Source organism: Sus scrofa, chromosome 3 (genome assembly GCF_000003025.6).
Source record: "Sus scrofa isolate TJ Tabasco breed Duroc chromosome 3, Sscrofa11.1, whole genome shotgun sequence".
NCBI lineage: Eukaryota > Metazoa > Chordata > Mammalia > Artiodactyla > Suidae > Sus > Sus scrofa.
In genome coordinates, this window is record NC_010445.4 from 47,034,327 (window position 1) to 47,096,844 (window position 62,518).

At 49.0% G+C, this 62,518-nt stretch overlaps 2 protein-coding genes across 2 annotated transcripts; both read left to right on the forward strand.

Moving 5' to 3' along the window:
• On the forward strand, window positions 18,117-20,490 carry DUSP2 (dual specificity phosphatase 2). Its single transcript, XM_021087101.1, has 4 exons — window positions 18,117-18,615; window positions 18,713-18,825; window positions 19,249-19,468; window positions 19,587-20,490. Exons 1-4 carry the CDS (start codon window positions 18,228-18,230, stop codon window positions 19,799-19,801), a joined length of 936 nt encoding a protein of 311 aa, XP_020942760.1. The 5' UTR covers window positions 18,117-18,227; the 3' UTR covers window positions 19,802-20,490.
• Window positions 23,778-37,355, forward strand: ASTL (astacin like metalloendopeptidase). The gene is made up of 9 exons (XM_003481133.4): window positions 23,778-24,080; window positions 24,733-24,858; window positions 26,785-26,846; window positions 28,648-28,738; window positions 29,558-29,675; window positions 30,871-31,052; window positions 33,857-33,938; window positions 34,027-34,181; window positions 35,995-37,355. The coding sequence occupies exons 1-9, from the start codon at window positions 24,029-24,031 to the stop codon at window positions 36,336-36,338; spliced, it is 1,212 nt and encodes a 403-aa protein (XP_003481181.2). The 5' UTR covers window positions 23,778-24,028; the 3' UTR covers window positions 36,339-37,355.

Sequence of the window (62,518 nt, forward strand, 5' to 3'; positions counted from 1 at the left end):
CCACCCACAGAGGGGCTGGTGGGACCAACAGGTCAGGGATAGGGAGGGGAGGGCGAAGGCCCCGCCATGTTGTCTCGGGCTCCCGCCATGCCTTATTTTCAGTAATGGATTTCCTTTCCTGCCTCTTCTCACTAAGAGCCTGGCAAATGGCTCCCACAGAGGGAGAAAGAGACCTTAAGAAAGAACCTAAGTGGGTTATAAGCAATGCTTTACTGTGTTCTCCCTTCTTTTCTGCTTGTTCCACGTTTTCTACAGTGTGGATAGATGTTGGGGACAACTAGGAAAATAACAAACGTTGTGTGACAAGTATGTGCAGGGTGGGTATGGTGGTTGAGGCTCCTGTCCTGGGGAGAGAGGACTTGGGGATTTACTGTGGGTGCCTTTGTCGCTGGCTTTTACCGATGAGGCCACCCCCTTGGATTCCCACCAGGCAGCTGAGCAACGTGGGGCTTGGTCATTTAAGGACCTGGTCCAATGTCACATAGAATATTGGTGGGAGACCAGGCTTAGAGCCAGGCTTCCTGGCCCTGACCTGACCCTTCCCCTTGCCCCTCCCCCTTGGCATTGGCCTCAGCCCAGCCCACTTTGCGAGACCCCATTTGACACATTAAGTCTTTTTTTTTTTTTTTTTTTTTTTTAGGGGAGTTTCCCGGTGGTCTAGTGGTTAGGATTTGACACACTCAGCACTGTGGCCCAGGTTTGATCCCTGGTCTGGAAAATGAGATCCCACATCAAGCTGCTGGACACTGTGGCTGAAAAAAACAAAAAACAAAACCACGCACAAAAAACAAGACTGTCCCTTTAGGAGAGTAGAATCAAGCGTAAAATCCTTCAAGCCCACAGGAGTTGAAAACAAGTCTGGTGCCCCTCGTGTGACCCAGGAAAGGCGATGTGAAAACCCAGGAGGCGGGGGTGGGGACCCAGGGCCTGGGGCCCGGGGTGTCAGTGAGGTGGAAACAGGATGTGAGGAGAGAGGGGGCCGTGAGAAGCAAGGTGGCTCCTGGCAAAGACAGCCACCTGGTACAGCGCGTTCTGAACCACGGAAAAAGAGCCAGGGGTGCGTGGGAGTCGTCACATCCTGCTCTGGGCCAGGCCTCCCCTGACCGCCTGGCTCCCAGCCAGGTAGACTCTGCCTGCTCGGCTGGGGGTGCCTGTGAGAGAAGGACAGGATTAGGGCCTTTTGGAGGGATGGGGATCAAAATCTTAACAAGGGCTCCCAGTCCCCGCCCCCTGGAGGCCTGGTATCCAAGGGTGAAACCAAAAGTGAAGGGAAACAGCCAAGAGCTCACTCAGGGTCCATCCAGCCCACACTGCTGCAGCATCTGCTGGGCTGGGCCTGAGCCAGCAGCAGGGAAGGTGAAACTTTCAAGGCCCATTGCTGACCTCAGGGAGGGCAGAGGTGAGCTTGGGCTCTGGGAGGCCCTGGGAGAAGGCGCCACCTTCAGCCTGAGGATCCGGGAAGGCTTCCTGGAGGAAGTGAGACCCAAGGGGATTTTTGAAGGCTGGGCAAAGGCATCCCAGGAGGGGTCAGCCAGCACAGGGTGCTGAGGGAGCATCTGGCCTCAGGTGTGTGGGTCAGTGTCTCCTGGGGCCTCTTTGGCCCACCTGGCCAGAGCCCACCCACTTGGCCTGCTCAGGGCCTGTGCTCTCCACTCTGGCCTGGCCTCTCACCAGCATTAACAAAGTATTCTCTTTCCTCATCAGATCCACCCTGCCCCGCACATCCCCCCAGCAAACCTCAGGCCCCTTCCCAGCGCTCACTCCCCAGCCCGGCTGTTTGTGTCACCCCGTGGTTCTCTCCAAGTCCCCATCAATCTCCTGGTGGTTCAGCGTGTTTCTTTGGTTTATAACCTCTTTTTCTCCGAGAGTGTTTTATACATATTTATTTATTATTATTTTTGGTCTTTTGTATCTTTAGGGCAGCACCCGCGGCATATGGAGGTTCCCAGGCTAGGGACAAATCGGAGCTGTAGCTGCCGGCCTACACCACAGCCACAGCAACTTGGGATCCGAGCCACATCTGCAACCTACACCACAGCTCATGGCAACATCAGATCCTTAATCCACTGTGCGAGTCCAGGGATCGAACCTGCGCCCTCATGAACACTAGTCGGGTTTGTTAACCACTGAGCCATGACAGGAACTCCCATATTTATGATGTAGAATATAGGGCTTTCTCTTTTTTTGTGGAAATGGCATCATACTGCATACCCTTCAGTGCAACTCACTTTTTTCACATTGTCTTGGAGCTTGTTCTATATCAATGTGGTAGATTTAGCTCACTGGTCTTTTACAGATGCTTAGGAGGACCATACAGTGTACCCCATTTCCCCCAGGACAGACAAGGCTGCACTGGAAATCTTTGTACAACTCTCTTTTTCCAGACTGATATCCAGGCAAGAGGTTGTGGAGTCAAAGGGCATGTGCTCCCCACATGTGGGTAAGTCCTGCCCTATTGCCCTCTAAGGAGTGATACCAACTTACACTCCCACCAAAAGGGCACAAGGTTACCCATCTACCCATCCCCCAGCACTAAGTATTTGCCAACCTGATGGGCGAATAATGTCCTGGCATCTCTTCAGTGGGGAGATCATGAGTTCCGCATAGTTCCTGGATATTTGCATTTCTTGGCCTGTGAATTCTATGTTGCTGTTCTTTGTCCTTTTTCTATTATATTCTTTGACCTTTTCTTATTCATTTGTGGAGGGCCTCACATTTTGCTTGCCTTTTCCACACTCCCTTTCCTCCTTTCCTGTTTTATTTTTTCTGTGACCACTATCCAACATACTATAAGTCTATTTCTTTTTTTTTTTTTTTTGTCTTTTTAGGGCTGCACTTGCGGCATATGGAGGTTCCCAGGCTAGGGGTCAAATTGGAGCAGCAGCTGCCGGTCTACACCACAGGCACAGAAATGTGGGATCCGAGCCACACCACAGCCCATGGCAACTCTGGATCCTTAACCCACTGAACAAGGCCAGGGATTGAACCCGCATCCTCATGGATACTAGTTGGGTTCGTTAACCACTGAGCCACGATGGAAACTCTTGTAGTTTATTTTTATATCAAGTGAGACAGGTCTCCCTTTTTGTTCTTAGTTTTCAAACATTTCTTTGCTATTTGTGTACATTTTCTCTTTCAGATGAAAATGAAAACTGGCTTGTCAGGCCCCATTAAAACATCTTGTGATTTTTAATGAGTTGATCTATCAATGATAGATCAAGTCATATGGGATCCAATATCTTTAGGGCAAATATTTCTCTTATGGAGCATGATATAATTATCTGTATAATTATCTCTATCATGTCCTTCAGCCAAATTTTATAGCTGTCTTCATGTAGGTCTCACACAGCCCTCTTAGGCTTAGTTTTTGGTTAATATTTATTTCGTTAATATTTTTTTGTCAATTTATTTTATTTTTTTTTTTGGCTGTGCCAACTGCATACAGAAGTTCCCTGGCCAGGAACTGAACCTGTGCCATAGTAGTGACAATTCCATGTCCTTCACCTGCTGTGCCGCCAGAGAACTCTAGTTTTTGTTACTATTTTGAAAGACAAAATTCTATGACAATTTCTCACTGGTTTTTCCAGTACGTAGAAAAGCAATGATTGTTGCATGATGATTGTGTATCTGGTTACATCAATGATTTCCCTTTTTAGTCCTAGGGTTTTTCAGATGATTCTCTCAGGTTTTTCTGACAAGCAGTTGGTATCTCATTGAAATGCTGGGACCCCCAGAATATGACACAGCAGCTGTCCTGGTGGGTTCACTTTTATTTTGCCTTTTCTTTTTTTTCCTTTTTAGGGCTGCACCTGTAGCATATGAAAGTTCCCAGGCTGGGTAGGGGTTGAATTGGAGCTACAGTTGCCAGCCTATGCCACAGCCACAGTAACATGGGATCTGAGCCCCATCTTCGACCTACACCACAGCTTGTGGCAACGCCAGATCCCTGACCCACTGAGCGAGGCTGGGGATGGAACCCACATCCTCATGGATACTATTTGGATTTGTTTCTGCTACACCAAGACAGGAACTCCCAGGTTGGCTTTTCTTGCTCCCCCTTCCTGAGTGTGATCCCCTGTGATTCAGTATGATGATTCCGTATAATGCTTGCTGGAGCAAAGATGATTTTACTAGTTTTCTATTTATAGATTCTAAAAATTCTACTATCATGTGTGAGTATTAAATAGTATCAGGGGTTTTCTTTTTCTTTTCTTTTCTTTTTTTCTTTTTTTTGCTTGCCCCACAGCATATGGAATTCCTGGGCCATATCAGATCTGAGCTGCAGTTGTGACCTGTGCTGAAGCTGGGGTAACAATGGATCCCTTAACCCACTGTGCCGGCCTGCCAGGGATCAAACCTGTGTCCCAGCGCTCCAGAGATGTGGTCAATCCCATTGCGCCGAAACGGGAAGCCCTGGTACTAGTTTTTGTTTTGTTTTGTTTTTTAGGGCCACACCCACGGCATATGGAGATTCCCAGGCTAGGGGTCCAACTGGGACTGTAGCCACTGGCCTACCCCATAGCCACAGCAATGCCAGACCTGAGCCATGTCTGCGATCCACACCTCAGCTCATGGCAATGCTGGATCCTTAACCCACTGAGCGAGGTCAGGGATGGAACCTGCGTCCTCATGGATGCTAGTCAGATTCATTTCCACTGAGCCACGATGGGAACTCCTGGTATTAGTTTTTTTGACAAGCCTGCTTGGTGTGGTGGAGACTGGGCTATTAATTGGGTCCGGGGCTGCCTAGGATAATCAAAGCCTTCCTTGCAGTTTTGCTGTGGCCAGGTGGCCACGATCTGGTCTTTGGGGTCTAGGCAGAGGTGACTTCGACTTCCTGGAAGTGAAGGGAGCAGGAGCAGAGGGGAGGGCGTCCTAGGAGTCCAGCCCACTTTCCCATTCTCATGAGCCTATTGTTCCTTAATTATTTACGTTATTACACGGGGATGGCCCTTCACAGTTTCCAAAATGCCTTCCCGGATAGTGGCTCATTCAGTTCCCACAGCAACCAGAAAAGGCCCCTTCCCCAGGAGGCGGCTGGGGCTGGGGTGACATGACTCAGGCACCAGCCCGCCCGCCCGCAGGGGGCTGCCCAGCAGTGCTCACTGGGAAGGGGAAGACGCCGCCCATTCACTGTTACTATGTGAGCAGTTTCTGTTTCGTTAGCTGAAGAGGGTTGGGGGCCTCTTCCCCACTGGAACCTCTCACTCTTGCTGGACCCTCTGCACCTGTGGGAGAGGCCCTGGCCCCCTGCCGGTGGGGGGTGCAGTGAGCCCCGTCTCGCCTCACCTCAGTGCCCCCCAGACTCATGTGGCTGTCCCACTGCTGTGGATGCTCCAGTGCCCTTTCCCTCCAGGGCTGCTCCTCCGGCTCCTGGTGCTCTGGATGGGGAGGTGGGACTTGACTGTGACCTGCCCCTTTCCCCACAGGAACCCAGGCTGTCAGCTCATTGCCCAGCTTGGCTCTGGCAGGGGCCACCCCAGTGGTTGGGTGTGGGGGCCCCTTGTGGGAGTCCCACAAGGCTCTGATGTTGGTCCTGGGGCAGGGGAACTCTGCAAAGTGGTGAACAACAGGGAGCAGATAGGATTTTGAGTAAAAAGATGGTGGGAGGCAGCCTGAAGAAGCCTGGAGGGGAGAGGGGCAGGGGAGGAGGAGAGGAGATTCCCCTGAGGGAAGAGCTGAGAAGGGTGAGGGGAGCCCAGGAGGGCACGTGGCTTTCCAGCTGCAGGCCTTTCCTCCCTGGGCCACCGCCCCCTGCTTCTCTGGGTCCTCCTATGAGGTCTGGGCACATCCTCCTCGGCCCTCCTGTGTGGCTGGCAACCCTCCTTTGCCCTCAGCTCCCAGACCAGCAGCAGGGAGGATCCAGTTTAAGGATATTTTTGGAGCTACCCCCAGGGCCCCCGGGCCTCATTCTGGCCTCCTGCCTCACTCGGATCCACCGCAGGTCTTGCAGCCCCAGCCAGCCAACGGCAGATGGCAGGAACACTGGGCATCTGGCTGTGCTTGGCCTCTGCAGGCTCCGGGAAGCTGCCCAGCCTGGCCTGACCTCCAGGGGCCTTTCTTGTCTCAGATGAACTCCCTGCCCCTGGAGAAACTGAGGCAGACACTCCTTGCCCAGGCCTGGCTGTGTGTGAGTCAGATTGGAGACAGGGCCAGTGGTCATACCCCAGAAAGGAGCAGGGCAACAGGGGGAACACTCTGTGGCTGGGATGCTCGAGGAGGGGCTGCCAAGGGTGTGGCCTGGTCCCTTGGGTGGCTCTGGCTGGGCCATCCTCTCCCTGGAGCAGGGGGTCCTGACTTGGCGCAGGGGTTGGGCTCCAAGGGATTGTGTCAGTGGGGATGATGGCAAATCTCAGCTCATAGTGAAGTGTCTCTGGGGTCCCGGCCCAGGGCGTGACTCCCGGGGTGGGAGGGGGGAGCTTACCATTGTATTTGCAAAAGCAAGGACTAACATGGGCCATCTTGTTTAATCTCACGATGACATCTTGTCTGAGGAAGAGCACTGATGATGGAGACCACCTTGCAAGGTGTGTGTATGTGTGTGTGTGTGCGCGCGCGCGCGGCTCCAGAGGGCTGAGGCCAGGCCTGGCTCCCTATCAGACTGAGAGCCAATTTTTTTCTCTGGCAGTGCAGACCGGATGGGGTGACTGTGCAGGGAATGGGAAGGTCACATCTGAGCTCTCTGAGTGAGAAATGCACTTGAGGACTTGTATCTGGACTGGACTGTGTTTCACGTTAAGTAGCTTAGGGCACCAGTGGGCAGAGGCAAGTCCTCGGGTGGGTGTCAGGTGTGCAGGTTTGCGAGTGCACAGAACAGTGGGTGTCTGTGACTGCGCAGTGGGCCCTCGAACCCTCAGGTCTGTGGACTGGCCCTGGGGCCACTGGGACAGGACAGCTCCTGGAGGGGTTTCTGGGGGCCTGTCCTGGGGCTGAGGAGGTCACATCTCTGTGGTGTGGGTAAGTGTCCACAAGTGACAGGAAAGGGCTTGCGTCTAATCACATATGATGGCGTGTGACATTGTGTATAAGGACGGGTGTGTGAGTGTGTGCACACACGTGCCCGTGTGGGTGTCTGGGCGGCTATCTGAGCAGTGGTGGCTTTGGCTTTTTCAGGAACTGTCATCTTCAAGGGGAGTGTAATCCGATTTGAGGCCCTAATCCTCCCTAATCCTCTTGGGGCACTTCCTCTCTGGCCTCTGCCCTCCCAGCCATCTGTGCTGCACCCCAGCCACGGCCTCCAGGTACCTCCTCAGCCCCCAGCTCCTCTCTGGCTGTGGCATGGGCAACCTAGCTTCTCTGCCTCTGCCCTCACAATGTCCCTCTTCCACTTGTCAAACTGAGTCCTGGGGGCACCCTCGGCAGTGGGCACCCCAGGCTGGCTTGTGGGATAAGTGCCTGGGCAGGGCCGAGGGGCAGGAAGGACAGGAGGAAGGCTTGGGCTCCTCATGCTCTTAGTCAGCCATCCACTCCCCTGCTCAGCCTGAGCCAAGATCCCTCCTCTTCTTCTCTGTCCACAGTGTCTGTCCCTTCTCTCCACACCTGATGCTGGATCCCGCCTCCACTTTCCCTGCCACCCCCAGTCCAGTTACCGTCTCCTGGTCTCCCCAAAGCCATGAGCCTTTCTCCACCCACAGCTGCAGGGCTATTCTGGTGCCAATTAGATAGCTTACTCCCCTTAATCAAGACCCTCTCAGGATGCCCATTGTCCTTTTAATCAAATCAGACCCACTCAGGCAGAGCAGACCCAACAGGAGCTCCTGCCAGCTTGTTACACCTCGGAGCTTTGTCACCCCCTGCCCCCCCGTTTACTGGCTTGGACAGCTCTTCCCTGCCCCCTCCCTGGAGAGCCCCTTCTTTTTTTTTTTTAATTTTTAGGGTTGCACCTGCGGCACACGGAAGTTCCCCCAGCTAGGGGTCAAATAGGAGCTGCTGGCCTATGCCACAGCCACAGCATTGTGGGATCCGAACTGCATCTGTGACCTACGCCACAGCTCATAGCAATGCTGGATCCTTAAATTTCTTTTCTTTTCTTTTCTTTTCTTTTCTTTTCTTTTTTTTTTTTTTGCAGCTTTGGTTCTCACTTAAGATCCAGTAAATTTATTTATTTATTTATTTATTTTGTTTGTTTGTTTGTTTTTTGTCTTTTTGCCATTTCTTGGGCCGCTCCCACGGCATATGGGAGGCTAGGGGTCAAATTGGAGCTGTAACCACCAGCCTATGCCAGAGCCACAGCAACTCGGGATCCAAGCCGTGTCTGTGAACTACACCACAGCTCACGGCAACGCCGGATCGTTAACCCACTGAGCAAGGGCAGGGATCGAACCCGCAACCTCATGGTTCCTAGTCAGGTTCATTAACCACTGCGCCACGACAGGAACTCCCTGGATCCTTAAATTTCTAATCCACAACAGGACCTCCTGGCCAGCCCCTTCTCATTCCTCAAGTTCAGGCTCCAAGACCACTGCTCCCAGAGGCTGCCCCTGTTCTATCTCATTCCGCTTTGTGCCATCAGCTCTTATATGACATTATTTCATTTTTTTCTTCCAGTTCTCTAGAGATACAGCTGACTTACTGCACTATGCAGGCCTAAGGTGCACAGCATCAGGATTTGACTTCCATACATCATGAGATGATGACCCCAGTAAGCTTCGTGGACATCCATCCTCTCGTATAGATACAAACTTAAAGAAATAGGAAAAATATTTTCCTTGTGATGAGAACTCAGGTTTTACTCTCTTAAGAGTTTTTAGGAGTTCCCTTGTGGCACATCAGGCTAAGGATCTGGTGTTGTCACTGCTGTGGTGTGGGTTGCTGCTGTGGCATGGGTTTGGCCCCTGGCCTAGGAACTTCTACATGCCATGGGGGAAAAAACCCCACAACTTTTATATATAACATGTAGCAATGTTAATTACATTTATCAGGTTTTACGTTACATTATATATACATACATAGCCGCACGGAAGGGGCATATGGAGGTTCCCAGGCTAGGAGTTGTAGCCGTTGACCCACGTCACAGCCACAGCAACTCGGGATCCAAGCCATGTCTGTGACCTACACCACAGCTCGTGGAAATGCTGGATCCCCGACTCACTGAGGGAGGCCAGGGATCGAACCTGCATCCTCATGGGTACTAGTCAGATTCGTTTCTGCTGCGCCACAATGGAAACACTTAATCATCTTTTTTTTTCCTTTCCTTTTCTTTTTTAGCTGCTCCATGGCATGTGGACTTCCCAGGCCAGGCGTCAGATCCGAGGCAACTCTGGATCCTTAACCCACTGTGCTGGGCCAGGGATGGAACCTGAGTCCCAGTGCCCCAGAGATGCCGCTGACCCCATTGCACCACAGTGGGAACTCCAGTACTTATTTATCATATAACTGGAAGTTTGTCATTTTTGACCATTCAATTCCGCAACCCCCCCCAACAACTTCCCACTTCTGGTAACCACAGATTTGATCTCTTTTTCTATGTTTGTGTGTTTGTTTTGGAGTATAACTGACCTGTAACACTATGTTTGTTCCTGTTACACAACATAGTGATTCCATATTTCTGTGCGTTTCTGAATGACCACCGTGATAAGACCAGTTGTGATTTGTCACCCTACCAAGGTGTTACATAATTATTGACCCTGTTTCCCACACCGTACAGTTCATCCCCGTGACTCATTTATTTTGCAACTGGACATTTGTACCTCTTAACCTCCCACACCTCTTTCTCTCCTCCCCCCACCCCCTCCCCACTGTCTCATTTTTAATTTACTTGTCTAGATTTTGTCTTCCCACTGGAAGGTCAGTCGCAGGAGGGCACAAACTTACCTGTCCTGTTTGTGGTACAGCCCCCGCCCCAGAACAGAGCCTGGTTCTGGGCTCTGTAAACACCAGGTGAGGTTATGAGCGCTGGGACCGGAGGGAAGCTGGCCACGTGCAGCAGCCCTGGAGCTGTGCTGGCGGAGCTTGCCCTTGAACCCTGGACATCTACCTCCCCACACAAGCTACAAGGGGGCTCTTCCACTCTCAGGCTGGCGTGTTTACTCTCTGGAACTGACCTCTCCTCTGGGGAGCTGAGGGCACCTCTTCTGTCCTGTGTGGGGCAAGGCGGGAGTGAGGGGCCCAGCAGGATCCTGACCTTGACCTCTGTCCAAAGTTGTGTATTTTCAACTTCCTCTGTAATCAGCTTCCTGTTTGAGGGCGAGCTGAGGGCACAGAAACGAGTCACCACATCTCCAGAGATGCATCATCAGGCTCCTGCTGTGAGCTGGGCTCTGTGTTTTCCCAAGGAAATGGCACTGCCAAGTCTGCCCCAAAGACTGAGAGGTCCCGTGAGAGTGGGGCCTGTGGGGCCAGAACCCAGTAGAGAGATAGAAGGGCTTTGGATGAGGGTGGGAGGCAGATGGGAAGAAGCTGGGCAGGGCATTGGGGCCTGGATTCCAGAGGCAGGAGGGACACAAAATTGTGACTTCAAACTCTGGCTCCACCATCTACCAACTGTGACAGTTTGGGCAAGTGAGCCTCTCGGGCCTTGGTTTCCCCATTTTTCTTTGGGATACCAAGCAGTCCCACCTCTGAGGGCTCTTCAAGGTTTATTCATTTATTTTGTCTTTTTAAGGGCCACACTTGTGGCATATGGAGGTTCCCAGGCTAGAGGTCAAATTGGAGCTACAGCTGCCAGCCTACACCACAGCCATAGCAAAGCTTGATCCTTAACCAGCTGAGGGAGGCCAGGATCAAAACTGCCTCCTCATCAACACTAGTCGGGTTCGTTACCGCTGACCCACGACAGGAACTCTTTGCAGCTTAACTGCAATGGTTCCTGGAAAAGTCTGAGAACAGGGCCAGGCCCAGGGCAAGCTGATCAGGGTTAGTTGTGTGGTTGTCATTATGAAGAGAGCTGGGACCTGGCAGGAGTTGAGAGCCGGCAGGGGTGGATGCAGACACAAGGGGAGCTAGAGGCAGGGCAGTCTAGTGGTTGAAGCCCAAATTCCAACCCTAGGGCTCCCACTGACAGGCTGTGTGGCCTTGGTTCAGCCACCTAACCCCCTTGCCCCTCGGTTTCCCTGCAAATGAGGGTAATGATACCACCCCCAAGCCCTGCAGCTTAGATGCAGTGATGCCTAGAAGGCACCTAGCACAGTGCTAGTAATTGCTATTGTTTAAAGAGGGCACAGAGAGGTTAAGTCATTTGCCCAAGGCCACAGAGCAAGGAAACAGCCCAAGTCAATGTGGCTCGGAGCCCCCATGGCTCCCTGATGCACATGCTGTGCCACTGCCCCCTTGTTCCTGGTTTTGCTGGTCTTCAGGGGAGTGGCCCAGCCTGGTCTTTGATGGAAGTAAAGGTGCTGTGGGGTGACTAGGTGGGAAGCAGTAGTTTCTGGCTCCTCCGGGCCTCAAAGTTCCCTTGTCACCCCTCACACTGAGCCCAGCTCTGGCTGTGGGGGAGCCCCGGAGTCCCCTTGTCACAGACCCTGTGACCGCAATGTGGTCATATTTCTGAGAACCATTCACCTCTTGCCCAACCATTACCACCAGTGACAGTGCTCTTCCTTAGCAACCTCCTCTCCCCTTCTCGGCTACTTGGGCCCAAGCTGAGGGCACCTCCAGCTAATAAGAGGGAATAGGACCCTTTTATTACTGCAGTGGCCACAGGTTGGGGGCCAAAGGTGTGCTGGGAGTGTATGTGTGTCTGGGGGAGAGACCAGGGGGTTGTCTCTGGCTCTGAGTCCAGGCCCATCCATGGGTGCAGTCCAACCTAGGTCCCCTTGATGAATCATGGATCTGGAAGGGACCCCAACCAGCGGAGCTGACTCTGGCCTTGGCAACAAATTTGGCTCTTCCAGACTCCCTTCTTCTGGGTTGTGGCTGCCTCTCCCCTCTGTGCCTCAAGCTCCTTTCTTTCTTTCTTTCTTTCTTTCTTTCTTTCTTTCTTTCTTTCTTTCTTTCTTTCTTTCTTTCTTCCTTCCTTCCTTCCTTCCTTCCTTCCTTCCTTCCTTCCTTCTTTCCTTCCTTCCTTCCTTCCTTTCTTTCTTTTTTGTCTTTTTAGGGCCGCACCAGCGGACATGGAGGTTCCCAGGCCAGGGGTCGAATCAGAGCTATAGCTGTCGGCATACACCATAGCCACAGCAACACAGGATCCAAGCCGCATCTGCAACCTACACCACAGCTCATGGCAATGCTGGATCCTCAACCCACTGAGCAAGGCCAGGGATTGAATCCTTGTCCTCATGGATGCTATGCAGATTCGTTTCCTCTGAGCCACGATGGGAACTCCTTAGTCTCCTTTCTTTTTGTTTTTGTTTTTGCTTTTTTAGGGCTGCACCTGCAGCATGTAAAGGTTCTCAGGCTCAGGGTCGAATTGAAGCTACAGCTGCTGGCCTACACCACAGCCACAGCAACTTGGGATCCCAGCCACGTCTGCAATCTACACCATACCTCACAGCAATATCAGATCCTTAACCCACTGAGCGAGGCTAGGGATGGAACCTGCAACTCATGGTTCCTAGTTGGATTCGTTTCTTTTTCGCCATGACAAGAACTCCTCAGGCTCCTTTCTTGATGGGAACCAGACCACACAGGAGTGTACGGTGCCAAAGCTGGAAGGGGCTGCAAGGATGTTCTCCTGGGCAAAGACTCTAGTATCTCCTGTATCACACTTATTAACATCTTTGGGTACCATCTGTAACATTCAACTCAGTTTTTACAAACCTAAAATTTATTTATTTATTTTTATGGCCGCACTCACAGCATATGGAAATTCCTGGGCCAGGGATTGAATCCGAGCTGCAGCTGTCACCTATGCTGCAGCTGTGGCAATGCCAGATCCTTTAACCCACTGCACCAAGCGGGGGGTCAAACCTTCACCTTTGCAGTGACCTGAACTGCTGAAGTCAGATTCTTAACCCGTTGTGCCACAGCAGGAACTCCTAAAATTTATTTTATACAATTTTTTTTTTTTTGTCTTTTTGCCATTTCTTGGAACGCTCTCGCGGCATATGGAGGTTCCCAGGCTAGGGGTCCAATCGAAGCTGTAGCCGCCCTACGCCAGAGCCACAGCAACACGGGATCTGAGCCGCGTCTGCAACCTACACCACAGCTCACGGCAACGCCGGATCGTTAACCCACTGAGCAAGGGCAGGGACCGAACCCGCAACCTCATGGTTCCTAGTCGGATTCGTTAACCACTGTGCCACGACGGGAACTCCACAGCTCCCTTTTAAAATAAATTTTAGGGGATTTCCATCCCACAGCCCAAGCACATCCCCCCCACCCCCAAAACTGTCCCCTCTGGAGACCATAGTTTTTCAATGTCTGTGAGTCAGCATCTGTTCTGCAAAGAAGTTCAGTCTGTCCTTTTTTCAGATTCCACATGTCAGTGAAAGCATTGGATGTTGGTGTCTCATTGTATGGCTGACTTCACTTCGCACGATAATTTCTAGGTCCATCCATGTTGCTAAAAATTCCGGTATTTCATTCTTTTTAATGGCTGAATAATACTCCATTACATATATGTACCACATCTTCTTGATCCACTCCTCTGTCGATGGACATATCGGTTGTTTCCATGTCTTGGCTATTGTAAATAGTGCTGCAGTGAACATTGGAGTACATGTGTCTTTGCGAGTCGTGGTTTTCTCTGGATAGATGTCCAGGAGTGGGATTGCTGGATCAAATGGTAGTTCTGTGTTTAGTTTTCTGAGGAATCTCCATACTGCTTTCCACAGTGGTTGCACCAATTTACAATCCCACCAACAGGGTACTAGGGTTCCTTTTTCTCCACACCCTCTCCAGCACTTCTTGTTTGTAGACTTTTGGATGATGGCCATTCTGGCTGGTGTAAGGTGGTACCTCACAGTGGTTTTGATTTGCATTTCTCTAATTCTGAGTGATGTTGAACATCTTTTCATGTGTTTCTTGGCCAATTGTATGTCTTCTTTAGAGAACTGTCTATTTAGATCTTCTGCCCATTTTTTGATGGGGTTGTTCGTTTTTTTGGTACGGAGCTCTCTGACATAAACAACAGCCACATCTTCTCAGATACACCTCTCAAAGTATTGACAATAAAAACAAAAATAAATAAATGGGACCTAATCAAACTCAAAAGTTTCTGCACGGCAAAGGAAACCCTAAACAAAACGAAAAGACAACCCACAGAATGGGAGAAAATCTTTGCAAGTGAATTGACTGACAAGGGATTAATCTCCAAAATTTATAAACACCGTCAACAGATACTTTCTGAATGAGGGGCAGGGTCAGTGAATAAATATGGGAAGAAAGGCAGGACCTGGATGTGGATGCTTAGAGAGGGTGCAAAGCCTTTGTTAAAACGAGGAAAAGCAAATATTCGACATATGAAAGCCATACCAGCCCCAAATGGAGGTTTTCTTCTTGATGTGTCCACTGTGTTCAGGACAGGGTCCTCAATAAGTGTGCCCACGTGACAGGACACATGCGTGTGCGGACAGATGTCAGCCCCCTCTGCCACTGTGGCCACTTCTCTTTTTTTTATTCTTTAGGGGCGCATCTGCGGCATATGCAACCAGCCTAGGGATCGGATTGGAGCCATAGCCATTGGCCTATGCCAGAGCCACAGCAATGCCAGATGTGAGCCATACCCTTGACCTATGCCACAGCTATGCCACAGCTTGCAGCAATGCTGGACCCTTAACCCGCTGAGTAAGGCCAGGGGCCAAACCCACAACCTCTTGGATACTAGCTGAGTTCTTAACCTGCTGAGCCACAACGGGAACTCCACGTGTGGCCGCTTCTGAGTCCACCTTGCTGAGGGCTGGCTGCCCAAGGGGACTCTCTCTTCACTGACCCTTCCCTTCTGTCCCTGCTGCGCTGGTCAGAGCCATCTTGGAGGAGCATGGAGTCACTGTCCTCGCCTGGCAGGAGCCTGTGGGGGTGGCCACCAGGCCGCTTCAGCAGAGGCCTGGCACAGGAAGCCTGACGTCACCCTGACTCACAGCTCAGGCGAGCTGGGGGTGGCTGTCACTCATCACTCTCACCTTCATACCTGCCCTGGCCTAAGGATCATAGTCACACCATTCATTTCTTCCTCTCTCCCCAGGGGCCTCTGCTGGGGGTGTGGGTTTGGAAGGAGGAGGAAGGAAAACACGACCAAGCACAGAGGTTTGCGCCTCTGTGGAAGCGAAGCCGCTTTGCATGGGGTGGGGGGCTGGGTGGATGTGCTGGCGGGGTAGGGAAAGACCCGGAATCCCAAAGGCAGGAGGCCAGTGACACGTCAACAACTGTCAAAATAGATGGTTACAAACAAGAATGACAGAATCATTAGTTCCAGTTCAGTATTTTAATTAAAAAAAAAAAAAAAAAAAAAAGTCGAGCCCCAAACCTACTTGATGGTGTCTGTTCTGTAACAGCCACACCAGAAAAACAAAAACCTCTGACTGTGGCACCACCTCTCTCCCTGCTACGTCTTGCCCTTACCATCTAGCTACAGGGACCGGGGTCCCCCCTCAGGGACCTGCAGCCTGGGGGTCATCCAGGTAATGGAGACCCCTCCTCACACCGTCTTCCACCCATGAGTCAGAGCCCCATCTCTGCCGGGAATGGTGGTCCTGAGGAAATGGTGGGGGGAGAGACATCCCGGGCCATGACTCACCCAGGGTTGGGGGATCTTTAGTCAGAGCAGAGGTGGGGGTAGGACGTGGGTTCCGTCCTCTTCCCGCTCTCTTCTTACCCCAGGCTTGGCCTTCACCCTTTATGGGGGTGGGGGGTTTCCCTTATTTGGGAATAGAGGAAAGAAGCTGAGGGGAGCTCTTCATTCCTTGCTAAGTCCAGGCTCCTTGAGCCTGTGTCCCAGTGCTAAAAAAGGGTACAGCCCCAAAGCAAGTGGCATGGAGTGGGGGGACATACATGGTCATCTTGGGTAGAAATCACAGGTCCTGGACAGAGTGCTGGGCAAGATCCCCCAGGATTAGGCCACTCACTAGCCAAACCTGCACTCAAACACTCCCACTCCCACTCCCACATAGTTTCCCCGCCAGGCGCAGGCCCTTCAAGCCAGGAGGGGAGGAGGCTCAGCCAGGGGTGTGGGAGTCTGGGGGCTGGAGGCCCTACGCTGCTGAGCTGATCTTCACGCCTGAGCCAGGATCCCAGCTGGCCAGTCCTGACTGCTCCTCCCCATAGAGCTGGAAGCCCGTGGCTCCCAGTAGAGCCAGTGACGCCAGCCCCACGGGTCAGCAAGACTGGACCTGACCATCCTTTTGTGTGCTCTGTAATTTGCCGCTGGAGTCAGCCATTAAGTCACTCGCCAGGCTGATGCCAAGGATAAGGGTCCGTATCAGCTGCTGGCATCTGTGGCCCAGACTCCTCGGCTCTGTTATGGGCTTTGCCACATCAGCCTCCAGACTGGCCTAGGAGGAAGAGGTGGGTGCTGGAGATGTCCAGGCACTGGCATAGCCTCACAGCCCTGGAACCAGTGTGGGCGAGCAGCTGGTCTACTGTCGCTTCCATCTGACAGGTGGGGACACTGAAGCCTAAGAGGGTGACCTGGTCCCAGGAATCTCAGGAGTCCTTGAGGCTTCTCTCCCCCCAAGTTCCCTCTGCCTCGAAGTACACACAAACTACTAACTCTGCCTCCAGCATCATGGAACTGCATACAGATGATGCTCCAACACACACACACACACACACACACACACACACACACACACACACCCCCACTGGGAAGAGTTTAGAGTTTACAAGCCAAGGGGAAGGCTTGGGGCTTGGGGCTCAAAGACAGTCTGAACATAAGAGTCTGCAGCATAGGGAGGGTCTTTTTTTTTTTTTTTTCTTTTTTCTTTTTAGGGGCGCACCTGTAGTGTATGCCAGTTCCCAGGCTAGGAGTCAAATGGGAGCTGCTGCTGCTTATGGATACTAGTTGGGTCTCCAGGAGGGCCTTAGGCCCCAGGGTAATGACTGGAGGGAGGGAGAGGGGCCTAGGGGTTTGGGTTCTGAAATCCCATGCAGCTAGATGGGGGTGGGGGCGCTCCCACTCCAGGGTACTGTCCCCACAGACCTGAATGTCTCTGCTTCAGAGTTCAACTGCCAACATCTCTAGCCCCAGCCCAGGGGCCCAGACCCCCACGCACACCTGGGACTCACCACATCCGCCTCAGGGGTGGGGGCGGGCTGAAGGGATGTGGATTCCCTTGCTCCCCCAGTCTTACTGCTCATCTCCAGGCTTGGGTCCCTGCGTCCAGGGCCCCTGCTGCAGGTCTAGGTGGGGCTGAGTGGGAGTGGCGGGGGAGGGCGGGGGAGGCAGATTCTGGTAGTTCTTCTCTCTCTTTCCCTTGGTGAGGCTCCTGAAATTCCCACAAGGCCTCAGGGAGAGCCCAGCAGCGTCAGCAGAGTTCCCCTTCAGAGCTGGCCTGTGACTTGGGGAAGTGCTTCACCCTTGGCCCCTGGAGTTTCCCTGGGCTTCAGAGGAGGAAGCCTTGCTCTACCAACTGGAAAGTCGTCACAGGCTCCCCTGCCCGCTCCAGGCCAAGGCCCTGGGGGTCCTCTTCATGCCATGCCAGGGTCTTGGGCTCAGAGGACAACGTTCTGGCCTAGCTTGGCCACTGAGCAGCTGCAAAACCCCTGGCTGGTCTCAGCCAGGAAATGGGGGGTGGGGGAATAGAGTCCCTCCCTACCAGGGTCTTTTAAGCAGAAGAGAAGAGGCACATCAAGACATGGTTCCCCATCCAGCAGTGTGGAAACCACCCGTGGCAACAGACAGATGTAAACTTTTGTTGTCACAGATTCCCAGGAGAAGGTAAATCCTGGGAGGGAGGAGGGAGAAGGGAGAGGAAGCGAAGCGAGGGGCACCACGGCCCCCTGAGGAGGGGGATGTGCATCTGAGAAGTCGAGAAGTCAGGTCAGAGGGTTAGGGCGCTCAGGAAGAGCCCTGGGGCGCCTAGGTGGGAAGGGGGCGTCTGGGGAAACACCCTCCGTGCTGGTCCCGGGCTTCCTCTCCCACCGCAGCGCCCCGCCCCCGTCCCAGTCCCCCAGCCCGCTCCAATCCTGGGCCCGCCCAGGCTGCACCCCGCGTGAGACGGCGGGGGCGGCGCGGGCGCCTTCCTGCTCTGCCCTTGTATGGTGACCCGGGAGGCCGGCCCACAGCTACTTAAGCCAGGGCACTGCAGTCAGAGCCCGGAACAGACGGTTCAGGCAGCGCGGCCGCCGCGAGAGCCCGGAGCGCGCACGGGGAGGGAGGAAGGAGAAGAGAGGGAGGAGGGGAGACGGACAACATGGGGCTGGAGGCGGCGCGCGAGCTGGACTGCGCGGCGCTGGGCGCGCTCCTGCGGGAGCCGCGGGAGGCCGAGCGCACGCTGCTGCTCGATTGCCGCCCCTTCTTGGCCTTCTGTCGCCGCCACGTGCGCACCGCACGGCCGGTGCCCTGGAACGCGCTGCTGCGGCGCCGCGCGAGCGGCTCGCCCGCCTCCGCCCTCGCCTGCCTGCTGCCCGACCGCGCGCTGCGGGCGCGCCTGGCCCGCGGGGAGCTGGCGCGGGCCGTGGTGCTGGATGAAGGCAGCGCCTCGGTGGCCGAGCTCCCGCCCGACGGTCCAGCCCACGCTCTGCTCGCCGCGCTCCTGCACGAGACCCGCGCCGGGCCCACCCTTGTGTACTTCCTGCCAGGTGAGTGCCGGCCGGCCAGCGTTCCCCGCCCTCGGCTGCCGCGTCCCCGAACCCCGACGGGCCCTCCCGGCTAACCGTGTCCTGATCCAACTTGCAGGAGGCTTCGATGGCTTCCAGGCCTGCTGCCCCGATCTGTGCTCTGAGTCCCCCGCCCTGCCAATGCTGCCCGAAAACAGCCGCCCCGACCCCAGGGCTCCCTTGTATGACCAGGTGAGTTGAGATCGGGGTTCCTTGTCAATGTCCCGCTGACCCCAAGGGTAGGCGCCTCTGGGGAAAGAGTCTGCCATTTGTGGGAGCAGGAGTTTGTCTATGCCCACAGTCACCTGTGTATGTGTGTCCTCACCCCTAAAGGGGAGAACACCTTTGTGTATGCCTTACTTGCTCGTGAGCATCTCGGAGAGTCTGTGTCTGTCCTATGAGCAGCGTAATTTGGGGGCTTGGGGGGAAATGTCTGTCTGTGAGTGTATATCTCTGCGTGTCCCCATGTCTGATTCCCGGTTAGGACTGGCTAAGGGTTTCTCTTCCCTGGCCGGTTTGCCACGGTGTCTATGCCCAACAACCACCCACCGCGGTGCTCCAGCCCTCTAGGCCAGAGCTGAGTTCTCACCGCTGCCTCTGCCTCTTCTTCTCCAGGGTGGCCCTGTGGAGATCTTGCCCTACCTGTTCCTGGGCAGCTGCAGCCACTCATCTGACCTGCAGGGGCTGCAGGCCTGTGGCATCACTGCGGTCCTCAATGTCTCGGCCAGCTGCCCCAACCACTTTGAGGGCCTGCTGCGCTACAAAAGCATCCCTGTGGAGGACAACCAGATGGTGGAGATCAGTGCCTGGTTCCAGGAGGCTATCGGCTTCATTGGTAAGAGGCAGGCCTTGGCGTGGGACCTAGCGGGGCTCCAGGGGCAGGAGCTGGGGCACCTGTCTCTTGCCCAGCCCACCTTCCTGTCTGACGCCCCTCTCTCCCATTTCCTTTGCAGATTCGGTGAAGAACAGTGGAGGCCGGGTGCTAGTACATTGCCAGGCAGGCATCTCACGCTCCGCCACCATCTGCCTGGCGTACCTGATACAGAACCGTCGAGTGCGTCTAGATGAGGCCTTTGACTTTGTTAAACAACGCAGGGGAGTCATCTCCCCCAACTTCAGTTTCATGGGGCAGCTGCTGCAGTTTGAGACTCAGGTGCTGTGTCACTGAGGCTGGGCGCCACCATGTTGGCTCCCCCAGGGCCCAGGAGCACAGGGCTACCTGATTCCTGGGGACAGCTGGGGCCCCAGTCCCCCACTGCACCCCCCACCTCAAGGAGAGCGGCCCCTTCCTTGGAGTTTGAAAAGCCCCAGGTGGAGGCGCTGGGGATACGGCAATGCTGGACTTTCTCACCTGGTGCTCTTCTGCTAGGGGTTTGAGGGCTGGCCCTCAGTCCTCATCCTGGAAGGAGAATGGAGGCTGTTCTGCTTCCCTCTTCCTCCGTCCTCTGGCAGAAATGAACTGGACTCTACACCCATGGATTCCCACTGGCCCCACCATGCCAGAGCCCTTGGAGGCCTGAGGGCTCCAAGGAATAAGCTGTGACAACCAGGAGCCCTGTCTGGGGTGGTCCACCCTGAGGCCTGGAGCCTGAGCCCTGCGCGGGGCTTGGGGAAGTAAGGCAGATGCCGTGTCTGGACCTCTTGGTTGCCTGTGTGTGTGTGTGTGTGTGTGTGTGTGTGAGTGTGAGTGTTTCACGCCTGTGTTGGCGCTGGAAAGTTATTTGTGTTCAACTGACATTTAACACTCCCTCCCCCACTTCCTCCCAGCCCTGTGGGCTGGGTTGGAAACTTAGCACTTTATATTTATATGGAACATTGAAGATGTGTCAATAAAATATTGTTTTGTTTAAGAAACAACTTCTCCAGTGTCTGGTCTCCAATTGGTGCCTGGGAAAGTGCTCAAAAGCCGTTTCTCAATCAGACCTCACCTTCCTTTGTGCGGAAAATGGAAGGAGGAAGGCACAGAGTGACCTCACCTCCTTGCCCTGGTCCCCTTGGGGCTGGTGTCTTTTCTCAGGCAGCCTTCTGTCTCTAGAGCTGAAAGCCGTGGTTTCTTGGGAGGCTGGCTCCGGCCTTATTCCAGTTTCCACCTTTGGTCCTATGGGACAAGATTGTGTGTACCCTTCAGAGCTGGATCCAGCACTGCCCTGGGCAGACCTACTTACTTTCTGGATTGTTTGTGTGAGTGTGAGTGCGTGCGTGTGCGTCCATGCATGTGCGTCCATGCATGCATGTGAGTGCGAGTGCAGCCGTCTGTGACAGCTTCTGTGGGTGTGGTTGTGTGTTCTTGACCTGCACACACCCATGTCTCTGTGTGTGCCTGTTGGGTGTGGCTCCCCTGGGCTGTGTGTACCTGTGCCCACAGCAGGGCAACATAGCCTCTTACCTCCCACTTTCCCAGGCTGGGCCCCCAGGCCTCAGAATGCCCTCCCTGCCAGGGCTCATGGCAGCCCCTGATCCAAAGCTTCCTGTCCCCAGAGAACATTTGGTTGGGTGTTTGGGGTGGAGGACAGGTCCCTTGGCATAGACTTAGGCGCTCTTCACAGCCTCCCGAGCTGCACGTCTTCACTGAACATGGGTTACGTGCCCAGCGTGGAATGACGTTGTCTGGGCAGACGTGAGGCATGGGCCCGTCCACAGTCAGAGGCTGAGGGCTGCTGAAAAGGGGGTGCCATGATTTGCTCAAGAGCAGGGGTGCTGGGGCCCTTGAGGACAGATCAGCAAGAGCCGATCCTACATCAGCCTCGATTCTGATGTTTCTGGCCCTTTGGAGGGTCATCTGCCTCATTCGGTCTTGTCCTTCCAAACTCGGCACAAGGGTCACCCCTACAGAAGGCCACCTCTGAGTGCCTGGTAGGGTCCACCTAAGGCGGGCAGTGTAGTTTGACACCTAGGAGGCCAGTTTTACTTGCCCTCTCTGATTTGAGGATCCTTGTCTGTGAAATGGGGTTTTCCTCTTAGGGTGAGATTGAGAATTACAGGAGTCAATCCGGGTCAAGGTTTAGCCCAGCACCTGCACAGAGTAGGTGCTCAGGAAACATTAGCTACTGAAGGGCCACTGTCCCTTGTTCCCTCTGCTCTGGGGTGTGGGAGGCGCTCCTGGGGGGGGACTGAGCAGAGGTGGAGTTGCCATCAGGGCTTCCACAGACCTTGAGGGATCTGTTTGCTCCTGCCCACCATCCCCGTACCCAGCTCGGGTAAACGGGGAACATCTGGGGCCCTGAGTCATTGAGGCCTTCCTGTCCCCTGATCCTTCTCACACAGTAGGACTGGTGGTGGAGGCCCCTGTCCCATTCCGTACTATCTCACCTTCACCCCATTCCACTCCACCTCGCCCCCCATGTTTTTGTCTTTCAAAAAAACTGTATTTCTTTTCCTTTTTGCCCCTCCCTTCTTTCCTTCCTTTCTTCCAACTTATTAAAAATTTGGAGTTTCTGTTGTGGCTCAGCGGTAAGGAAACTGACTAGTATCCATGAGGGATATGGGTTCAATCCCTGGCCTCGCTCAGTGGATTAAAGGATCTGGTGGTGAGCTGTGGTGTAGGTCACAGATTTGGCTTGGATCTGGCATTGTTGTGGCTATGGTGTAGGCTGGTAGTTGTGGCTCCAGTTCGACCCCTAGCCTGGACACTTCCATATGTCTCAGATGCAGTCCTAAAAAGCAAATAAATAAATAAATAAAATAAAATAAATAAAATAAAAATTGTGGCTTAGAGGGTTGAAAACCCAAACCCGACATAGTGTCTATGAGGATGTGGATTTGATCCTTGGCCTCGCTCGGTGGGTTAAGGATCCGGTCTTTGGAGTTCCCATTGTGGCTCAGTGGTTACGAACCTGACTATTATCCATGAGGATGTGGGTTTAATTCCTGAACCCACTCAGTGGGTTAAGGCTCTGCCGTTGCTGTGAGCTGTGGTGTAGGTCATAGACGCGGCTCGGATCCTGTGGCTGTGGTGTAGGACAGCAGCTACAGCTCTGATTCAGCCCCTAGCCTGGGAACCTCCATATGCCACAGGTGCGGCCCTAAAAAAGACAAAAGACAAAATAATAATAATAATAATAATAATGAGGATCCAGCGTTGCCCAGAGCTGTGGTACAGGTTGCAGATATGGCTCGGATTTGACCCCTAAGTCCAGGAAATTCCATATGCTGCAGCAGCAGCCCTAAAAAGACAAAAAAAAAAAAAAATTATTAAAAAATTTTAAATTCTGGTAAAAAATATGTAACAAAGTGTACCATCTTTACTATTTTTCCAGCATGCACTTTAGTAATGCTAAGCATGTTCCTGTACATTGTTGGGAAACAATCTCCAGATCTTTTCCATCTTGCAAAGCTGAAACTCTGTACCCATTGAGTGATAACTCCCCATCCCCCCTCCTTCAGCTCCTGGCAACCACCGTCTCTACCATCTGCCTCTGAATCTGCTCTGGCTACCCCACCTAAGGGAATCATACACCACTTGTCCTGTTGCGAGTGGCTTATTTCACTTAGCACAATGCCCTCAAGACAAACTGCATTTCTTTTCTTTTCTTTTCTTTTCTTTTCTTTTCTTTTCTTTTCTTTTCTTTTCTTTTCTTTTCTTTTCTTTTCTTTTCCTTTTTGCTTTTTAGGGCTGCACTTTTGATATATGGAAGTCCCTGGGTAGCCACAGCAATGTAGGCTCTGAGACGCATCTGTGACTCACACCATCGCTCATGGCAGCGGCAGATCCTCACTGATCGGGGTCAGGGATCGAACCCACATCCTCATGGATACTAGTTGGGTTCTTAACCCACTGAGGTACAGTGGGAACTCCCTGCTCCCAGCACTTGCAATTGTCTGCTTTTCTGTGTTTACTGCACTAAAAGTTTAGAAAAACAGTGACTTTTTCCGCCTTCCACTGTCAGACTGGGGGTCACCTCAGGGTCTCAGGCAGCGTTCCCCACATCTGAGCCCCATGCAGTGGTGGGAAAGGGGCCTCCCCAGGCTGGAAAACAAGGTTCCTCCCAACTCTGCCACCTCTCACCTCTCCATGATGCTTCTCTGCCCCCTGGCGGAGGGAGGGGACCTGAGCAGAAGCACATCCCTAAGTGGAACCCCCACCCCCACCCCTTGTGCCCTGCTTCTCCTCACCTTCTCGCCCACTTCAGTCAGGCCAGAAAGGGTCTCATCAGGGTCCAGAAAGCTTGGGCCTGGGCTGGTACGAGAGGGTGGGGCTGCAGATGGAGTTGGCTGGGAGAAGCTGCAGGTGGGAGAAGCTGCAGGTGGGAGCTGCTGGGCAGGGCTGCAGGTGAGAGGCTGCAGGAGCTGCTATTTAAGGGGAGGAAGTAGCCTGAAGTCTGCAATTAGCCTGCTTCATCTCACGGAAACTTGCTCTCCTGCTAGCTGGGGGATAGAGGGGCCAACTGTAGGCGGCATGAGCATGGGAGGCCTCTGGCCATGGGTGTTGGCTCTGCTCACTTTGCCAGGTAAGCGGGTTGCTTCACCCTCCTCGCCTTCCTTGTTTTGGCTCCAGCCTACCCAATGTGGGATTGGCCAGAGGGTGTGGCTGGGGCCTGCAGGGATGCCAATTGACCTGCCGGACTCAGAGAACCAGCTTCTAGGGATCTTCCTAGAAGTCAGCACCTGGGGGCCCCAAGAGGGGGATCTCCTGAAGACCCTAAGAGCAGAGGGACAACAGGAACGGCCCTGCAGGTGTTCACCCCAGGCTCAACCAGACTGAGCCCATTTCCGGAGGTCTGGGCTGAGGAGGGCGCTGCTGGGCAGGGTCCGAGGCTAGCTCACACCCAGCTGCCAGTCTTGGAGCCTAAGGCCTGTCCCTGCCTCCCTCCTTTTTGCTCCCTCCAGACGCTCAGAGCTTGGGGTTCGCTTTTAGAGCCCCGTCCTGTTCCTGCCAAGGGAGCTCCTTCCTCAAAGTTGTCCAGCCCTAGGGACCAGGGGAGGCCAGGGGGCTCCGGGGACTCCCTTCGGGGGCCTACTTGTGTGAAGGGCCCAGGTCTTGTGCTCTGACCACCCCCCCAAATCCCCCCCACCCCCACCCCACCCCACCCTATGTCCAGTCATCCTGAGTCACTCTCAGGGGCACTTCGGGCATTGTGCTTATGTACTTGTCCGGGCCAGGCTGCATCTTGGGAGCGCCCTCATCCTCTCGCTGCCCTGGAGCCTGTGGGACCAGATTCGCAGAAGACCTCACCCCCGAGGGGACCCAGACATCCTGGGACAAGGACATCCCTGCAATTAACCAAGGTGAGGGCACTGTGTCCTCTTGTGAGGTGGGGGGTATCATGCTGAACTCTCGGCTGAGCAGGGAGGAAATGGGCCAGTTTGCTTGGTGGGTCTTGCTGAGTAGCACTTCCATGGGCAATTTTTTTTTGCTTTTTAGGGCCACACCTGCAGCTTATGGAGGTTCCCAGGCTAGGGGTCTAATTGGAGCTGCAGCTGCCTACCTACAGCACAGCCACAGCAACGCCAGATCCGAGCCACCTCTTCAACCTACACCACAGCTCATGGCAATGAGCTCATCCTATCAGCAAGGCCAGGGATGAAACCTGGGTCCTCAAGGATGCTAGTCAGGTTCATTGACTGCTGAGCCACAACGGGAGCTCCCACAGGCAAATTCTTAGGTCCATTTTTCTGTATCGGCTCTTCTGGGTTGTTACTTTGATAAAAAGGAGGGAAAAGTGGAGGGGTTTTTGGTTTTGTTTTGTTTTTTTAAACCAGCCTGATAAAGTATGGGGCTCTGCAAGTCTGGTGTTGAGTGGTCATTAGTGGATGTTTAGGAATGTGGCTGCCACCTGGTGCAGGATGACCTGCAGGTGTGAGGTGCTGGGGGTCCAAAGACCGGGAAGCATGAGCCTCGGGCCTCCCTGTCTGGGGAACCTCAGCTGAAAAATGAGAACGTATAGCCAACCTGGGACTAAGCAGGTTGAAACAGACTGGTGTTCAGATGTTGGAGCTGAAGTGTTGGGTGAACACAGGGTTGAGGGGGAGAGCAGACCTAGGCCTGGGGGAGGGGAATCAGCCTCTGTGGATGGAATAGCCGCCATGTGGCCCACCCACCTCTTACTCTGGGAGAAGCTCGAGCAGGGTGCTCTGCTACCTCTTGGTCACTGTGACTAATTCTGGCCACTTCCAGACCAATCAGAGGCTTCCCTGGCATTGCTTTGCAGCTGCTGTGGAGGACACTCTGCTTGGGCTGCTGGTGGCCCAGTAACTACCTGTGAGCCTCATGCAGTGACTGGTCAGGGTGAGCTTTCCTGGGAGGCGCACACCCTCCCCAGCTGCTGAGAATGTGGGGGCTAAGGTCTGGCAGCTGAAGGCCCTCAGCCAGGAATGCCCGCGGAGCAATGCCCTCCTCTGCTTGGGGGGCGGCCCACCCACAGCGACTCAAACAACACACGGGCTAGCCTCCCTGCCTCAAGGTGGGCCAATTCTGCCTCACCTGGGGGCCAGAGCTCCCGTGTGGTCAGGGTGAGGCTGGCCTGCAGCTGAGCCCGCTTCTCCCTCAGTGCTCTCCAGCTCTCTTCATGCCCATGATAAATTACTGGCTTCTAGGAACCCCACCTAAGCCACCTTCAGGAGGCCAGACACTTCTCTAAGATTCCTGCTGGGGCTGATACTTAGGAAAGAGGCTGTGGGAAAGGCTGCCAGCTGTGGCAGAAAATGAGGCTGGAGGGAGGAGAAGCTGGTGTGGGGGGAGGGGAAGGGGGAAGGGGGGGCTTGCAGGGGCCTCCTGTGGTGGGGCGGGCTGGAGTTCCTGTCACTTGCCACCATGAAGGTCCTGATTATTACACAGATGGGTAGGAGGTGAGATGGGACAGGAGAGCCCAGGATGTGTTCCTGGGAGTGTGGCTTGGGCTAGAGTGGAAGGTGGAGCCAGCTGGAAGAAATAGCAGCTCCCTGAGAGCAGAGGGCCTCGATTTCAGGAGGCAGGCGCTGGGGCATGGGAGAAGTGCCCTGTTTGAGCAGCAGAAGCGTGTGAGCAGGCTGACTCAGAGGGGCTGTGCAGCTTGCTTGAGGCCATACAGCTTCGGTGCCCAGGGAAGCTCCCGAGCCTGAGGAAGGGACAGACTTATGGGGTTTCTTGGCCTGCAGCCAAGGTCTCTGCTGGGCCTGTCCTCGAGTCTGTGTTCTGGGGGACACGGGCCCACACGTCCCTCCCTTCCTTCTCAGGGCTGATCCCAGAGGAAACCCCAGAAAGCAGCTTCCTCATCGAGGGGGACATCCTCCGGCCGGTGAGTGTAAGCTTGCACGCATGCGTACACACACACACACACACACACACACACACACACACACGGGTGTAAATAACCTCATAGATAGTGTCAGAGACCTTTGGGCCCACCCTTGGTGTCATAAGGGTGTGAAATGTGAGGGATCCATGTTTGTTGCTCATAGCTTGTTCGATCCCTCCTCTTGCCAAAGGCAGAGTGCAGGTTCCATTAGGACTAAGCAGCCCGAGGGAGGCTACTACCTGGAGTGGTGGCCTCAGTCAGCCTGGGAGGGCTTCCTGAGGGAGGGGGGTTGGAACTTTCAAGCCCAAGCTTTCCACCCTTCTGCAGGGGAGTATTGGGACAAAGGAAGAGATGAGAAATGGTTGGCAGAGTGGCTGGTGGGGCTGTAAGCAGGTGTTTATGGTGAACACAAAAGGTGGTAGATGGTCTAAGGAAGACACAACAAGGAGTAATGCAGTCACCATCCTGTGGGCTGGGGGCTGGAGAGGATAAGGGACAGTCAGAAAGGGAGAAGGCTGGATGGGCATCAGGGTGACTTGCAGAGGGGTGTGTGTGTGTGTGTGTGTGTGTGTGTGTGTGTGTGTGTAGGACCACACCTGTGGCATACGGAGGTTCCCAGGCTAGGGGTCAAATTGGAGCTATAGCTGCCAGCCTACACCACAGCAATGCCAGATCTGAGCCACAGCTGTGACCTACACCACAGCTCATGGCAATGCTGGATCCTTAACCCACTGAGTGAGGCCAGAATCGAACCCGCATCCTCATGGATTCTAGTCAGGTTCATTACCGCTGAGCCACAATGGGAACACTTCTTGACTTTCTAGATATGCAAACAATTCATGGGAATTTTTTTTTTTTTTAATGGCTGTACCTGCAGCATATGGGAAGCTCTTGGGCCAGGGATTGAATCTGAGCCATAGTAATGGCAATGCCAGATCCTTTAACCCACTGTCCTGGTCTGGGGATCAAACCCACACTTCCAGTGACCCAAGTTGCTGCAGTTGGATTCTTAACCCACTGCGCCATGGCAGAAACTCCTGCAATGCCATCTTTTAGGAGACTGGGAATGGCAGAGGCTCGTAAATAGGACAGTGACTGGGAAAGAGTGAGACTGGTCTGAGGCTGCTCACCAATGATACAGCATGAGGCTGGGCTGGAGAGCCGGAGGCTGGGGTGGGCACTGGGCAGGAACCCCAGGGAGAGGGCGAAGCCCTTTTTCTCTGTTACCCAGTGAGTGCAGGGGGTAAAAGCAGAACCCAGTACAACCTTTCATAGCCAGTGGGGCAGGATGTGCTTGGGTGCTGTGATGCCTACCCTCAAAAGGTGTTTGTTGGCAGAATAAAGAAGCTGCTGAGGCCACGTGTGGAGCCTTAGAATCAGGAGGATCATGTCCCCATTTTTTTTCCACCTGTGCCTACACACTCAGTGAGCTCAGCCGGCTGCTGTGCTCCAGAAAGTGATGGGGTGGTAGGGCTGCTGTTGGTGCTGAGCCTTCTGAGCCATTTATGGGTGCTGGACTCCTTGCCAGCCTCTTCTTCAGGGAGTATTTTGCTTTTTTCTCTGCCTGATAAAGTCTCAAGTTGTTTGTTCTCTGGTACAAAGGGTTGTGCTGTGCATTGCAGCTCGTGTGGCAGGCCTGCTGGCTTTCTCTGTGGCTATCCCACTTCTAATGACCTGCCACCCTCACATACCTGGGGGGACTACTTCTTACATCTTCAGGGTTCCTGTGGCCTGAGCTATGGTGCCCTTGGGGCCAGAAAGCTTGGCTGGCCTGGATCCCTGAGCTGCCCTCTCTTCTCAGAGTCCCTTCCGGCTGTTCTCGGCTACCAACAACAAGTGGCCCAAGAATGGTGGCGTCGTGGAGGTCCCCGTTGTGCTCTCCAGCAAGTACGGTGAGCGAGCCGGCACCCCAGTCCTGGGAGCCATGGGCCTCCCTCCCTGCGCCAGCCCCTCATTCCCAGGGTAGCCTGGGCTCCTCTCCGGGTTTTTATTCTCTCTTGCTCTGCATCCCTGTGCCCCCTCCACCATCAACACCACCCAAAGGACCCTTTGGCCAGAGCCCTTCTAATCCCAAGGGCCCCCGAGCTGGAAAGTTAAAATCTTGGGGCTGATGGTGAAGGTACATCTAGGGACTGTCTGATCATTTCAAGTCCAAATGGGCCAGAGGGCAGTGACCTGCCCAAGGTGGCACAGCCCTTGGGTCCGTCTGGAGCCCTGATTTCTTCTCCCTACATCATCACACTTTTCTTTATCTCTTATTCTTTCTCTTTTTCTTTTTCTTTCTTTTTATGACTGAAACCTGCAGCATATGGAATTTCCTGGGCCAGGGATCGAGCACCATCACTTTTTCTCTTTCTTTTTCTCTTTTCTCTTTCATTCTTTTTCTCTCTTTTTATGGCTGCACCTGCAGCACATGGAAGTTCCTGGATCAGAGATTGAACCTGAGCTGCAGCTGTGGCAACATGGATCCTTTAGCCCACTGCAGGGGGGTTGGGGGTGGAAGCCTCACTTCTGCAGAAAACCATGCCGCTACCGTTGGATCCTTACCCCACTGTGCCATGGTGAGAACTCCACGCTGCCCTGTCTTCTGTTTTGGGAGAGTGGTCTGAAGCTCAGTTGCTGCCCATGGACAGATTTCCAAGGGGCCACGAGGCTGGGGGTGGGGAGGGAGAGTCTTGTCTGGGGCTGCAGCCAGGGTGTCTCCTCTGTAGACAAGCCCAGCCGGCAAGTCATCCTGGAGGCGTTTGCTGAGTTCGAACACTTCACGTGCATCAGGTTTGTTGACTATGAGGGCCAGAGGGACTTCATTTCCATCGTACCCATGTCTGGGTAAGTGCTTCCAGGTAGGGGTGTGAGTGTTCATCTGTGCGTATGTGCAGGGGGAGAACCTCGGCTGTTTTGAGTTCCGTATGGAATTAACAAAGCCCTCGTCTAAAACTCATGTCTGGACTGTCCTCCTGGGTCCAGAATTCCCCTGCCTGTCTGAGTGGTGTGCCTGACATGAGCACACTTAAGACAGAAGGTGGGGGAGAGTAGGAGTTCCCACTGTGGCTCAGTGGGTTAGGAACCCAACTAGTATCCATGAGGACTCGGATGCTAGTCAGGTTTGATCTCTGGCCTCACTCTGGGTTAAGGATTGGGTGTTGCTGTTGCAGTGGCGTAGGCTGGCAGCTGCAGCTCTAATTTGACCCTTAGCCTGGGAACTTCTGTATGCCACAGGTGCAGCCCTAAAAAAGCACACACACACACACACACACAAAAAAAAAAAATTGGAGAGAGGAGGGCAAGGATAGGCTCTGAACTCTGTTATGGATCCCTCATCCCCATTTCTGGGGAGTGAGCACAAGTATCCTGGGACAGACTTGGCCTTGGATCCACGTCCCACGGTGCAGAGCGTGGTGACTCTGGCAGCTTCCTTCATGTCTGAGCCTTGCCTGTCTTCTCTCTAAAATCAGGGTAATGGGGAGTTCCCTGTTGTGGCGCAGGGGAAACGAATCTGATTAGAAACCTTGAGGTTGCAGGTTCAATCCCTGGCCTCGCTCAGTAGGGTAAAGATCCAGCATTGCCGTGAGCTATGATGTAGGTCGCAGACATGGCTCGGATCTGGTGTTGCTGTGGTTGTGGCATAGGCCGGCGGTTACAGCTCCGATTAGACCCCTAGCCTGGGAACCTCCACATGCTGCGGGTGCGGCCCTGACAAGATGACAAAATAAAATAAAATAAAACCAGGGTAATGGCAATACTGATTAGCTTGTTAGGGGCCTGAGAGAGTGTCTGAGGCTCTAACTTGGGGCTCCCCACTTGGGAACACCCACATTAGTATCCTCCTTGCAGCACAGGCTGGTGACGGGGTTCCAGTCGACCCCTTTCACAGAAGGCCAGGCAGTGAGGGGACTTGGGAACAGGAAGCCCAGGACTAGTGTCCAGGATGGGGCCTGGATCCCTGGTCTTGGGAGGGGGCAAGGGGCCTGGCTCTGCTGACTCTCTGGGCTGGTGCCCACCCTGCGTTCTCGTGGCCCCGCAGGTGCTTCTCTAGCATAGGGCGCAATGGAGGGATGCAGGTGGTATCCCTGGGACCCAGCTGTCTCCAGCGGGGCCGGGGCATTGTCCTGCATGAGCTCATGCACGTGCTGGGCTTCTGGCATGAGCATTCAAGGGCCGACCGGGACCGCTACATCCGCGTGAACTGGAACGAGATCCTCCCAGGTGAGTCAGGTTGTGCACAGCCAGGCTGGATGGTGAGTGGGGATGAGGGTGGGAGGTGGTCCTGGGTGGAGAGAGTGGCAGGCACAGGCCAGGACCTGAGGAGTTGCCTGGCTATTTGGAGCAGTTGTCTCTCTTTTCTACCTGCCTGACTCTGTGAAGGTGGGGTTCCTGCTTCTTTCCAAGACCTGGAGAGAAGTCTGGGTGCTGCCGCACTGGGCTCTGAGCCTTCGTTGCCCCCTCAGTCATCCTGAGCTAAGCATCCATTTGTGCTATGTCTCATTTCTCGTCCCTGAACCTGGCGGTTACCTGGGAGAGAGTCGGTGGTCTTAGGACTCTTGCTCACTGTGTACTCAACCAGCAGTCTCTGGATGCGTTATGCAGGGTTAGGGCAGGGGCTATGTTCCAGCTGGGGGGCACTGAACCAAGACAGAAGTCCTGGGGGTAGTGGGCTTCATGTGCCAAGTGCTGAATGCAAGAGGCAGAGGGCAGAGCTGTAGGGGCTCAGCGTCTGTGAGATGGATGCTGAGGGGGAACCTGGGATGTAAAGGACAGGGAGACCATGTCCTAAAAGGTGGCGGTGGGAAAGCAGTCTGGTCTGGGCCACTGCTTTGGATGCTTTGGGGAGCAGCAGGTGCGTGCTGGGGTTCTGACTCCAGCAATGGTGGGACCCTGCCCTTCAGAGGAGGGGGAGAGCCTCATGTAGAAGGTGAGAGGAGTTGAGACAATTGCTACAGGAGGAAGGGGAGTAGAGGAGGTAAATGATTTTTGGTTTGAGGGTACAGATGAAGAAGAGCTGGGAGGATTGCTGTGAGCACAGGGCTTTGGGTGTGAGCGCCTTCGCGACTGCTGTGGGGTTAGCCAGGTGACATGGTCAGGGGAGGGTGTCTGAGGTAGAGACTAGCATGCATGGATGCCCTCCACCCCAAGAATGGGATGGGAAGATGGGAGCACCTTTCAATGGGATGGGGGATGGGGAATGGACATTGAGTTCAGGGATTCGTCTAGGGAAATGGGAGGGGGGTGCGATGACGATGACACCATGCCTTGAAAATAGACTGTAATCCTTTTAAGTGTTCATGAAATACTTATGAAAACTTCTGATAGCCATAAAAACTTCAAATTTGAAAAAGTAGAATTTGAAAACGTAGAAGTAATACAAGTTTGATCATGATGTAAAAAGCAGGAACAAAATGAAACAAACTCTTTCCACTTGGAAATTAAAGTTTAAAAAATAACACTTTTCTTTTAGCTATGGAATTAAATTGCAGGGGTTCTTTAAAAAGCATGAAAGCACATTAGAACCAAAGGTTCACAGCTAAAGCCATGCTGAGGGAGAATGTGTAGACTTAAATACCTGTATCAATAAAAAGAACAAATCAAGCAGTTCAATCCAAGTTAAGAAAAAAATGAAAGCAGGATGGAATTAATGAAAAGTAAAGGCAGAAATTAATGAGTTAGAGAACAAACAGCACTAATAGGTTAAACACCAGCTACCCTAATGGAAAAAATTGCTTAAGAATGGAAAAAGATGAGAATACATTTGTATTTAGTTAACATGTGCAGAACAGATTGCTGAAACATACAAACTAATAACAGTAATTAACTGTAGGGGTGGGGAGGTGGGCATTCAGAAGGGAGATGGAGTGGGAGATTTAAATACTATCTTAACATTTTTCGATTTTTTTTTTTTTTTTTTTGGCCACCCTGTGGCATATGAAAGTTCCTGTGCCAGGGATCAAATCTGAGCCTCAGCTGTGACCCACGCTGCAGCCACTGGCAACACTGGATCCTTAACCCACTGCACTGGGGATTGAACCCATACCCTTGCAGTACCTGAGCCACTGCAGAGACAATGCTCATGCCACTGAGCCATAGTTGGAACTCCATTTTTTGATTTTTGGATCAGATAAGCTGCCTATTCAAAGTTATGTTAATATAATAACTTAAAGGTTTTTAAAAGGAAGAAATAAGCATGCTCTATTGGACAGGTACGTCAGGCAGGTGATGGATATAAAGGTATTGTACCATTTTAGTGGTGAAGAGGCTGCTGGTGACCATGCGTGGGTGTGGAGGTGGCTGGATGGAGGGTGCAGCTGTTCTTTCTGAGGCTCACTGTGCGGGGTAGGAGAGAAATCGAGGGAGGAAACATTCTTCCTCCCAGGCCTAGGGCACCCAAGCGACAGGGAGAGCAGGTGTTCTGGCCAATGGGGAAGGACTGGGCTGCACATCTGGGCGGGGCGGATGCTACAGAGAGGAGGCAGGGAGAGGGGTTTGCTGCTGGGAGTGAGAGATGGCCACTGCCGCTGCCTTACAAGGTTTTAAAACTAGGTTAGGGAGTAGGTACTTTACCTCTCCAGTAGGGGGCGGCCAAGACTCTGTGCAGCTGCGATTTCATGGAAGCTGTAGGTCTTGAGAGAGGTAGTCTCATACAAGGTGAGCTTGGAAGGAGGAGAAAGAGATGGAGAGAAGCCTTAGGAGGCCATGGCGGGCCAGCCGTCAAGTCCCTATGTTTGTACGTCAGCTGGTGCAAGTCTGGAACCTTCCCAGGGCACCAAGGAGATGGGGATCAGGGATCAGTCCTGGGGGGTAGGGATGTGCGCATTTGGCTGTAGTTTGGACCCTTCAGCTCAGGTAGGTTATACATTTCCAGAAACCTCCTATCATTTCCTTTCTTTGCCCGTCCCTGCCCTCTTACCCCCGCCCTCTTCCTGCCCACCCCCCACCCCCACCCCGAGCCCCCCCAGCCCCCGCCATCTTTCAAACCCTCCCCCTGCCCTTCCCTCCATTGCCAAGTATTTTTTCAGGCTTTGAAATCAACTTCATCAAATCTCGGAGCAGCAACATGCTGGTGCCCTATGACTACTCGTCAGTGATGCACTATGGGAGGTGAGAACCCCTTTTCCTCCTGTCCCTCTGCGCTGCCCTGCCAGCCCCTGCCCTGATCTGGACTCAGGCCCCTGCCTGCTGGTTTCAGGCTCGCCTTCAGCCGGCGTGGGCTGCCCACCATCACGCCCCTCTGGGCCCCCAGTGTCCACATTGGCCAGCGATGGAACCTGAGCACCTCAGACATTGCACGGGTCCTCAGGTTGTATGACTGCAGCCAGAGTGGCCATGACCCCCCCAAGAAAGGTGAGTGATGGGGGGGGGCAGCGTGATCTGAGGAGCTGGAAGGGAGCTCCTGTGTTGAGGTGGCGACCACGAGGGTGGAGTGCTGGGAGGTGAGTGGGTGAGATCACTAGGGGCTCACCACAGAGATGCAGCAAAAGCATTTGAAAACCCAACACTCACTTATGATCATAAAAACTATTGGCAATTAGGAACAGAGCCCACTTTCTTAACCTTAATGTGAGTATCTGCCAAAAACCCAGAGAAACAAACCACTTCTACTGTCAAAACATTGAAGTCGAGACCAGGACAAGTTTTTCCACCATTGTCCCATTCATTCAACAACGTAGGGAAAGTCTTAGCCATTGTGGTGTAGAAAGAAAAAATCAAGTCTGAGGATTGGGAAGGAAGCAAAAACAGTCATTATTCATAGATGATAATTATCTACATTGAAAGTAATAAAATCTATAAACAAATTGCTAAAACTAAAGAATTTTTTAAAGGTAAAATATAATCAATATATAAAAATCAGTTGTAAGAGTTCTCTTGTAGCGCATTGGTGTTGTTACACTGCAGCGGCTTGGATTGCTGCTGTGGTGCAGGTTCGATCCCTGCCCTTGGAACTTGCTGTGGTTGTAGCAAAAAAAAAAAAAAAAAAAAAATCAATTGTATTTCTGTATATCCATAGTGAAACATAATTCTTAAAAAAGATACCATTATAATAGTGAAGATAAAATGTCCTAAGGAATAAATTGGACAAGATATATAAAATTCTAGGGAAAAAAATAAACTTTTATTAAAAATCATTAAGGAATACTTAAGTAAATACATAGAGATGTAGCATATTAAAAGGAAGACAATGTAAAAATGTAATTCTCTGATTTACAGACTCAGTAAATTCCCATTGAAAATCCCAGTAAGGGAATTCCCATCGTGGCTCAGTGGTTAACAAATCCGACTAGCATCCATGAGGATATGGGTTCAATCCCTGGCCTCACTCAGCATGTTAAGACCTGGCATTGCCCTGAACGGTGGTGTAGGTCGCAGACGTGGCTCAGATCCTGTGTTGATGTGGGTGTGGCGTAAGCCGTTGGCTACAGCTCGGATTTGACCCCTAGCCTGGGAACTTCCATAGGCTGTGGGTTCAGCCCTAGAAAGACCAAAAAAAAAAAAAAAGGAAAATCCCAGTAAGTTTGAAGATCTTGACAAGATGATCCTAAAATCTATATTAAAAACACAAAAGGCTAATTATAGCTGAGATACCTCAAAGTGGAGGGACTGCCCTAGCAGATGAGTAGTTAATGTAGATTATAAAATGTCTTTATAGGAGTTCCCGTCATGGCTCAGTGGTTAATGAACCCGACTAGCATCCATGAGGATGCAGGTTGGATCCCTGGCCTTGCTCAGTGGGTTAAGGATCCGGACCTGCCAGGAGCTGCGGTGTAGGTTGCAGACGCAGCTTGGATCTGGCATTGTTGTGGCTATGTTGTAGGCTGGCAGTTGTAGCTCCAGTTTGACCCCTAGCATGGAAACCTCCATATGCCACGGGTGTAGCCCTAAAAAGACAAAAAGTCTTTATATAAATAATAGCTTATAAATGTATAACTGCATATATTTACATATGTGTATATGCTATACAAGTATAGCATTGGTACAAGGGTAGAAAATTACCCATTGAAACCAAACGCTGAGACCAGAGATGAGTCCTACTCAGGTATGGATACTGGACACTTGATAAAGGGGACTTGAACCCTAGAGAAAGAACAGACTAGCCACTAAATTGACTCTAAGACTAGTTCCCTGTTAGAGACAAGCATTCCTACCTTTTCTGCCCTAGGGTTCCAGGCCCACAGCAATGGTGGAAGCCCCACTCCTGCCTCTAGACCGTACCTGCAGCAGCTTCTCAAGGCATTACTGACAGAATCCAGGAGCCCTGACGACAGTGGCTTTGGGACTGAAGGCCAGCGTGGGGCTGCTGGGCCTGAAGAGAGCCCCCGTGCATGGAAGCCCCATGCCCTGAGGAATTTCGATGCAGAGGCCTCTGTAAAGCCACCTGAGGCCCCAGCTTCCTCCCTAAGGTCAAGGCCTGCAGCAGGTGTTCCTGGTATTGCCCTGGAGCAGTCCTGGCAGGCCCAGGTGCCCACTGGACCCCCAGCTCCATCTCTAGAAGGAGAAGACTAGCCATCATCCAGCTGGGCTGTTCTGGGGAATCCTGCTCTCCCAGGAGCCCATGTACCTGGTAGTTGCTTCATATGGACCCCCAGAGATCAAGCCTGTAGCTTCTGTCCCCAGGGGGGGAGGGCATCCTCTACCCAGAGTAGCCGAGTTGTGTACCCCTTGGCCCCTCTGGGCAGCACCCCTGGCTGCCTGTCTGAGGCCCAGGCCTCTCCCTCTGACCCTTCCTTCCCTGTCATGTTCCCCCGAGGGCTCCTGGGGACACTGGGGCTCTCTAGGTCTCTCAGGATGCCTGACTGCCTGTTCTCAATTTCTGCCCAGCCCTGGGTGAGTCCGGGTGCCTTCTCCAGGGACAGAGATCCACAGGGGTGGGGAGAAGCATGTTCCAGTCCTGAAGGCTCTGGGGCAGCATCCCGTAGCTGAGGCCCAGACCCCCCAGCCTGGACCATGGGTACCTCCAGCTTGGCCTTGGTGGGGGTGTGTGTGTCCTGCCTGGGACCCGGGGCAGCCTTCAGTCCTGATGTCTGAGTGCTGGGAGCGTGGCTCTGCAGCCAGCACCCCTCACCTGGCCCTCCATGAGGATTTCAGAGCCCAACTTCCAGCCCTGCTGCCCAGGGAGAGGAAGAAAGAGGGACCCTCCAGGACTGTGCACGGGGACCTCGCCAAGAACACGAGGACCATGAAGCCAGGAATCAGGGCTGCATTTCCAGGAACCTTGTTGCTACTTGACACCCATTCTTCTCCCCAGGATTTGGCCAGTGGAGGCCTTGGAAGGTGGACAGGGGTTGTGGGGTCACCCTGCTTGTCTTCCTGCAGCCAAGCCCCTCTCCTCTTCAGCTCCTGGCCTCTCTGACTAGGGCTATACAAGGGCAAAGAAAGTCTCTAGGGCTGCCAGGGCGTGAGCTGGGAGCCCCCAGTGTGCCTGGGGTGAAAGGGGAGCATAAACCCGTGTCCTGTTCCTGTGGGGCCAGGTGCCTCCTGTGTCTTGGGAGAAGGCAGAAATAAAATTGGGGGCTTGCTCTAGGAGTCTGAGGCTGGGCTGACTACTTCCTACCTGAGTGCCTTTAACCCTCCTGCTTGCCGTGGATGGAAGGTTCCAGGGGAGGGAACAGACTCGGGGAAGCAATTGGACATGCTTAAGTGAAAGGCCATGTAGGGCTGAGGCATGTCCTCTGCCCACCTCTTTACTGTGTCAGGGGACATAAGGGCATGCTAGTGCGACCAGGAGCTTCTGGCCTCAGATAATCTTGGGTTTCCATCCATCTGAGTTAAGGATTTTCTTTTCATTTTCCTTTTTTTTTGGGGGGGGGCTGCCTGGGTGACATGGAAGTTCCTAGTAGGGGTCAAATTGGAGCTGTAGTTGTTGGCTTAGACCACAGCCACAGCAATGCCAGATCCAAGCCGTGTCTGTGACCTACGCCACAGCTCACGGCAACGCCAGATCCTTAACCCACTGAGTGAGGCCAGGGATCAAACCTGCATCCTCATGGATACTTGTCAGATTTGTTTCCACTGAGCCACAGTGGGAACTCCCTGAGTCGAAAGATTTTCTAAAACTGATCAGAGGCCTGATCTGAGGAGTTAGCATCAGGGAAAGCTCATAGAGCGGGAGGATGCTGTTCCTTGTCTTGCTCCCAGACATGGGAGGTGTGGTATCAGAGTTTAGGGAAGTAGGGGCTTGGGCCATGCTCTTAGCAGGTGATAGCTCCCCTGGGGTGTGGGGTTGCAAGCAAAGACTCAGGCCCAGCCTAGGAGACAGTTCAGTACCTGTTTATCAGAAGTGAGTGTGGCTGCAGCATGATCTGTGTGTGTCTGAATAGCCGAGCCAGGCCTCTGACCCCGGGCTGGGCTTTCTTGGTGGCCCCAGGAGGAGGTGCTGTGCCTTGTGTGTTGTGAGGCCCTCCCACCTCCCAGAGACTGCCTGTCAGGAGCCTCTGTTAGGATGTGGATTTTGATCTTGGGATCTGATCACTGGAGAGCAAGGCGGGGCTGGCTGATCCTGATGGTTCATGACCTTTGTCCTGTCCTTCCCTGTAAAGCCACCTATCATTCTGGAGCCCATGACCCAGGCCTGTTCCATGAGCCCCATCCTGCACCAGAGGATCCAGCCCTGGTCCAGCCTCTGGAGCCCCAGGGTGGAGGGTGTGATATGTCTGGGGCCCTGGGGTGTCAACAAGAACCTGGGTGGTTAGCCACCTCCTCCCAGGTCTGTGGCCTGTTTTCCAATCCCCAACCACACAGTGATGTGGGCTCACTTGTCCAACAGACAGATATTGAATTTAGGTGCCAGGCAGGTTCTGTTATAGATGCTGGGAATAGCGTGGGGATCAAGGCAGGTTATCTGTCCTCACGGAGTTTATTCAGGGATGGGGAAGAGGGATGGACAGTAAGCCGGCAAATAAAGCATCTGGGATGGGCAAGTCATAGAAGAGGGGGCTTTTCTATAGGTTGTTGCCATTTCAACTGAGACCTGAATGGCGGGAGGGTGCTACCCTGGGAACACCTGGGGAAAGCGCAGCCAGTGCAAAGGTCCTGAGGCAGGAAGAAGCAAAGTCAGGCTAGTGTGAGTGGAGGTGTGTGTGTGTGTGTCTGGGTGTGTGTGGCAGGGGTGGGAAGCAGGCAGGGCCTGGTTAGCCAGAGAGGGATGGTTTTATTCCCAGAGCAACAGGAAAGAGCTGCTGGAGGGTTCTTTTTTTTTTTTTTTTTTTTGTCTTTTTGTTGTTGTTGTTGTTGCTATTTCTTGGGCCGCTCCCTCGGCATATGGAGGTTCCCAGGCTAGGGGTTGAATCGGAGCTGTAGCCACCGGCCTACACCAGAGCCACAGCAACGCGGGATCTGAGCCGCGTCTGCAACCTACACCACAGCTCACGGCAATGCCGGATCGTTAACCCACTGAGCAAGGGCAGGGACCGAACCCACAACCTCATGGTTCCTAGTCGGATTCGTTAACCACTGCGCCACGACGGGAACTCCTGCTGGAGGGTTCTAATGAGAGAAGTGTGACAAGATGTGGCTTAAAATTTTTTTTTCCTTTTTAGGGCCACACTTACGGCATATGGAAGTTCCCAGGCTAAGGTTTGAATCAAAGCTGCAGCTGCCAGCCTACACCACAGCCACAGCATCACAGGATTGGAGCCATGTCTGTGACCTACACCAGAGCTCACAGCAACGTCAGACCCTTAACCTGCTGAGAGAGGCCAGGGATTGAACCTACATCCTCATGGATACTAGTCAGGCTCATTACCACTGAGCCACAATGGGAGCTCCTGGTTTAAAATTTAAAAAGTGATTCTGGACGCTCTCTGGAAAACAAATCGGAACTGGGAAGAACAAATGGGAGCCACTGCAGCTGTGCAAGCGAGAGTGATGGGGGCTGTGGAAAGGGGCAGAAGTGGGGGCTTTAGGAGAATATTTTGGAGGTTGATTCACCACACTCACGATGAAAGGTAGGGAGTGAGGCCATCACAGTATCAAGAACTGAAGGGAGAGATGGGGTTCAGTGGAAATGGGAGTGTCAGGTCTAAGGCTGCTGCATATCAAATGGTTGGGTTGGGGAGTAGGTGGGCTGTGTGCAGGAAGGAGATGTAGTTTGGAGAGGTGCCAGCTTCCAGATGGGCACCAGGACCTGGATGAAATCAACCAAGGAGGAGTTCCCATCATGCCTCAGCAATAACAAACCTGACTAGTATCCATGAAGATGTGGGCTCCATTCCTGGCCCCACTCATTGGGTTAAGGATCTGGTGTTTCCGCGAGCTGTGGTGTAGGTTGCAGATGTGGCTTGGACCTGGATCCAGCGTTGCTGTGGCTATGGTGTAGCATGGCAGCTGCTGCTCCAATTCGACCTCTGGCCTGGGAACTTCCATATGACTCAGGAGTGGCCCTAAAAAGACACACACACACACAAAAAAAAAAAAAAAAAAAAAGAAAGAAAAAAGAAAAATAGCCAGGGAGCGTTCAGATGCAGAAGAAAAGGGATCCCAGGACTGAAGCAGGCTGCATCATTCCAGGCATGATTTCTCAAGCTGAGCTTTATCAGCATTTTGTGTCTGATGAGTCTGCGTTTGGGGGGCTGAACTGGACCTTGGAAGATGTTTGGTAGCATTTTTGGCCTCTACCTGCTAAATGCCAGTAGCAGCCCCCTTTCTCCTATAGTGAGAGTCAGGTCTCTGGATGCTGCCAGAAGTCCCTGGGAAGGGGAAAAAGTCACAGGCAAGCATCACTGGTCTAGGGTTTGGGAGGGGGAAAGGAGGCTGAGGAGGGGCGGCCTGTGAGGAAGGAGCAGAGCAGAGCCTGTAGTGGGTCCCCTGGGAAGGGAGCGGTCCACCGTGTAGAATGTTGCAAAGAAATTGTGTAAGAGCGGCGCATGGAAATGAGACTGGCACTTGGTGGTATGGAGTCATGAATGACTCAACAGGAGTGGATTCAGTGGAGGGCGGGGTGCAGCTGCCCTCCTAGAAGTAAAGAGTGTGAGAGGCCAACAAGAAGGTGGCTGCTGCAGGGGGGATGGAGAGGTTCCTAAGGAGAGGGTGTCCCTTAGAATGGGATGAGTGACAGTTGGAGAGAGGGGCTAATGAGAGGAGCAAAGTCCCAGGGGACCTAAGAGGGTTTGGGGCCAGGGCACAAGCAGAGGTCTTGCCCTAAGACCGGAGATGCTGCTTGGATGCAGGTGCGTGTAGGGGATGTGTACCTGCGGGTTGGCTTCCATCTTCATAAGTACGAGGCAAAGTCACAGCTTGCGGGGAGGAGGTGGGCAGGAGAGGGACGCCGATTTTTTTTTTTTTTTCCCACTGTACAGCAAGGGGGTCAGGTTATCCTTAGGGATGCCGATTTTGAAGAGTAGGGAAGCAAGCACACTAGGAAAGTCTGGAGATTTGTGTTCATGAGTTTCAAGCGAGGCCAGTCAAGGCAGTGAGCATTCTGCCCCGGGAAAATCTGCCGCTTGGTCAAAGGCAGGGCGGGTAATTTAGGTTTGACAAAGTTTGGGGCTTTGTCAAGTGAGGTGGGATGGAGGGAGGGAGGATGATGGATTTCCACCACCGAGGGCACGACGCAAGGGTCTGGGGAGGTGGGAGCTGGCATCTTACGAGGTGGAGAAACCCCATGAATGGATGTGAGAAAGCTTTTATCCACATGCCAGTCCTAAAAAGACTTGGGAAAAATCACACTGGGGAGAGAGCCTATGAACAATGAATATGGGAGCATTTTCATCTACATATTAAACCTCAGAGTACATCAGACAGTCTACAAATGGGAAAAACCCTGTGAATGTAATAAAATATAGAAATCTTTTAGTAGCAAACATGTCAAAGAATATGTCAGTAAGGAGTTCCCGTTGTGGCGCAGTGGTTAACGAATCCGACTAGGAACCATGAGGTTGCGGGTTCGGTCCCTGCCCTTGCTCAGTGGGTTAACGATCCGGCGTTGCCGTGAGCTGTGGTGTAGGTTGCAGACGCGGCTCGGATCCCGCGTTGCTGTGGCTCTGGCGTAGGCCAGTGGCTACAGCTCCGATTCGACCCCTAGCCTGGGAACCTCCATATGCCGCGGGAGCGGCCCAAGAAATAGCAACAACAACAACAACAATAACAACAAAGAGACAAAAAAAAAAAAAAAAAAAAAAAAGAATATGTCAGTGAAGTCATAGTTAATGGAGAGAAACCTCATGAAAATAATGAATATAGGAGTGCTTTTAGCCTAAAAGCAGGTCTTAGGATATATACAGAGAAACAGTCAATATAATAGATATGGGAGAAACTTTGAAAGTAAAGTATCAGAAAACTCAAGGAAAGACCAATGAATAGAACAAATGTGGAAAATTTCTCTACAAGATATCAAGCATCAAAAAACAAAACTCCCAGAGAAATCTAATATTTATTGTGTATGGATAGTGTTTCAACCAGCTTTCAGCCCTCAGTGGACATTAGAAGACTGTGTGAGTCTTCTAAAGGCGGCGAGTCGCATAGATAAATCCTTGAAATTAATCATTTAGTCTTTCAGCCAGACTTCTCAGTGAGTGTTAGATATTTTAAAAAGTCAAGGTTCTCTTTGTGGCTCAGTGGTTAAGAACCCAACTAATATCCTTGAGAATGCGGGTTTGATCCCTAGCCTTGCTCGGTAGTGTAAGGATCCAGTGTTGCCCTGAGATGTGGTGTAGGTCATAGGTGTGGCCTGGATCCATGTTCCTGTGGCTGCGTTGTAGACTGTCAGCTGCGGCTCCGATTTGACCCCTAGCCTGGGAACCTCCATATTCCACAGATGCGGCCCTAAAAAGCCAAAAAGAAAAAGAAAAAAAAAAAAGAAATGTGTTCACTCTGCAAATATTTTTATTTTTTTGCTATCATTTATTAATGTCTAGCTTACTTCTGTTGTGTTGTGAGAGCATGCTTTGTATGATTTCTTCCCTTAAATTTTTTGACTTGTACTTTCCTACCCAAAATATTGTCTGTCTTAATCAAGGTTCCATTTGAGCTTGGAAATATGTACTCTGGTGTTGTAGAATGAAGTATTCTATAAATGCTGATTTGAGCCAAGATCCCATAGGATGTAACCATTATGACCTACTGTCAGACTCCTTCAGATAAGGCCAGTGAACCCAGCAACTTGAAAGCTCTTTGCTGGAATTCCTGACTTTGTCCTGCTGAGAGATTTTTTCAGACAGATGCTGCTGGAGGGTCTATGGGAGCAGAAGGCAACTTCCCTCTCATGCTTCCCTTCAGACCTGTTCCTGCATCAGAGACTGTTGTTGGTACTGAGACTCCTCTTTCTTAGACCCGTCCTTGGTGTGGTTCATTATCCCCTTTGGATATTCACTGCTTTGACTAACCTGTGTTGTGTGCTGTTTGTGTGCAATAAGCTGATTGGTTAGTTGAGTAGTGGCTAGTTTCATATGTCTTCAGTCCTGTGGTTCTTATCTGACCTTACTTCTGGGCCCTGTGACAACACAGTGAGTCCAATTCCTAACACACAAGGGTTGCTAAAAAAAATTAATGAGCTACCATACATGTTCTCTACAGCTGTCCCAGTGCCTTCTAAAACTCAGGAGGAGGTTCAGCAACTACTTGATTAATGTAAAACCCCTATGAATCCTTCCTATGCATTACTTGTTACCATAGCATACCAGCACTAGGGCTTTCTTATTATTCTCCAGAGGATTTGGGGCTTTTTTCTAAAGACCCCCCCCTTTTTTTTTGTCTTTTTTTGCTATTTCTTGGGCTGCTCCCATGGCATATGGAGGTTCTCAGGCTAGGGGTCGAATCGGAGCTGTAGCCACCGGCCTACGCCAGAGCCACAGCAACGGGGGATCCGAGCCGCGTCTGCAATCTACACCACAGCTCACGGCAACGCCGGATCGTTAACCCACTGAGCAAGGGCAGGGACCGAACCCGCAACCTCATGGTTCCTGGTTGGATTCGCTAACCACTGCGCCACGACGGGAACTCCTCTAAATACCCTATGGAAGACACTAGTGCAGGCAGATCCTAATTACTGAGTGATTGATTGAGATACCCTGGAAAGGGAGGCTGCCCCATCCAAAGAGGATTAAATACAAGTCCTTCTCAAAAATTGCCGATAACAACATACAAGATTTAGGTAACAGGGGAGTTACTGTCATGGCTCAGTGGTTAATGAACCCAACTAGTATCCATAACGAAGCGGGTTCGATCCCCAGCCTTGATCAGTGGGTTAAGGATCCTGCGTTGCCATGAACTGTGGTGTGGGTTGCAGACGTGGCTTGGATCCCATGTTGCTGTGGTTGTGGTGTAGGCTGGCGGCTACAACTCCAATTCGACCCCTAGCCTGGGAACCTCCATATGCTGTGGGTGTGGCCCTAAAAAGACAAAAGACCAAAAGGAAAAAAAAGATTTAAGTAACAGAAGTAAATTCAGACAGTAAACACTGAGATCTAAAATCATATACATATACACACCCACACATATATATATTTTTTGGTACACCATGGCCACAGCAATTCCAGATCTGAGCCACATCTGCAACCTACACCATAGTTCATGGCAACGCTGGATCTTTAACCCACTGATGGAGGCCAGGGGTCAAACTTGCAAGCTGATGGATACTAGTCAGATTTGTTTCCACTGAGCCACAACAGGAACTCCTAAAATCTTATTTATTTATTTATTTATTTATTTATTGTCTTTTTGCTATTTCTTGGGCCGCTCCTGCGGCATATGGAGGTTCCCAGGCTAGGGATCAAATCGAAGCTGTAGCCACCGGCCTATGCCATAGCCACAGCAACTTGGGATCCGAACATCATCTGTAACCTACACCACAGCTCACGGCAATGCCGGGTCCTTAACCCATTGAGCAAGGCCAGGGATCGAACCTGCAACCTCATGGTTCCTAGTCGGATTCGTTAACCACTGCACCACAATGGTAACTCCCCTAAAATCATGTTTTAAATTTAAAATTCTTTAAAATTTTCCAGCAGCAGCAAGGAGATAAGGGAGCTAATTGACTTTTATGGATTTTGGATTGGGCTCTGGATTGTGACTGAAATTCACCAGCTAGCCCCTATTTATCTATTTCTCCTTCTTTCCTTCCTTCCTCCCTCCCTCCCGTCCATCTTCTCTCCCTCCCTCCTTTCTCCCTTCCCATTCTTGTCTTTTCTTTTTTTTGTTGTTTTTGTTTTTTTTTTTTTTTTGTTTTTTTAGGGCCATATCCATGGCACATGGAAGTTCCCAGGCTAGGGGTCAAATCTGATCCGTAGCTGTTGGCCACAGCCACATCAATCCCAGATCCAAGCTCCATCTGAGATCTACACTGCAGCTCATGGCAATGCTGGATCTTTAACCCACTGGGCGAGGCCAGGGATACAACCTATGGATTGAACCATAAGGCCTCATCCTTATGGTTACCAGCTGAGTTTGTTACCACTGAGCCACAACGGGAACTCCCTATCTCTTAAATGCCTTAAAACTCATAACCTTAAAAGTCCATCTGAAATACAAGCTCATGTCTCTGCACTACCACTGCTTCTAAGCTTTCTTGGCTTTCCCCTGAGTGGGGCAGAATCAAAAAACATGCCTCATGAGATAGCCCTGCCACCAAGGACAAAGCTGATCAGATTATTAAGGCCTTTAATGAAAAGGGGTGGAGGACAAGAGAAGGCCAGAGCCTCTGACATGTGTACCACAGCCCTCCCTCCTCACCTGCCTATGTATAGCCTGGTACTATGCCCACCTTTCCTGCGGATGACTGCTAAGTTCAGTGAATGGAAAGCAGATGAGGCCTGTCTCTTAATGTATAAAATTGGCCTGGCCCACCAGGCTTACCATTCCTCTGGCTATTGTGACTCAAACAAACCCCTCTTTATTTCTAACCCGGAAGAGGGCCCATTTGACCCTGACACCACAGCAATTTTACAATACATTCCCTCTAATTCCATTTTATTGGGGCTGATGAAACCATTCAAAAGGCACTGGAGGACATGAGAACCCAGTTGCTAGACATGGAGGGAAGATTTGCACCTGGACACCCAAATACTTCAGGCTTATGCCCCTCTGCCCCCACCGCCCTAGAGGGGTCTCCTTCAAGTACACTACTACCCTCAGTGAACAATTCTTCCCACTTCCTCCCTTTTGTATTCCTATCGTGATTTTTCCCTTTAAGGGAAAACATGACAAACCTCTACTGGGAGATAGAAAACTTCAGGAATTATAGCCACTTTATCTCTGAACAGCTAGTTTCTACAGGTCGGTCCATAAAATTTTTATTCTCCCAGCTACAGCCCATTTGTACCATCCATTGTTTTGCCACAAACCTTCAGCCACTTTGGCCCCTAGTCAGTCTTATTACTCCATCTGTGCCCTTTCCTAACTTCTAGGGCTTGCAGGTACCGAAGTTCCTATCTTAGAAAATTGGTGGCTTCTGCAGGCTTTTCCCATCTCCTGAGGACAATCACTCATATGCAATTTTATTGGACAATTGGGACAATAAAAATATGCTGTTTTTGGATTTCACATTGTGGTTCCCTGGCTGTGGTGTAGGCGGGCAGCAGCAGCTCTGTTTCTTCCCCTAGCCTGGGAACTTCCACTTGTGGCAGTTGCATCCCTAAAAAGAAAGAAAAAAATTAAATTAAAAAAGCATGGAGTATATTTTTAAAAGCAAGTGTAATTAAGTAACACAACAAAATCACAGACTTCAGTCTCATTCTTATTTTTCCCTTCCTGTTTCATGGAGACATAAGCCCTTTTAATCTTTTAGCCCTGTCTTTTGTATTCATTTTTCAACATCATTTTAATAATAGGTTTACATTTATACCTCTTTTTTCATTTTATACATTACCTTTTGATTTCATGTTATTGTAAATGACTGTTTAACTCTCCTTCTGCCCTGCTGCCAACATGCTAAATATTTACTTTGAAATTTTTAGTTCCATAAGGTCAGGACTTACATGGTTAAATTATATTACAATATTACATTACTCTTTTCTCATGAGTCTCCTAGTATAACATCAATTTATCGTCTTATTCTCTTTGCTTTTCCTTGATTATCTCTTTGTTTTCATTTGTAATATTTTCCGTTAGCTTTATCTTACTCCCCCCGCCATTGGTTATACCAATTTCTGTTCCTAGTTTGTTTGTTTGTTTGTTTTAATTATTATGTTTTCTTTTTAGGGCTGCACTTATGCCATATGGAAGTTCCTGGGTTAGGGGAACCAGATACAGCTGGGACCTGTGCTACAGAAGGTACTAAAGGGGTGAGGATTGTACTAACTACATTGTGGGCTCCATCAAGAAACTTTTTCCTGGGAGTTCCCATCGTGGCACAGTGGAAATGAATCCGACTAGGAACCATGCGGACCCTGGCCTCGTTCAGTGGGCTAGGGATTTGGCATTGCCATGAGCTGTTGCAGACATGGCTTGGATCCTGCATTGCTGTGGCTCTGGCGTAGGCTGGCAGCTACAGCTCTGATTAGACCCCTAGCCTGGGAACCACCATATGCTGCGGGTGGGGCCCTAAAATAAATAAATAAATAAATAAATAAAAATAAATAAAAGAAAAAGAAAAAAAAGAAACTTTTCTTTGAACTGCTGAGAAAGCCTCTCACATGGATTTTCTAGCTGACCCTCGACACCCCCAGTGCTCAGTGTGCCTCACTGACACATACTCCCACTCTGTGACTGGCTCCCTGTATATGCTCTCCAGGGTGCTGGCAAGAGCAAACTTTGGTAGGTGCTAGTGAGCATGTACAGAAATACTGCCTGAATCTGCAGCAAGAGAGAGACCACAAACTTGAGTTTTAGTGCCACTGTTAGGAAAACAAAAGAGGGTGTCAGTGACTGGCTTGGTATTTTGCAGGATCAAGAGACGGCATATATGCTTAAACCATATCACAAGAGAGAGCAGTAAGTGTGGAGCAGGTGTATTCATAGGCAGTGTGAGAAAGTCTCAGATGTCTAGCAGGATAGATAAAAGGTATTACTGTCCCAAGATACTTAGTAAATTCTGGTCAGACTGGTAAAAAAAGGTAAATTTTTCTTTGCATTGCTTCAAAAAGAGCAACAGAAAACTGAGAAACAAACAAATCCAGGAATCCTGAGACCACTGAAGGATCGATCCTATGTCTTACATGAGGCCAATTCTCCAAGATTGGTAAACTTACCTATGTAATACATAGAAAGAAATAGAGAGACTTAGGCAAAATAAGAGGGCAGAGGAATTTTTCTGAATGAAGAAACAAGACAAAACCCCAGAAGGTAAACAGAGTGAAGTGGAAATAAGAGACCTACCCCATAAAGAGTAAAGACCTACCTATCATAAAGATACTCAGTGAACTCAGAAGAATAATGATGAATTCAGTGTGAATTTTAACAGAGTTAGAAAACATAAGAAGAACCAAACAAAGCTGAAGAATACAATAACTGAAATAAGAATGATAATTGTATAAAATACATTAGCTATTATAGAATCATATAAAATAATATTACATATTTTGTATTATGTAACAATAATACACTAGAATGAGTGAATAGTAAGATTAGATGTTCCAGAGGAACATTTAGCAAACTGGGAGACAGATGGTTGGAAATCAACCAAGTAGTAATTTTTTTTAAAACTCCCACCTAACAAGTCTAGGGGAAGATAGTTCTATAAATGAATTCTACCAACAATTTAAAGAAAAGTTAACACCTATCCTTCTCAAAATATTCCACATCATTGAAGAGGAAGGAGTTCATTCCATGAGGCCAACATAACCCTGATATCAAATCCAGACAAAGATACCACACAAACACACAAATGTTACAGACCAACATAACTGATGAACATAGATGTAAGCATCCTCAATGAAATATTAACCAACGGAGTTTAACAGTACATTAAAAGGTATTCATCCCAGAGTGAATGTAGGGTTCAGTGTCTGCAAATCAATGTGATACATTGTGTGGTACACATTAACAACTTGTAGAATAAAAGCCATTTGATTATATCAGTAGATGCAGAAAAAGCTTTTGACAAAATTCAACATCCTCTTATGATAAAAGTTTTCAAGACAGTGGGTGTAGAATAAATATAATAAAGGTCATATATGACAATCCCAGAGCTAACATCATACTCAAGAATGAAAAGCTGAAAGCATTTCCTATAAGATCAATTACAAGCAAGGATGCCCATGCTCACTATTTTTGTTCAACATGTTATTTGAAGTCCTAGTCACAGCAATCAGATAAGAAAAATAAATAAAAGGCATCCAAAGTGAAAGGAAGAAGCAAAACTGTCACTGTTTTAAAATGACATGACACTATACGAAGGAAAAAAAAAGTACTAAAAAAAACTATTAGGTCTCATCAATGAATTCCATCAGGTTACAGGATATAAGATTACAGAAATCTGTTGTATTTCTTTACACTAACAATGAATTATTAGAAAGAAATTAAGAGGAGTTCCCATTGTAGCTCAGTGGAAACAAATCTGTATCCATGAAGATGTAGGCTCAATTCCTGGCCTTGCTCTGTGGATTAAGAATCTGGCATTGGCATGAGGTGTGGTGTAGGTCAAAGACATGGCTCAGATCCCCAGGCTGGCAGCTGTATCTGCGATTTGACCTCTACGCTTGGGAACTTCCATATGCAGTAGCAGTGGCCCTAAAAAAATAAAAAGCGAAAAAAAAAAAAAAGGAAAAAAAGGAATTAAGAAAACAATTCCATTTCTAATTGCCTTAAACAGTAAAACACCTAAAATAAATCTAAGAAGGTAAAATACTTGAACTCAAAAAAAATGAAAGATTCTGATGAAAGAAATTGAAAATAACACAGAAAGACCTACCATTAATTACCAAGGCAATCCAAGGACTCAGTGCAATCTCTCTCAAAATACCAATGACATTTTCCCACAGAACTAAGGCAAATAATTCTAAAATTTGTATGGAAACACAAAAAAACTCATGAATAGCCAAAACAATCTTGAGAAAGCAGAAAAAAGCTGAAAGTAACACAATTTGTGATTTCAAACTCTGCTGCAGAGCTACAGCAGTCAAAATGGTATGGTACCAGCACAAAAACAGACACATAGATAAATGGAATAGAATACACTGCTGATGTAGTAAATTAATCTATGACAAATTAGGCAAAAATATACAACGTGTTAAACACATCCTATTCAGTAAATGGTGTTGAGAAGACTGGAAAGCCACACTTGAAAAAAATAAAAATCAAAGTAGACTACTTACCAAACTCCAATTCTAGGCATTTATCTAAACAAAACAAAAGCTTTTAATTTGAAAATATGTACATTCTTCTTCAATAAAAAATGAAAATTAAAAAATTAAAAATCATTTAAGGATGTTCTGATGGTTCATAAAAGTTTGTGAGAAGTTCCTGTTGTGGCTCAGATGGTTAAGAACCTGACTAGTAATCCATGAAGATGCAGGTTCCATCCCTGGCCTTGGGTGGAAGGATCTGGCATTGCCAAGAGCTGTGGTGTAGATTACAGCTGTGGCTTGGATCTGGTGTTGCTGTGGCTGCAGCATAGGCCAGCAGGTACAGCTCAGAATCGACCTCTAGCCTGGGAACTTCCATATGTCACAGATGCGCCCCCCCCCAAAAAAAAGTTTGTTAAACAATTGTATAAAACGTTTTGACAAAAGATCTAATTAAAGGAATTCCCACTCTGGTGCAATGGGTTAAGGATCTGGTGTTGCCATGGGTCGCAGCTGTGGCTCAGATTTGATCCCTAGCCCAGGAACTTCTATATGCCGTTGGTGAAGGAAAAAAAAAGATCTAATTACATAACCTTTCTGTAAAAGAACATAGCAGACTATAAATATTTTCTTGCTTATTCTTTGGGCTAAACCTGGTTTTATTTATTTATTTATTTTTTTGTCTTTTTGCTATTTCTTGGGCCGCTCCTGAGGCATATGGAGGTTCCCAGGCTAGGGGTCGAATCGGAGCTGTAGCCACCGGCCTACGTCAGAGCCACAGCAACGCGGGATCCGAGCCGCGTCTGCAACCTACACCACAGCTCACGGCAACGCCGGATCGTTAACCCACTGAGCAAGGGCAGGGACCGAACCCGCAACCTCATGGTTCCTAGTCGGATTCGTTAACCACTGCGCCACGACGGGAACTCCTAAACCTGGTTTTATGTATTTTGTTTTCCATGGACAAAAACATTTTTCAGCCTTAAGAAATGTTTTGAGTTTCTCTGGCAAAAGCATTCATCCTCCTTTATATGCCTCAGTTCTAGTTAGTTATGATACTAAATATAAGTTAATTGGAACTTATTTGTCAAAATACTGATAGTTGTGAAATTCAGAATAGCCCTTAAATCTCCATCCCTTAAAAATATTTAACTAGTCAGCTTACTAGGGAGAGTGGACAAATAAAAGACATGGATCCTCAGTTCTCATGGCTGTAATTCTTACTAGTAGTAAGACTTGGACAGTCCATACTTATTAGTTGTAAGACTTATAAATGTCACTTAACTTTTTGTGTGTGTTTTGAGGGGCAGCAGAATGTTGGTTTTTTTCATCTGCAAAGGAGGAAATTAAAACAAGATTATTTCCAGGGTCTTTCTAATATTTGATCAATTTTAATTAGCAATTAATTGATCCTACTGTAGATTTCCTTTGAAAATTAAGTTTAACAGACAAGGCAAAAAAGTGGGAGTTCCTGCATGGTTCAGTGGTTAACAAACCTGGCTAGTATCCATAAAGACTTGGGTTTGATCCCTGGCCCCACTCAGTGGGTTAAGGATCTGGCGTTGCCATGAGCTGTGGTGTAGGTTGCAGACACGGCTCAGATCTGGCATTGCTGTGGCTCTGATGTGGGCCGTCAGCTACAGTTCCGATTAGACCCCTAGCCTGGGAACCTCCATATGCCATGGGTGTGGCCCTAAAAAGACAAAAAACAAAAAAAGACAAGGCAAAAACGTATAGGAGCAGTTTATAAAGGATCTGACTCTGGGTGTGTCTGAAAGTGCATTTGAAAGGAAAACAAGAAAGATAAAAATAAATATATATACACTTGTCATTGCAGTAATATTATAAAAGCCAAGATACAGAAGCAAATGAAGTGTCCATTGAAGATGGATATTCATGCAGTATTACTCAACCATTTAACAAAGTGAAATCTTGGAGTTCCCATCGTGGCTCAGTGGTTAACGAATCCAACTAGGAACCATGAGGTTGCAGGTTCGATCCCTGGCCTTGCTCAGTTGGTTAAGGATCCAGTGTTGCCATGAGCTGTGGTGTAGGTTGCAGACTCAGCTCGGATCCTGTTTTGCTGTGGCTGTGACGTAGGCTGGTGGCTATAGCGCTGATTGGACCCCTAGCCTGGGAACCTCCATATGCTTCAGGAGCAGCCCAAGCAAGAAATGTCAAAAAAAGACAAAAAAAAAAGTGAAATCTTGCCATTTGTGACAAGATGGATGGCCTTTGAGGGCATTATGCTGAGTGAAATAAGATGAATATAATTTCATTGGTTGAATTTATTCATAGGAATTTTATTCTTTTTGATGCTATTGTTAAATAGAATGATTTTCTTAATTTCTTGCTCTGATAGTTTGTTGTTTGTTAGTGTGCAGAAATGCAAATATCTCTGTATGTTGATTGTGTATTCTTCAACTTTACTAATTTTTTAAATGATTTTTATTTTTTCTGTTATAGTTGGTTTACCAGTATTCTGTCAATTTTGTACTGTACAGCAAAGTGACCCAGTCACTCACACACACACACACGCACACACACACACATAACTTTACTGAATTTATTGTAGCAGCTTTCCTATGATGTCTCTATGGTTTTCTGTCATCTACATAGACAGTTTCACCTCTTTCTGATATGAAGCCTTTAATTTCTTTTTCTTACCTTTGTTCTGTGTAGACTTTCAGTACTGTGTTGAAAAGAAGAGGTGAAAGTGGGCATCCTGTCTTGTTCCAGAAATCAGAGGAAAATCCTTCAGCTTTATACCACTGAGCATGATGTTATATGGTGGATTATGTCCAACATTGTACTACATTTCCTTCTATGTCAAATTCGTTGATAGTTTTTTCTCTTAAGCATCAAATAATGTTAAATTTTTCTTTAACATGCTTTTTTCTGTACTTATAAAGAACTGATTTTTTTATCCTTTAATCCGTTCTTGTTGTTTATCACATTGATTAATTAGTGTATTTAAATTATTTTCATATTAGAGAAATAAATCCAGATCAATCATGGTATATGAAACTTTTAAAGTGCATTTTAATTTGACTTCCTAGTATTTTGTGGAGAATTTTTGCAATTATGTCCATTAGAGATAACTGGATCATAATTTCTTTTCTTGTAGTATCCTTATCTGGTTTTTATATTATATTATGGTAATATGGGCCTCATAAAATGAGTTTGAAAGTGCTCTCTCTTCTTATTTGGAAGGGTTTGAGAAAGAATGGTATTGAGTCATCTCTAAAGTTCAGTCTAATTCACCAGTAAATGCCATGGGCATTTCTTTTTCAGTGGTTTGTGATTACTGATTGAATCTTCTAATTGTTGGTCAGTTCTGATTTTTTATTCCTGTGTGATCCAATATTATTCAGTTCTATGTTTCTAAGAATTTATCCATTTCTTCTAGATGATTCAGTTTGTTGGTAAATCATTGTTCACAGTAATCTCTCATAATCTTTTGTATTTCTTTGTTATCCTTTGCAATGTCTCCCCTAATATTTTGTTTAACTACTTATGTAATTAAATTTTTTAGGGCTGTACCCACAACATATGGAGGTTTCCAGGCTAGGGGTCGAAACAGAGCTACAGCTGCCAGCCTACCCCAGAGCCACAGCAATGCCAGATCTGAACTGTGCCTGTGACCTACACTGCAGCTCATGGCAACACCAGATCCTTAACCAACTTAGTGTGGCCAGGGATGGAAACCATGTCCTGACCCATACATACTTGGCCTCTGTGAATAGCTCCCTGTATGTGTTCTCTAGGGTGCTGGCAAGCACAAGCTTTTTGGAGATGCTCGTGAGCTTGTACAGAAAGCCTGCCTGAATCTGCACCAAGAGAGAGACCACAAACTTGAGATTTAGTGCCACCATTAGGAAAACAAAAAGAGGTTGTCAAAAACTGGCCTGGTGTAATACAGGATCAAGAGAAGGCATATATGCTTAAACCGTATCCCAAGAGGGAGCATTAAATGTGGAGCAGGTATATTTATAGGCTGTCTGAGAAAGTCTCAAATACCTAGCTCAACAGGCCAAAGGTATTACTATCCCAAGGCACTTAGTAAAGACTGGAAAAGGTAACTTCTACTTCTTTGCATTGCTTCAAAGAGAGCAATACAAAACTAAGAAAAAACAAAACAAAAAAGCAATTCAGGAAACCCGACATCACTGAAGGATCAATCTTATGTCCTATATGAGGCAAATTCTCCAAGATTGGTTAACTTACTGTGTAATACATAGAAAGGAACTGAGAGACTTAGGCAAAACAAGGAGACAGGAATTTGTTCTGAATGAAGAAACAGGGTCTCAGGATCCTTGAAGCCTTCCTATTCAGTGCCCACTTATTCTTTCCATCTGGGTTCTGAGTTAGGCAAGACAGAGACCAGTTCTTCAGATAGCTCCAAGGCAGGGTACGGTGTTATAAATAAGCTTTGCTGTGTTCCTTCCTGTTCAAGGCAAGATATTGAGAACCAGATGCCATCTCTTCCATACTGAGTTGTGCCATGCCTTACATAATGGGGTTGGGATATGTGTGAGCTAAGGTGCCACAGAATTTTTGTTGATGTGATTTTTTTTTTTTCTGATGTTTGGATATTGACTGGTTGGTACATATCTTTGTTTTCCTGTGCATACTATACCTATATATTTTTCCAGTTGTGCTTTTTTTATGTGTGAGTTTCTCTGAGGAAGCAATAGCTTCGTGCTTATTATTTTGCTGATTTACTGCCCTTTAATGTTTACTCTTTTTGGTGTAGAGTTCTATGGGTTTTATCATGTGCACAGTATCATACGTTCATTCTAATTAGTATCATAAAAATTACTTTCATTGTGATTAAAAATAAAACTTGGGCTTCACCTACTCAGCCCTCCCTGATTCTTGTTAACCATGTGGCACCCACTGATTATTTTACTGTCTCCAAAGTTTTGCCTGTTCCACAATTACACGTAATTGGATACCTACATTATCTTTAGTGGGGATATGCCGAAATCTGAACTGTTTTGTATTGCTGGTTTGAATGTAAAATAGTTCAGATGCTATGGAAAACAAAATAGATGGTTCCTCAAAAAGTTAAACATGGTGTTAACTTATGACCCAACTATTCTCCGTATACACACAATAATTGAAAACATTTTTTTAAGTAAACACTTTTATGTAAATCATCTAGTGGAAATATTCACATTAGCTAAAGGATGGAAACAACCCAACTACTTATTAACTAACAAATGAGTATAGAAACTATGGTGTATACATAACAGTGGAGTAGTATTCAGCCATAAAGGAATAAAATAGTGGTATCTGCCACATCATGGATAATCCTTGAGACCATTATGAGTGAAAGAATCCAGACACAAAAGACTACCTATTCTATGATTCCATTTATGTGAATCATCCAAAACAGGCAAAAGCATGGAGACAGCAAGCAGATGGTTGGCTGTAGGGGACTGGAGACCTACGGATGAGAAGAAAATGCTTAATGTGTATGGTTTTTTGGAGGGGTAATGAGAAATTTGTTAATACATTTTCCTGTATTGCACACTTTTAAATTTGTAAATTAATCAATTCATAAATAAAGGTTAGGAATGTGAAAGAAGAAATAACATTGGTTGAAAGGACATTGATGTATTGTCAGAAATATTTCCAAGAAATATTGTGTACAACTATTTTTCAGAGTTTTATTTCTCTGATTTGACAGGTAATGAGATATTTTATTTTGGGCACTCATTGTCACATCCTAGGAATAAGCCAAATTTTAATTAAGTTAGAAAGACTGCATTGTTTGGTATTTCAGAAGAAGAAGGACTTTAGAAAGTTATGGAGGGAGTCCTGTTTTGGCTCAGCAGGTTAGACTCTGACTAGTAACCATGAAGATGTGTGTTGGATCCCTGGCCTCAGTGGGTTAAGGATATGGTGTTGCTGCAAGGTGCAGCATAAGTTGTAGATTGGGTTTTTGTTGCCCTGGCTGTGGCCTAGGCCAGCAGATGCAGCTCCAATTAGATTCCCCAGCCTGGGAACTGCCATATGCCACAAGTGTGGCCCTAAAAAAAAAGTGCAACAACAAAAAAATTATAAAGATTTATTTTATCACCTTATGAAAAGTGAGGGACAAGAAACACCTAGATTTGATGTAGTATTATTAATGAGTTTCTAGGGAAGAGTTGTCCAATAAGAAGAGATGGCCAGTCTTTTCCATTTTAAATTTGAATACATGAAATGCTGCCCTGTATCAATTTTTTGAGAATATATGTTATCTATATTGGATGTCCCTCAGGATTTTCCCACACTTTTACTGTCCATAATCTGTTTTAGCCTCAGGTAAAATACTAATAAAAATTCTTAGTGGGAACTGGGGAGAAGAGAAAATACAGAGAGATTAAGAGGTAGAAACTTTCAGTTACAAAATAAATGAGTGACAGATATAGAATACACAATGTCAGCAATACTGTCAACAATTATCTAATAACTTTATATGGTGACAGGTGAAAACTAGATTTGTCATAGTAATCATTTTGAAATATATAGAAATATCTAATCACTATGTTTTATACCAGGAAATAACATAGTGTTTTAGGTCAATTATACTTCAAAAACAAATAAAATCATAAAAAAGAGATGAGATTTGGGTTTACCACAGATGGAATGTGGGAAGAGGGAGTATTTATGAAGATGAAGAAAAAGAACCAACTCTACTTGTAAGATAAATAAGTGCAAGGGATGTAATGTACAACATCATAAATATATTGAACACTACTATATGTTATATACGAAAGTTGCTAAGAGAATAAATCCTAAGAGTTCGCATCACAAGAAAAATAAATTTCTATTTCTTTAATCTTTATGAGATAATGAATGCTCACTAACCTTGTAATCATTTCATGATATATGTAAGGCAAATCATTATGCTGTTCACCTAGAACCTTGCACAGTGATGTATCTCAATTTTATCTCAATAAAACTAGGAAAAAACTCAAAATGTACTATTTTCCTATATTAATTAGTTTTGACAGTAAATTATCTGAAGCAACAATAATGCAGTGTAACCCATCATAACTTTATTTATTCATTAAATAGTCAGATAAGGTCCATCTCACTTAGAACTTAATGCTTTTAATTAATTAATGGACTTGGTTACATAATTCATCCTAGTTGATTCATTCTATTACCAGACTTGGGAGTAAAGTCACTGAATATTACTGTAACTGCTCAAAAATATACTGTAGCATTTAACACTTATTCCTGTTGCTGAGGAGAGCAGAATGGTAAGGGAACCCAGGAGAACTGCTCTGCCACATGATTCCCAGTCTCAGGTTTTATGGGAATGGGTGAGTTTCTGGGTTGTCTCTTGCCAGTTGTCTCACTTGGCCAATGCAAGCCTTCCTGGTGGCTTGTATCTCTCAGCCAAGATAGATTCCAGCACCAACAATCCTGGGAGGTTGGTTGTCTCCTTGCTATTAGCGCAGTCCAATTCTCCTGGTTAGTCTACAGAGCATCATCATGTTTCTTATTAGTTATCATGAGACAACTAATGCAAGTGGCAATTACTGTGCTTGCCAAGTGGGCAGTTTGATTTCAGTCAGTAGTCTCCTAAAAGAGAATCATGGCCAAATGCAAGATCCTGTGCCTGATTCATAGTGAGGCCAGACAAACCTAAATGTTGGAGTTTGAGCATATAAAGTTTCATTGAAAAGGATAATAAGCAAGAACTGGTCGATGGGACCTGAAAGACTGGAACTCTCCTATTTTGTAGAAGAGTTTTAATAGGCAAAATTGGGGGCAAGGGCTCAGGGTGTGTGATTTCTGTTGTGGGGGAGTAGCTAACAGAGTGGTGGTCAGGAGATCTTACTCCATCTAAAGTGAGTATTCTCCACTTGAGTGGGGGCCTTTCTGAGGAAGAACTCAAAGATATTCTACTGTGTATCCCTTCTGGAAGAACCAGGTCTCTTGCTTTGCAGAAGGACTATTGTTTCTTAACTGCTCCTCCTTTGTTTCTCAGGTCCACTCCTTTTCCATTAGTTAATTCCTTGAATCTGCCCTTTGAAACTCAGAGAAATCTTAAGTTCCAAAGGGCCAGATCAAACTGGAAGGGGACTGGGTGAGATTTTGTTCCTAGCAGAGCCCTGCAGGGTTCTGAATGGTTTCAAAATTGCACTAAGTGAAAAAAGAAATCATTGATTATGACTAAACCAGTGAGCTAAATTTTGAGAACATAGGCTATTTGTTCTTCCCCAAAGAAGCCCACATGTAGCCCACTGGGTAAACTAGACAGAAAACTCTATTCCATTAGGAGGACATTTTCTTAAGACTAAAAAGCTTTAGCTGGAGTTCCCGCCGTGGCGCAGTGGTTAACGAATCCGACTAGGAACCATGAGGTTGCGGGTTCGGTCCCTGCCCTTGCTCAGTGGGTTAACGATCCGGCGTTGCCGTGAGCTGTGGTGTAGGTTGCAGACGCGGCTCGGATCCTGCGTTGCTGTGGCTCTGGCGTAGGCCGGTGGCTACAGCTCCGATGAGACCCCTAGCCTGGGAACCTCCATATGCCGCGGGAGCGGCCCAAGAAATAGCAACAACAACAACAACAAAAAGACAGAAAAAAAAAAAAAAAAAAAAAAAGCTTTAGCAATTTGGACACTCTGATTTCAGCCATGAGGTTTCCCAGCTGCAGCCTGGAACCCCATCTAAGGGATGGAGATGGCTTAAGACCCACCGTATGGGGACACGACCCCAGATCTCAGGGCACCCAAGGCCCTGGGACAAGCATTTCTCTCGCATTTCTACCCTGCATCACTAAAAGGGATTGCTTGATTCACAGTTATTCACGGGGTGGGAATGGCCGCCTCAGCCCCTGCACGCTCTAGACCGCTCACCCTCCTTGTCTCTATGGTCCTTGTCTGTGTCTGTGTGGCGTAGGCCCCACCTCTTCCCTTCCTCCCGCTCAGGCCCGGTGAGGAGATCCTGGAGCCTTTAGGTCGTCGCCGGTGCGCGAGCAGCAGGCCGGGGCCTGGGACTTTGCGTGGCCTGCACGTTTGCTGAGAGTGGTGTTCTTGTGGCGGGGGCGGAAGCTGGGCGTCTTAGGAAGCTTTGCGACCCAGTCGGGACCCCACAGGGACTCCGCAGTGCCCGGGTATGGCCTGGGCCTCTTCCCGGAAAGGTGCGTGTGGAATCCGTGTTGGGGTCTTGTGGTCTGGGGACAGGTGGAGCTGAGTACGCGTTAGGGTCGGGCGCTTGGCTCGTGTGGGGATTCTGTCCCCTGCCCTGCCTCCAGCCTCGCTGGGTAATGGGGAGGCAGCGGGAGCGAAAGCTCTACGATCACGCTGCCGTGGGCTGGAAGAGAGGGTGGGCTGCGGGTCTTCGAGGACAGCGCTGCTTTGGAGCCAGAGGGACCTGGTCATTTCCTATTGTGTCTTTGACCTTTGGCCGGAGAAGTAACCTGTGGAAGAGTCAGGTCCATTGTCTGGAAAGGAGGCTATGAATGATGTCTGCCTTACGGCGTTGATCCGAGGATACGATGTGGTTTGTTTTTTTGTTTTCTTGTTTTGTTTTGTTTTTTGTTTTTGTTTTTTTGTTTGTTTTTTGTTTGCTTTTTTTCGTTTGTTTTTTGGGTGTGTGTGTGTTTTTTGTTTTTTTTTTTTTGCCTCAGCTTGCAGGGGCTTGATGTAGAATCTCAGTCCCCAGACCAGGGATTGAACCTGGGTGTCTGTGGTGAAAGCTGAGAGCCCTAATCCCTAGCCCACAACGAACCTCCATATGTGGTGTCATTTGTGGAAGGAGTTAGCAAAGTGCTAGGTACTAACCGCCAAAGAAGTGTGGACAGCTGTTGTATGTAGAAGACACCTTTCTTCTTTTCACTGGGTGGTTTACAGAGGCCTCTGGACTCTCTCCTGATAATTGGTATGAGCACTTGCATCAAACTCACAGAACAGAAACCTGGGCAGGTGACTTCTCCAGGCTCACCCAGATTGGGGCAGAGCCAGGAGTGGAACAGGGCATTCAGACTGGCCAATCATCAGAGGAATCTTGTCAGGAGTCAAGTCACTTAAAGGAAAAAAAGAAAACAATTTGAAAATTGTCTCAGAGCACTCCATACTTCTTTACTGGACTTCCTCTGATTTCTCTTACTCAAAGAGTAAACACTTTGCCTGGTAAATAGATAAAAGATGCAGCCTGTGTCTTTTTCTGCATTTGTTTCAGTGAAATAGTGTCATCCTCTGGTGTGTTTTAAGCATGTTAGTTTTTGTTTGTATTGTTTCAATTAATGGACAAGCTGATTTTTACTGAATGAGCAGTGATCATTTCAAACCGGAAAGTAGATGGCTCTTCCAGCGGGTCCTTCCCTGGCCAGTTCAGGGTTTAGAGAGAGGAGGTAGGGAGGCTGCTCTTAGGCTGGGCTGCTGAGCCAAATGGGAGGTGAATGTAGGAACTGTCAGGCAGCCCAGATTCTGACCCTGTCATCTCTCTGTCCCCTCAGCTGAATCTTCACAGTCCTCTGTAATGTCCCAAGTGCTACAGAAAATGAATCTATTTGAGGTGAGCTCTTTATCCCCCTCTTTGAGCTCTGATGGATTTCACTTTTTTTTTTTTTTTTTTTTGTCTTTTGTCTTTTTAGGGCTGCAACCTGCGGATTGTGGAGGTTTCCAGGCTAAGGGTTTAATCAGCTACAGCTGCCAGCCTACACCACAGCCACAGCAACGCCAGATCCAAGCCGCATCTGCGACCTATACCACAGCTCATAGCAACACCAGATTCTTTCTTAACTCACTGAGCCAGTCCAGGGATTGAACCCACAACCTCGTGGATCCTAGTCAGATTCGTTTTGGCTGTGCCACGACGGGAACTCCAGATTTCACTTTTGATTTCCAGTTGTTCTCATCCTTTATGAATGAAAATTATTTACAATTTATAATCAGTTTGCTGAGATTTTATTTGAGACATGGATGTACTCGGAAATAATTATATTGAAAACTTTTTTGCATTTGTTGGAGTAAAGGTATAGCAGCTTACTTTTGTTTTAACGTTGTAACTGCCATCTTTTTGTGAATATATTTTAATTTTTCTTCAAATTGTATTGACCAAGTCAGTTTGCCTATAATTGTGTTTTCTTGTGTCCCTGCCCAACTGTGACATGTTGGTTATACTAGCCTTATTGAGGCACTTTCCTGCTTTCTTCTTCTCCCCTCCCCCTCCTCCCTTCCCCCTTGCCTTTTCCTATCCTCCCCTCTCTCATTCATATAAGAAAATCACCTATACAAATTTCATGAAACTCAGCCCTAACACTGGACTTTGTGAGTACATCTGCTTTTTATGTGTAAATGTAGATTATCGAGTCACTTTCTTTAAACAATCCTGGGTGTAGTCTTGTATTCTTTTAATTATTTTTTTATTAATCTTTGGATGTTTAGGGCCACACCCATGGATGTTCTCAGGCTAGGGATCAAATCAGAGTTGTAGCTGCCAGCCTCCTCCACTGCGACAGCAACGCCATATCTGTAACCCATGGAGCAGGGGCAGGGATCGAACCTGCACCTTCATGGATGCTAGTTGGATTTGTTGTCACTGAGCCACGATGGGAAGTCCTCTATTTTTTATTATTACTACATTTTCAGAGAAAATTGTACATTTTTATCTGCTAGGAAATGGATTTTCAGAACCTTGTTGATAGTACTCTCTTATATCTGTTATGTTGATAATTTCTGTCTCCAGGTGTTCAAGTAATGTACTTAATAAAGAGAATGGTGATCAGAGGCCAGCCAAATGTCAGAAATCTAGATATTCAGGGTCTGAGGATGAACTGGAAATTTTTACTGGTAAGTATGAATCCAGGGTATTGCTGAATTGAGGGAGCATAGCCTAAGCCATTTTACTGGTTCCCACCTCAGTACACCAGCTGTCCATTTCTTTTTTAGATAAGTGATATGTTCCTCTGACTCTCAAATGTATCTTTTTTTTTTTTTTTTTTTTTTCTTTCTAGGGCTGCACTCATGGCATATGGAACTTCCCAGGCTAGGGGTCAAATTGGAGCTGTAGCCGCAGCAACACCAGATCTGAGCCACATCTGTGACCCACACCACAGCTCATGGCAACACTGGATCTTTAACCCACTGAGCAAGGCCCATGTCCTCATGGTTGCTGGTCAGATTCTTTTCCACTGAGCCATGATGGGAAGTCCAAGACACTCAAATCTAAACAGAGGAGTTCCTGCTGTGGTACAATGGGATTAGCTTTTCTGCAGCACCAGGACACAAGTTGGATTCCCACTGGGCACAGTGGGTTCAAGGTTCTGACCTGTGGTTAGGATCTGATTCTTGTCGTGTAAACTCCACATGGGTCAGCCAAAAGAAAGAAAACAATCTAAACAGAAAGACTCATTGAATTCTGTGACCAGTTTGAATTAATTATTTCTTGTTTGTGGTGCAAAGTATGAATCCAGGGTATTGCTGTTAATGTATTTTCTAATGGACATTTTTAGTCTTGTATGACTTTTCTCAGAGTATACTTTCTGCACTGAATTGCCTGAACACATCAATTAAAGAAATGTGT

Bases quoted from the DNA above. Each gene is read 5' to 3' on its own strand.
- ASTL (XM_003481133.4), top strand. From the start codon at position 24,029: ATGAGCATGGGAGGCCTCTGGCCATGGGTGTTGGCTCTGCTCACTTTG. The intron at 24,081-24,732 runs GTAAGCGGGTTG...TGTCCGGGCCAG, and splicing joins GGCTCTGCTCACTTTGCCAG to GCTGCATCTTGGGAGCGCCC. The intron at 29,676-30,870 runs GTAAGTGCTTCC...GTGGCCCCGCAG, and splicing joins TCCATCGTACCCATGTCTGG to GTGCTTCTCTAGCATAGGGC.
- DUSP2 (XM_021087101.1), top strand. From the start codon at position 18,228: ATGGGGCTGGAGGCGGCGCGCGAGCTGGACTGCGCGGCGCTGGGCGCG. The intron at 18,616-18,712 runs GTGAGTGCCGGC...TCCAACTTGCAG, and splicing joins CCTTGTGTACTTCCTGCCAG to GAGGCTTCGATGGCTTCCAG. The intron at 18,826-19,248 runs GTGAGTTGAGAT...CTTCTTCTCCAG, and splicing joins GGGCTCCCTTGTATGACCAG to GGTGGCCCTGTGGAGATCTT.